This window comes from Castanea sativa, chromosome 7, assembly GCF_040712315.1.
Source record: "Castanea sativa cultivar Marrone di Chiusa Pesio chromosome 7, ASM4071231v1".
NCBI classification, from domain to species: domain Eukaryota; kingdom Viridiplantae; phylum Streptophyta; class Magnoliopsida; order Fagales; family Fagaceae; genus Castanea; species Castanea sativa.
Window position 1 is genome coordinate 41,548,667 of NC_134019.1, and position 60,948 is coordinate 41,609,614.

At 37.8% G+C, this 60,948-nt stretch overlaps 2 protein-coding genes across 5 annotated transcripts; both read left to right on the plus strand.

Moving 5' to 3' along the window:
* Positions 1-9,161: 9,161 nt before the first annotated feature.
* On the plus strand, positions 9,162-14,365 carry LOC142643822 (uncharacterized). Of its 2 annotated transcripts, none has more exons than XM_075818535.1 (4): positions 9,162-10,449; positions 10,563-10,609; positions 10,716-10,800; positions 14,307-14,365. In XM_075818535.1, the coding sequence occupies exons 1-3, from the start codon at positions 9,264-9,266 to the stop codon at positions 10,779-10,781; spliced, it is 1,299 nt and encodes a 432-aa protein (XP_075674650.1). In that variant the 5' UTR covers positions 9,162-9,263; the 3' UTR covers positions 10,782-10,800; positions 14,307-14,365. The 2 variants fall into 2 exon arrangements, with proteins under 2 accessions (XP_075674650.1, XP_075674651.1); XM_075818536.1 differs by lacking the exon at positions 14,307-14,365 and adding an exon at positions 10,882-11,497.
* Positions 14,366-37,855: 23,490 nt separating this feature from the next.
* On the plus strand, positions 37,856-43,409 carry LOC142643582 (uncharacterized). Of its 3 annotated transcripts, XR_012845890.1 has the most exons (5): positions 37,856-39,379; positions 39,493-39,539; positions 39,651-39,735; positions 39,835-39,922; positions 43,260-43,393. XR_012845890.1 is itself a non-coding variant. In XM_075818269.1 (4 exons), exons 1-3 carry the CDS (start codon positions 38,188-38,190, stop codon positions 39,919-39,921), a joined length of 1,524 nt encoding a protein of 507 aa, XP_075674384.1. In that variant the 5' UTR covers positions 37,861-38,187; the 3' UTR covers position 39,922; positions 43,260-43,393. The 3 variants fall into 3 exon arrangements, 2 of the variants coding, with proteins under 2 accessions (XP_075674384.1, XP_075674385.1); XM_075818269.1 differs by having other exon boundaries at positions 37,861-39,539; XM_075818270.1 differs by lacking the exon at positions 39,835-39,922 and having other exon boundaries at positions 37,863-39,539; positions 43,260-43,409.
* The last annotated feature ends 17,539 nt before the right edge of the window (positions 43,410-60,948 follow it).

Consider the following 60,948-nt stretch of genomic DNA (forward strand, 5'->3'; position numbering starts at 1 on the left):
TTCAAAACTTTGCGGTCCCGTTATCAAATACCCGACGACATTCCCATCCGTCTGCCTGAGGAGGGTGAGAGGTGCTACTCAGGACGAACCGCGGACGTCGGCATGTATGATGCCATGTTCGCGGCAGGGCTGAGATTGCCTCTGACGGCATTACACCGTCAGCTGGCTAACTTTCTAGGGATTTCTGTCAGCCAGATTGCCCCCAATGCTTGGCGAACCTTCATTGGTGCCGAGGTCTTGTGGGGTAGTCTAAGTGGTGGGAACCGTCAGCTGACCTTGGACGAGTTCTTTTGGTGTTATCGTCCTCAGCACATTTCCTCGTCCAAAGGAGTGTACCATTTTGCAGTGAGGGATAAGGAGTTGAAGTTAGTGTCAGATATGCCCGACTCCAATAGGAAGTGGAAGGGCAGATACTTCTTTGTAGAAGGGACAAATTGGGTATGTCGTCAAGAGGAGTGGGAATCAATGCCCAATGGTTTTGATAACACATGGGCTTACGTTAGAGATTCAGGTTAATCCCGTCGACTCTTCTTGCCTCGTCTACTCTTTTGCTATCCTAACCCGTCACTTTTCATTGCAGCTAATAACCGTCCACGTATTACCGAGGAGCAGGAGGATTTCATTCGTCGAGTGACGGCCATTCCATTGGACGAGAGGAAGTGTCGGGATCTAATCACGTTAGATACTCTTCACTTGTATTGTGGAGGTCCTGAACCGACGGAGGAAGCTTGCAAATTGAACGCTTATTCTCGCCGACGTGAGTTGTCTTTCAACTTCGTCTTTATCCTGACGTTGTTTCTCTCTAACCCTTATTCTTTGCAGAAATGGAGTCAGCTAAGCAAAGGGTCAGAGTTGCAGCTGCGGCTAAGAAAAAACAGCAAGAGAAGGCTGGGGGCGAGTTAACCCCACCGTCAGCCCTCAGACCCGTTGAGACGCCCGCGGCCAAGAGAAAACCTGACGGCAGGGTAGACCGTCCGGGGAAGAAGGTTGCCCCCACTCCTAGGGACCAGTCATCTCGGAGGCCGTCACCTCCTAGGTCTGCTCATGGGGCAGGCAAGGGTCCGATGACCTCGTCAGGGCCCATTGTCCAAGGATCCGTACGCCGTCTGCTGACCCACAAGGATTATGCTGTAGAGGTGACGGAATCAATTTTAAAGGATGAGGAGACGGATCCTTGTGCGGAGCAAACTACTGACGAGATAGGGGCGTCAGCCCTCTTTGACCTCACTAGGGTATGTGCCTCTTTTTACTTTACTTTTGGTGTCCGACCAGTCTTAATCATCCTGACGTTGTTCTATCTTTTTTAACGTAGGCTATGGTTCGCGTGAAGGCCTTGTCGAATAGGTGCTTTGCCAAGGAGGGGGTGATCACCCGCCTGAACGAGCGCGTCAAGTACCTAGCTGACGGTCAAGCGCAGTTCAAAGAGGCAAACAAAATTTTGGGCACGGAGCTGAGGGACTATAAGGAGAAGCTGACGGAGGAAACCCGTCGCCGGGAGCTGGAGACGGAGGCCAAGGTGGCGGCAGAAAAGGAGCTAAGGTCCATTCTAGTCCAAGTGGAAACGGCTAGGAATGACGCTGTGAAGGAGTTTCAAGAGTCGTCAGCCTTCATAGACGCTTGTGCCGCCTACTATGGTGACGGGTTTGAGGACTGCCTGAAGCAAGTAAAGTCGGCGTATCCTGACTTGGATTTGTCAAGGATTTCAATGGATGAGTCCATCCCGTCAACCCCTGCAGGCGACGTCGTCCATGAAGATGCTGACGACAATAATCAGAGAGACAACAGCGTCGTCCTTGCCCAGCCAGCTGCGGATCACTCCGTCACCCTGACTCCAAATCCTCACAATGGCGACCCAAATGCCGTCAGCCCTTCTCTCTCTTGTGCCCAGCCTTTCAATGTTGAAGATGATGGACAACACTGACGCCCTCTCATGAGATAGAAGCTTCTTTTTTTTTTTTTTTTTTTTTTTTTTTTTTAAATATTTTCTGAAGAACTGTAGACGAAATTGTAGTACTTGGTGCCCATTTTTCTGGGCTTTTGTAAAGACATTGCCTATTTTAGTTTTAATGCCATTTTATGCTTCAAGCATGTGTGTTTTTTTATCAAGTCAAAATTGTCCGTGATGAACTCGTCAGCTTAAGGGTGACGGTATTTTTCTTCAATCCAATTTTTTGAATTGATGACGGCGTCAGCTTCTTTTCCATAAAAACAGGGTCGTTTTTATCATTCCGTCACTTACATGGGGAGTTTCCTAACGGCGTCAGCTAACTTTGAACATAACACCGTTATTATGAACTTAACGCCGTCACTTTGAACATAACGCCGTCGTTTTGAACATGATACCGTCACCTTGTTGCATCATGGCAAGGTGACGAGCTCAAGAGGGAACACATCAACATTTTATTGCCCTTGTACATCTTATGCGCTTGGTGGTAAGGCCTTATAGCAATGAGGTCGTCCACCTTGTTGTCTTTAGATTGGGATCGTCCACTTTGTGGATTTTAGGTGTCACTTTGTGGACTTATTTACGACGCCGTCCACTTTGTGGACTTAGATGTAGATCGTCCACCTTGTGGACTTAGAGGACGACCGTCCACTTTGTGGACTTATAAACATGTCGTCCACTTTGTGGACTTAGATGTAGGCCGTCCACTTTGTGGACTTAGATGTAGGTCGTCCACTTTGTGGACATATACGTAGGCCGTCCACTTTGTGGACTTAGATGTAGGTCGTCCACTTTGTGGACTCATAAGCATGTCGTCCACTTTGTGGATTTAGATGTAGGCCGTCCACTTTGTGGACTTATAAGCATGTCGTCCACTTTGTGGATTTAGATGTAGGCCGTCCACTTTGTGGACTTATAAGCATGTCGTCCACTTTGTGGACTTAGATGTAGAGGACCTGTTGTTTTCTTCAAGACAAAAAAAAAAATTCACTAGTCGTTTCTGAATGAACCTCCTCTTATTATGATGAATGCATAAGTAAAATTTTGTTCAAAAATAGGAAATATAAGTTTTCAGCCCTTTGGGCTTAAAATATACTGTAGACAAGAATAAGCTAAGACAAATAATTAAGGATCGTAAACTGGTTAGGAGGAGTAACGTTCTGCTTGCTATCTTCTACCGGTAGTACTTTCTGAGGTGCTCGGCGTTCCATGGGTGTCGCAGTTTCTGCCCGTCAAGAGTCTCTAGGTGATAGGTGCCCTTTCTTCGCCATGATACGATCTTGTAGGGTCCTTCCCAGTTCGGGCCAAGCTTTCCTTGTGTGGGATCTCTGGCTGCGCCCATTACTTTCCTTAAAACAAGATCTCCGACTTTGAAGTCTCGGTGCTTGACTCGGGAGTTGTAGTGCTTGCTTACGAGGTCCTGGTATCGTGCGAGTCTCTGCTCAGCCACCGCCCTTACTTCGTCAATTAGATCCAGTTGTAGACGAAGCTCTTGATCATTTCTTCCCTCGTCGTGATTGGCCACCCTATAACTTGTGAGTCCTATCTCGGCTGGAATGACCGCTTCATTTCCGTATGTCAGCTGGAAAGGGGTTTCTCTGTAGGGGTTCGCAACGTCGTTATGTATGCCCATAACATGCTGGGTAGCATCTCAGGCCATACGCCCTTTGCCCCCTCGAGCCGAGTCTTGATGATTCGAAGCAAGGATCGGTTGGTGACTTCTACTTGTCCGTTTGCCTGAGGATGGGCTGGGGAGGAATAATGGTTCTTGATTCCTAACTCTGAACAGAAGGCTCGGAAGGAGTCGTTGTCAAATTGTTTACCGTTGTCCGAGATTAAGACTCTTGGAATTCCATACCTGCAAACAATGTTTCTCCATACAAAACCCCTTATGTTCTTTTCAGTAATTGTGGCTAGGGCTTCAGCTTCAACCCATTTGGTGAAGTAATCGATGCCGACGACGAGGAACTTCAGCTGCCTTGCTGCCATCGGGAATGGTCCCATGATGTCCAACCCCCATTGGGCGAATGGCCATGGGGTAGTTATGGGGGTCAATTCTTCCGTCGGTTGCCGAATGGTGTTGCTGAACCTTTGACACTTGTCGCAAGCTCTCACATAAACCTGGGCGTCATTTTGCATTGTTGGCCAATAGTACCCGGCCCGGATCAGCTTTTGTACCAACGACCGTGATCCAGAGTGGTTGCCGCATATCCCCTCGTGTACTTCTCTCATCACATAGTCTGCTTCTTCGGGGCCTACGCACCTTAGATATGGTCGAGAAAAGCCCCTTTTGTAGAGAACGTCCTTTATCAAGACAAACCGTGCAGACCGTACCTTCAACTTCCTGGCGGCCTCCTTTTCATCAGGCAACGTGCCATCTTTTAGGTAGGAGATCAAGGGCGTGGTCCAATTGTTTTCGGAACCAATTTCCTGTACGCAGACAACGTCAATTAATGGTGAGGACTGAATGAAAGAAAGTACCTTGTCGATGGGGGTCATAGTTTCCGCAGATGCGGCTTTGGAAAGTCGGTCGGCATGTTCGTTTTCTCCTCTTGGAATTTGGACTATTTTGGCTTGCAGTCCGTCCACCCTCTTTTTTGCTTGCTCCCAGTACCTCTTCATTCTTTCACCCTTGCACTCGTACTCGCCATTTACCTGGCTTGTGACGACTTGGGAGTCGCAATGAACAACCACATTCGTGGCCCCTACAACTTGAGCAAGGTCTAGACCTGCTATCAGGGCTTCATACTCAGCTTCATTGTTAGTTGTAGGAAAGTCGAGGCGAATCATGCATTTTAGCTCGTCGCCTTCCGGAGAGTTAAGCACGACCCCTACCCCGCCAGCCTTCTTGTTGGATGATCCGTCAGTGAAAATGCCCCATTGGGGAGTCTTTTCCTCTTCGCCTTCCGCATTGGTGCAATCAGCAATGAAGTCAGCCACCGCTTGTCCCTTGATGGCGACGCGGGGGCGATATTGTATATCAAATTCACTTAGCTCTACGGACCACAGCGCCATCCGTCCGGCAGCCGCGGGGCTGCCCATTGCCCGCCGCAAAGGCTTGTCAGTTAGGACGACTATTGTATGGGCTTGAAAATATGGCTTGAGCTTACGGGCCGCTGTGACCAAAGCGAAGGCAAGTTTCTCCATGGGGGGATATCTCTCTTCTGCGCCGTGCAATGCCTTGCTCGCATAGTACACGGGTCGCTGGACCTTATCGTCTTCTCTAATTAGGGCCGCCGGCGACGGCTGGGGAAACGGCCGGATAGAGGAACAGTTCTTCTCACAGTTTGCGAGGGGCTTAGCAATGGTGGGGACGAGAGGTAGGCCTTTAAATCTTCGAATGCTTGTTGACACTCGGCAGTCCATTCAAAGGACTTTTTCAATGTTCGGAAAAAGGGTAGACATCTGTCTGCAGCCTTCGACACAAACCTGCTGAGCGCGGCGACCCTACCATTGAGGCTTTGTATTTCCTTGATATTTTTAGGAGGGGCCATCCCCATAATGGCCTGAATCTTGTCCGGGTTGGCCTCGATCCCTCTTTGGGATACCATGTATCCCAAGAACTTTCCTGCCGTCACTCCAAAGGCACACTTGCTTGGGTTGAGCTTCATGTTGTAGGAGCGAAGAGTATCGAATGTTTCCTTGAGAACCTCCAGGTGAGCTTCTTCTTCTTGGCTTTTGACTAGCATGTCGTCGACATACACCTGGACGTTCCTTCCAATCTGCCGCGCAAACATCTTGTTCATGAGCCTCTGATAGGTAGCGCCAGCGTTTTTCAGGCCGAAGGGCATGACCTTGTAGCAAAAAAGGCCTTGGCTTGTTACGAACGAAGTCTTCTCTTGATCAGCCTCATCCATTCGGATCTGGTTATACCCGGAGAACGCATCCATGAAGCTTAGCAACTGATGCTTGGCCGTAGAATCCACCAGGACGTCGACCCGCGGGAGGGGGTAGCTATCTTTGGGGCACGCCTTGTTCAAGTCCGTGAAGTCGACGCACATCCTCCATTTCCCGTTGTTCTTTTTGACCATTACGACGTTTGCCAACCAGTCGGGGTAATACACTTCCCTGATAAATCCCGCTTCCTGCAGTTTGCGGACTTCTTCTGCTATTGCTTGGTCTCTTTCTTGGGCGAAGGTCCTTTTCTTCTGTCGGACGGGCGGAAAGGATGGCGACACGTTCAACCTGTGCACCATGACTGACGGGTCGATTCCCGGCATGTCTTCGTGGCTCCATGCGAATACATCTTTGTTTTCTTTCAAGAAAGTAGCAAGTTTCTGACGTACCGCCGGGTCGGCCAAGGTTCCGACTTTTGTCGTTCGCTCCGGGTGGGCTTCGTCGAGGTGCACGTCTTCGAGCTTTTCGACGGGTTCTGTCGCCACCCGACGTTCTTCTATGTTCATGGCCTGAATGTGATTGTCCATCTCCATCATGGCCACGTAACATTCCCGTGCGGATTCCTGATCTCCTCTCAATTCTCCAATTCCATGATCAGTAGGGAATTTTATCATCAAATGGTATGTCGAGGTTACGGCTTTCCATGAGTTAAGGGTTGGACGTCCTATGATGGCATTGTAGGCCGACGAGCAATCGACTACCAGGAATGTTATGTTCCGGGTGACCTGCTGTGGGTAGTCTCCAACGGTTACCGCTAAAGTGACAGTGCCAAGTGGATGTACTCTCGCCCCTCCAAAGCCAATGAGTGGGGCATTAACCGGAATTAGTCGCTCCTTTTCAATTCGCATCTGTTGAAAAGCAGGATAGTAAAGGATGTCTGCTGAACTACCGTTGTCTACGAGAACTCGGTGTATGTTGTAGTCTCCTGCCCGTATGGTGACGACCAAAGCGTCGTCGTGGGGATGGTGAAGGCGCTGGGCGTCTACTTCCGAGAATTCAATGGGGGGATTTCCAATCCGTGACCTTCCAAGCGCCGGACTTGCCGACTGGACGTTCTGGATCGTTCTGATGTATGCCTTTCGGGCTTTCTTGGAAGATCCGGCCCTCGCGGTGCCTCCTACAATCATCCTTATGTCTCTTATTGGTTGCCTGGGGCGATCATTATCTTGCCGAGGGGCTTGATTTTGTGGCGGGTTCGCCCTCTCTTTGGTGACGAACCTTTGTAACCTCCCTCGCCTAATGAGGGCTTCTATTTGCTGTTTCAGGTCGTAGCAATCGGCGGTGTCATGGCCGTGGTCTTGATGAAATCGGCAGTATTTATCCCTTGGTCTCCTGTTGGGATCTCCCTTCAGTTTTCCAGGGAAGGCCAAGTTTTCCTCGTCTTTAATCTGCATCAATACCTGGTCGATGGGCGTATTCAGGGGAGTGAAGTTCGTGTACCTTCCTGTAGGCGGCTTAGGTCGTCGATCATCTCGTCCCTCTCTGGTTCTCCCCCTCTTTTGTCCATTATCGAGTCTCGTATCTTCCTGTCTCTCCCTTTTCCGGGTTTGTAGTCGTCCCTGGCCAGCAAGGCATCCTCCGCGTTCATATACTTCGTCGCCCTGTAGTATACGTCGGACATAGTCTTTGGGTCGTTCTTGCATAGAGAGAACAAGAACTTACCCTCTTGTAACCCGTTCATGAACGCTGCCACAAGTGTCTTGTCGTCTGCCTCGTCTATCGAGAGGGATTCCTTGTTAAAGCGGGCTATATAAGACCTTAATGTCTCACCTTCTCGTTGTTTAATTCCCAGTATACATGCAATAGACCTCTTGCGTCGGTGACTTCCAATGAAGTGCGATACAAACTGTGCACCTAATTCCTTAAAAGTGCCGATGGAATTAGGCGTCAACCTGCTGTACCAATCCCTCGCAGGCCCTTTCAAGGTGGTGAGGAAAGCCCTGCACATGATTTCGTCCGGTACACCCTGAAGATGCATTAGTGTTCTGAAAGACTCCAGGTGGTCCAGCGGGTCCTTGGATCCGTCATAGTTTTCCACATGGGGCATTTTAAACTTTGAAGGGACGGGGTATGAGTTCACCAACGCTGTGAATGGTGAATCCGTTCTATGGACTAGGTCGTCCAGATTGCTGGATACCCGTCCCTTAAGGGCGTTCATCATTGCATCCATGCGCTCCCTCATCTCCTGCATCTCGGCTGTGATATGAGGTGGCAGGGAGTCCGAGGCGGATGGCGGGTTTGTCTCCGGCCGCTCCAGCCTTGTCGGTGCAGTACTACCTTCAGGCCTGACGGCATTCCTCCCCTCCGGGCTCGCTACTTCCTGGTCCTCCCTCGGCGCACTTTGGTGCGCCGTCATCTGCCGTAGTTGCTCTTCTAAGTCGTGGTTCTGTTTAGTAAGGCGCTCGACAGCGGCAGCCAGCGTCTGAACTTGCCTTTCTAGCGCTGTGGCATGCGGTTCGTCGCCTTGGTTGTTGACTGTTGCCATCGATCGAGTGAGTACCATACAACTTTTTGTCTCAGGAATAGAGCAAGGCTAAATGCTTGTCTTCTTCCCACAGACGGCGCCAACTGATGATGCCTAAAAGATCAACAGTAAGCTGTTAGTACTCTCCCGGTTTGAAGCAACACCTGCGAAGAAAAATGTAGGTGATCGACAGAGAGCACCGGTGTGGTGCCGGCCAAAGACCCTCCGACGATCAAGTTAGAATCTTTTAAACAACCCTAGAGTGCCAGAGTTGAGGTAATTGTGCGTACCTTTGGGTCATGAGGGTCTTGGGGTATATATAGTGGTGTGTGGCCGAAATTTGCGCCCAGGTGAAGATGTACTTTCCTTTTTAAAAGAGTAATCCGCGGATCTTTGCCTATTGTATTGAGCCCTTTCCTTATAGGAATCTCCTTGACTAAGTCGAACGCGCAGCGCAAGGACTTTCCTTATATTCACATAGGCAGAGGTCCAGATAGGCTAAAAATGAAAGTTGGATTGTTCCTTCAGCCTTCACCTGCCAAGGTCGTCAGCCCACGCGTAACTCCTATACTGTCGTCAGCTTACGTACGCCAACGTGGTCCGTCAGCCAAGGACATCAGCCAGACCTTACAGTCAAGGTCGTCACCCCTGACTCGTCCACGTGATCCGTCACCCTAACGTTGCTGCGTAAGGGGCATGGCTATGAATGCTAAAGAGGTGTTAATGACAGCAGTTGACGGACGGCGTATTGTCGTCAGCTTCTTGACGTGCATTCAATATGTAAGTGAACTTCCGTCACCTTCTTCATGTGTCGTCACCTTGTAATAACGTCACTATCAGCTTTGATGGGTTGATTTGTGTTTGATCTATTGGATTCAACTGATTTGAGAAAAACTAACCCTAACCCTTTCAATCTCTCTAATCCAAACTCTTAGCCGTCTCTTTTGTTTTGTCTCAATGGAGAATCCTCTTTTGCCTTGTCAATCAAATCCCAATACTAGGGCGGGTCAGTCTGTTTCGGTTTGTGAACCGAAACTAAATCCTATAGAAGCGGAGGCTGAGTGGGAGGTGGGGGAGGAGCTGCTGAAAAGTTGGGGGAAGGTAGATGTTGTTGATGGTGAGTTTGACATCGCTTTCTGTACAACAAGCGAGTCGGATGAAGCCATGGTTTTTACGATCAAGATCCCAGACCCCGAAGCCTGTCCACCTCTTTCATACTTCATTCAAAGTCCACGTCCACCTCCTCCTATACTGAACCATATTAAGGGAGTGAAAAAAAAGAAAATCACCACCAACAACAACAGCAGCTTCAGCTTCACCCCAAAGAAGATCAGCCCGGTTTCCAAAGTCGCCGAAGACGGGCCGCCGGGGCCTTACCCCTCTCGCTACTACGCTGTGTTAGACGACCATCTATATTCTGTTGGTGGCCTTGACCCTGATTTCTCAGCTTCAACTATTGCAGATGTCTACGAAAATTACACTCTCTCACATGACAACCCTCTCAATATAGTCGGTTATATCCCCACTACCGACGTATGGATGCTCAACCTTAAATGTCCTGACAAGGGTTGGGAACGTGGTCCACCCATGAAATATCGTAGACAAAATCCTCAGACCATTGTTGTTGATGGTAAGCTATATGTTTTTGGCGGCGGTTTGCGTTGGTTGCAACCCAAAGATACCTTCTCTGGCTGGATGGAGGTTTATGACCCCAAACTGCGTACCTGGGAAACCTTGCCAAACCCCCCAACTTATAGCAAGATCGACATGGATGTCATTTTCGCACAGTACTCGAATTTTGAAGGCAAGAATCAGATCATAATAAATGGGCCGCCAGTACTTGGAGGAGATTCTAATGCGAAGGGTCATTACATTGCTTATGATGTGATATCTCGCTCTTGGAATCATGTGTTTAATGAGGCTCACCTTTCATGGGCAGAAGAAGTTCAGTGTAAAAGAGCTCAAGTTGTTTCTACTACTCTTTATTGGACTACCCTCCTAACTGAGTACACTGATATGATATTTATCTACGGATATAATGTATATTCGAGAGGGTGGACTCGGAGAAAGGTCAATATTAGATCCATTTTAATTGAGGGTGAAGATTTCCTTCCAACCGGTCCTGGTTTTCTCCACTTAGCTGGTTCGAAATTCTGCCTTTTGTTGTTTTCCTACCACAGGCCTCATTATTATCTTAACTGTCTCATATTTGACCTCTATGGTGAAGCGAGTAATACAACCATTCTTTCCGTTCAGAAATACTTGTTGGATTCCTGTTTACAATTTCTGGACTGCATGATTATGTAGGTTTTCTCTTTTCTCTTTATATTTCTTTCATCTCTTATGCCATGCCACACACGCCCATATATTATTCTTCTCATTTTTTTTTATAATTATTCTTTGTACTAGTGGCAAAACACAGAGCAATGGTCCGTCCCGTTTTACATATCGAATTGGGGAGTTCTGGTTTTCTAAGGATATATTGAGTATGCAGGTATTCTTTATTCAATGTTCTTATGCATGCACTTTATAAAAAAATGACAGTTGTAAATTTTTTTTTTTTTTTTTTTTCCAGTTAAAAGGCTTGATTATAAAAAACAAAACAACCCATAGCAACATTACAAACTGGCCACAGAGACCAATGTTGTGGCTACAAGTCTAAGGTCAGACTGACCATTTACATCAGATACAAGCAAGTTAACTAAATCAACAAAGAGTAGTTACAATTGAAACTCCTTACAGTTGTTAATAAAAGCCAGATCTACCTAGTAAATATCCGATATGGGACTCATTACACACCCACACACATCACACAATCAATCAAATTGGGGCATCACAATCTCCCCCACTTAAATCCCTAACGTCCTCGTTAGGACCAAATTTGTGGAGTAATGTCTCTGAGCCCACACGGGGTTACCGGGCCGACTCTGATATCATATGTAACGACCCAAGGAAAAGCGTTAGCCACATCTGCGCTATACCTCAAAAGGACTAGTCACAATTAAGGCTCTTTGTAGTTGTTAATAAAATCCAGATCTACCCAGTAAATACCTGATATGGGACTCATCACACACCTACACACATCACACAATCAATCAAATTGGGGCATCACACACTTCCTCTTTCAACTCATCATTGACATTCAAAGAAAAATATACCCATGATTTGTCCTGGCTGATTCTTTGTCCAGCTTCAGAACAAAATTTCTCTAGCACTTTCATCATTGCATCACAAGCACGAGGATCCACTTTGCTGAATGGGATGATATCATCCGCAAAAATAAGATGGGAGAAGCCCAAGTTATTCTTTGAAGCCTTCAAAGTGACCCAATCACCATCCACACATTTTTGTTCAATGAGGCGTCCCAAATATTCCATGCATAAAATAAAAAGATACGAGAACAAAGGATCCCCTTGTCTTATGCCCCTCGTTGGTTCAAAAGACTCCAAGGCACCCCCATTAACCAAAATGGAAGTGTTTGTAGACGTGACAAAGCCCATGATAATCCTTGATAACTTTGGGGGAAAATGGAAGGCTTGAAGCACTCTATGGATGAAGTTCCTTTCCAAACGATCATATGCTTTTTCCAAATCTAACTTTACAGCCATGTAGCCAATTTTTCCTTTCTTCCTATCTAAAGCATAGAACAACTCTTGAGTGATAAGAACATTATTAGTGCCCCTATGGCCAGGAACAAAGGCCATTTGCATTGGCGAAATTAACTTGCTAAGATGGGGTCTGATGTGACCAATTATAATCTTTTTATAAACGGAATTGCATAAGCTAATGGGCCTGTAGTTGTTCAAAGACTCTGGATTTTGGCATTTGGGAATCAAGGAGATTAATGTCTCATTTAGATAGCTAGGCACAACTCCTCGAGCAAAAATTTGTTTAATCTCCATACATACAGAATTCTTAACATCTGGCCAGAAGTGTTGATAAAAGCCTGCACGAAGCTCGTTGGGTTCTGGAGCCTTAAAAGGCTTGAGAGCCCATAAACCCAATCTGATCTCCTCATCTGTCACTACACCATCAATTTTGTCTCTACCTTCCTCTTCCAGAAAACAACAAGAGAAATTAGAGACATCCAAAGTCATGGAGGATAAATTATTCTCCATGGTATATAGCTTCTTAAAACCAGCCCTAATATGTTCCTTAATTTCATCCTCCCCAGTCAGCCAATTCCCAGAATCATCCTTAACACATCTTATCTTATTTCTATGTCGCCTCACTAAAGTGGAGACATGAAAAAAGGAAAGGTTTCGATCCCCACAAGTAGTTGCGTTAAGCCTGGATTTAAGCGCCCAAAACTGCTCTTCTTGCAAAAGAATTAGGGAATACTCCAAAATTAACTGATTTTCTAACTCCAAAATAAACTCATTAGAATGATTAGCTAAGGCTTTATTAGCACCATTCAATCTAGCTAACACCCTCCTTTTTCTTGCAAATAAATTCCAAAATACTTCTATATTCCACCTTCTGACTCTATCAATAAAATCCAAAATTGCTTCCTTCAAAATTCTATTCTCTATCCAAGCTTGCTGCACTACACTCGAAAAATCCTAATGCAGAAGCCACATCATTTGGAAACGAAAGGGCTTATTCAAATGATTCATAGTAGCCCTACACAACTCAATTAGAGCTAGACAGTGATCCGAGAAAGTTCTAGGTAGGTGTGTCATTATGGCTTCTGGGTAAAGAAGACGCCAAACAGGGTTAGCAAAACATCTATCTATTCTTTCCAAAATAAGATTAGAAATTGGCCTACAGTTTGTCCAAGTAAACTTAGGACCCGCAAAGCCTAAATCCAGCATATTGCATTCATCCAAGCATTCCTTAAACTCTAGGGCTCTGTTCAAATTAACTTGATACCCCCCAAATTTATCCTTCCCACACAATACTTCATTAAAGTCACCCAACATGAGCCAAGGTAAGTTGTGGAGATGAGCCACAGTTTTAAGGTTACCCATAAATTCTTCTTTCCACTAACCTACGACTAGCATAAATTGCAGAAATAAGCCAGGTAAAATTAGAAGAACGCACCTTAACAGATGCATGAATCTCCTGCTCCGTGGAAGATAAGGGAAGCACTTCAACATCTTCTTTTTTCCAAAGAATCCATAATCCTCCAGCATCGCCAATAGTATCCATAGTTATAAACCCATCAAAAGGCAATCCCTCTATTATTTTCACTGCTCTATCTCCACCCACTCTCGTCTCTGTAACCACCAAAATAGACGAACGATGATTTATAGCCATTTCAAAAATTCTTCTTTTGAAATCAGCATTCAAAGAATATAATAATAATATTGTGTGTAATTGCATGTATTCTTTATGGAGTAATTAATGAGACCAGAATCTTGTGGTTCAATGACACTATCGGATCATTCCCATGGGAGAACTTGGGTTCGAATGCCCCCTCCCCACTTGTTGTAAGCAGAAAAAAGAACAATAACTGATGAGAATCTAGGTGACATTTATAGGAAATTTCACTGGTAAAACGTGGGTGAGCGGCCCTAATTAGACAAACCATTAAGAGTAGTAACATAATGTAACAATTAATGATAGAATTCTCAGTTTTAAATATTACCATGAACTCTATGCTTTTATAGCTTTTTTGTTCATAGCATGAATAATGGCAGAAAGTTGTACAGTTGATCTTCTTGAATTTGAAGTAATAGCAACTAGTCCTAAATCAAGAGATGGTTATGCTTAAGGAGTTTTTGGAAACTATTTAGTTGATTGCAAAAATATCATTCAGATGTGACAGGGAGAAAACTGAATAATGAATATTGTTTAAGAGGGAATGCATACTCAGAAAAGGAAGCATATGTTGTTATTTTTAAATTAAGGAATATTTATGAAACTGTTGACAATACATGTTGCTAAGGCTTACGTCTTTGGAGTTAGGGAATCAAGGAATTTGCTTGATAATGCTTTTTTTCTTGACTACTTGTTTAGCTCATCCCAAAATGACTGTTTTTCTTTTGTACTCTGAAGCTCAAGAGAGAGAGTAGAGGCTTAGAAGGAAAGGAAGAAGGAGAAGAGGAGGAGGAGGATAAAGAGAAGAAGGGGAGATGGTGAGGTTGGGCAGGAAATGCAGAAATATAAACATAGGCACAAGGATGGCAGGAACAATGTTCATTTTCCATGTTTGTAAATTATATATATTGCTTCCTGTAGTATAGTCATGGTCTGCCTGCTCAATTCAATTATCTACATTGTCTATGCTCAATACTTCAAGATGTTTTTCCCCCTCTTCTTTGGGTGTGCATCAATTTATTTATATGCGTGATGTATGTTTTATTCTAGAATTATTTTTTCTTTGTTTAATCTTCAAGTGAAAATAGAAGCTTGGGTGAGAAAAATCTTACACCGGTAATATTCTATTAGCCGTCATTTTCTATCTTTTGTTTAGATAAGTGCCTTCATCTATTTTTGTATTTTTCTTTCTTAAACAGCAAAGTTTTGTTTAGATTAGAAACCTCTGCCATTAGATTAGGCTGCATGCACTATAAATATTTGTGGATCTGGTCTTTTTTCTCCTGAGATTAATTTAAGGTGCATGCTCATTCTACGTTGGTTGTCCCCAATAAAATCATAAACTGGATTGGAAACTTGGAATTGGGACTGTGCGATGTGCTTTAATTGAAGAATATAATGTGATTTTTATACAGCTAAGATTCTTTGGTTCTCACAACAATGGTAAATTGATGTTTGAGTTTTTAATTGTAGCAGAGGATTCTTGCATTCTTATTGTAGCTTAATTGGCAAGCCAGTTGCAAGCTAATGCAAGGTATAATTTCATCTGTTATAAATGATTCTTAATTTCAATTCTTTGTGCTTTCAAGTTTGTAGAAGTTGTTAACTAAATGGAATCAGGTGGTCAATGTAACATCGGTTGTTGTAGCTTTCTTGCCGCTACCAGCACCTTTGTTTTTTTTTTTTTTTGTTTTTTTTTTTTAAATGGTCATTAAATATGATTTAGGCTTGGATATTTTGGTTGGATTGGCTCTCTGCCATCAATATACATAAACCATCCATCATGGTTTATGGAAAAATAGGCTAGTGCTTTTGAGGTGTTTATGGAAAAATAGGCTAGTGCTTTTGAGGTGTTAATAACCTCTACAGCATCCACTGTGTTATTTACTTCAAAATAACCTCTACAGCATAATTATTGGATACTCTCAGAATATCATAAATATATACTCTCCCCTCTCACATAACTAGAGTTTTATTAATTAAATTCATGGTAGGATCTACAATTCATATAGGAGGGGGAGTATGCATTTATTGTACTCCCAGAGTATTTAAAAAATTTCCTCCATATACAACCAACATATGTCTTGCTCCCTTATGATTTTTTTGAACAAGAGCAAGAAGACAATGGGAGAAAGAGAGAGGGGATGAAGATGATGGCGTGAAAAGCAAAGAGTTAATGCTATATTTTTCCTTTAATAAGAAGAGTTAACACTTTTAAATCACTAATTTTTAGAGAACAATAATGACTTGAGCATGAGTGTTTTTTCACCGTTAGATCTAATAAAAAACAATGATCTAAAAAATGTGCCACTCTTGCTAAGATTTGTTTCTTTTTTTGAGAAATCTGACAGGGAGTTTTATTATGAAAACAGAAAACTTCTGGCTTTCGTTACAAGAAGAGAGACATCAACTGGGATATGCTCTAACCAATACTAAGGTGCATACAAAAATTTACCTTTTTTTGCTAACTTGTCAGTAATTGAATTGCCAATCCTACATACATGATTAAAAGCAACAGTTCTCAAACTTGAAGTAGCAACCCATGAATCTTCGATGAGGTGACCAAAATGGGTGAGACAAACAAACCCCATTTGAAATTAGAGACTTAGTATGCGTTTGGATTTTGCGTTTTTGCATTTGCGTTTTTTTTTTTTTCCTTGGACAGCGCCTCTTGCACTGTTCATTGTCCATAAACAATGTTTTTAGGCTTATAAACAGTGTCAAGCGCATGAACAGTGACTTTTTTATTATTTTTTTATTGTTTTTAGTTTTCGGCAAAATAATTGATATCCAAACGGACCCTTAATAATCATCTCAACGTCTTTCTCGAAAACCACATCTTGGGGACCTATTTCAGATGCAAAGGCTATAGCTCTTCAACAGGCAAGAGCTTCCATTTCATCAACTGATGGAGGCAAATTACTTTTTTCTAACAAAGCCCCAGTGACCTGCCCTTCACTGTCCCGAATAATGACTCTGATACTTGTTGCTGAGATGTCCTCAAAATTTGACTCTGATACTCTTGCATTGTTCATTGTCCATGAACAGCGCTTTTAGGCTTATGAACAGTGTCAAGCGCGTGAACAGTAACTTTTTTATTATTTTTTTTTTATTTTCAGTTTTTAGCAAAATAAGTGGTATCCAAACGGACCCTTAGTGATCATCTCAGCGTCTTTCTCGAAAACCACGTCTTGGGGACCTATTTCAGATGCAAAGGCTATAGCTCTTCAATAGACAAGAGCTTCCATTTCATCAACTGATAGAGGCAAATTACTTTTTTCTGACAAAGCCCCAGTGACCTGCCCTTCACTGTCCCAAATAATGACTCTGATACCTACTGCTGAGATGTCCTCAAAATTTTCCTTATAACAAGAAGGCAGAGGGGGATACCACAGTTTGGCCGAGCAATAGATTTGGGGGCGTGCTGAGAATCCATAACAACAAAGAACTCAAGTAGGCTAGACATGACAGTGGAATAAACCTGGGAGTATGGCAGTGAAGCTTGCTGCAACGAGATAGCATTTCTCTTATGCCATATGCTCCAACCAATCATGGCGAAACACTCAACAAGGTTTAGCTCTCCAATCTTTAGAATACCCATGAATAAGTCACTGAATGTTGCAAATTTTTCTAGAAGGTAAGACCGACAAAATTTACCCTCCCACCATATTTCCCTGACCATCTAACATCCCCAAATGGCATGCACTGAATCTTCCAGCTCCAAGTTGCAAATATCACAAGTGGCATTTTTGGTGATGTGTCTTCTAAACAAGTTCTTTTTGGTGGGTAAGGACTCATTACATGCCCTCCAAATAAAATGCTTGACTTTGGCCGGGACCTTCAGACCCCAGATATTGTTCCAAAACACCGAATGGGCTGCTGGATTAGACGTACCTGGTTGCAAGGAAGCCTCTTTGGCCAAAAGCAATTTATAGGCATAGCTAGTCGTTTAATTTCCTTGGGTTGTTCCTTGCCATATTAGCTTATCTGGGATGCATCTGTTACTTAGGGGCAAACTCAGAATAGACTTTGCTTCATGAGGTAGGACTTCAACAGAAATCCTGTCCTCCAACCAACCTGGACCTTCGTCATCCATAAGAGCACAGACTCGAGCATTGAGTGGCAGGCTTTTCTGAAGGGATATGACCTTACCCTCTGGTAACCATGAATCACCCCGAATTTTAACTTTCTGACCATCACCTATACGCAAAGTAGAACCTAGACCAACCACATTCCTAGCCTTCAAAATGCTTTGCCAAGTATAGGAACCTCCAATCTCGACATCCTCATCCATGATTGAGCAATTAGGGAAATACTTAGCTTTGAAATATATACGTGGCATTAATTTATGTAGCCATGTGGCACAATAAAGAACGATTAACAAAAAGTCAAACGTTTCAATTTTATATTATACTAGTCAAACGAGTAACATGATATATAAATTGATATTAGAAAATTTGTAGAAAAAAGTAACATAATTAAACTAAATTTTGTTTAGACAAAGTAGAACATAATTGAATCATTTTTTTGGTTTATTTTAATAAAATAATGAGTTCTAACCAAATAAATAAATTATATATATATATATACACACACACACCATAATTGAATGTGGAAAAATGCTCAACTTCATTTTTTTTTTCTTTTACATCTTCCCCTAGATTGATAGAAGTTGTAAGATAAATTCCCTAATATTAGAGTACTTGAACATTGAATTTGAATGGTTTAATGAGTAAGTTCTATAAATCCATAATCATAGTTTTTAAAAATACTTCATCCTACCAAAAGTCTTGTAGTTCAATTAGTATGTTCAGGTGTTGTTTCCAACTGAGATATTTAAGTTTTAATCCCTCTACATTCAAGCTTACACATTAGCAAAATGGATATCTTGCACTATCTTAATGATGTTGCTACTCTATATAGATTGAAATGATTATGTATTCAAGTGTTTGTTGTAAACTATTACAAAAAGTAGTAAAAGCAATGAAATTTGCAGCCCTAAGAGTAAAAAATGTTTCTACTTGCAAAAAAAAAAAAAAAAAAAAAGAAGAAGAAGAAGAAGAAAAAAAGACCTCCATTCTAGACTAACAAAGCAAATTTATGAATCCTTGATCCTCTTTTGACAAACAAATTTACTATCCTATCTATGATGACTTTCTAATAGTGCTTGGATAAAAATTGAATGCCACTTAAAAGAAATGGGGAAAAGGAGAATAAAATGGGAATAAAAAAGGAAGATGATTTAGAAAATTAGAATTGCAAGAAGACATTTCCAACCAAACTCAGGTTGGTATTAGCATGCTGCATCTTATGAAATAGAGATTATGCAACAAAAAATATGAGTATGGGGTTGCATCATAAAATGCATAAGGTTAGGCTAATTCACTAACAACTAAAGGCATGAGAGTTGAAGAAAAATACTAACCAATTCAATTGGTCTATGTTTATTTTAAAATATTAGATGTTTTATAATTTTATAATTTTATTGATGAAACAAATGTATACAAATATAAGACATCTCTTAAGCCCAAGTATGACACCTAGTTTAAGTTGCCTAGTGGGTCTACCACAATAACACAACACAAATTCAATAACAGACTACACTTCACAATTTTCACCCCACACTCCTCTCACCAATTCAAACTGGATCACTCACTCCCAACAATCTCAAACCCTTGATCCTCCTACAACCTTCCACTCCCACCTCACCGTTAACTCAACCACAAATCTACCATTCCTTGGTATACCAACCCAGTATCCATGAATCCCTTGGAACCTAGCAGAAATAAGTCAATAACAGAGAAATAACCCATTGGAAATTTTTTTATTTTGTATCAATGCACGCCCAAAGAAATTACAAAATATAAGAAATAAATCTCCACAAAACAGGATCAAATTCACAAAACTAAATCAAGATTATTATCCATTAAACACAACTAAATACTGAAACTTCCTTCTAACTATGACTATTTTGAAGTTTAGTAGCTTATGGAGGCTCAGGGCTACTAAGCTTTGGAATGATTGTTGGGGCTTGTGATTGTTACAAGTCCTTAGATTTTGGGGATGTTTAGGCTGATTGTGGTATTGAATGGGATCTGAAAGTGGGGTTTGTGATAGAGGCAATTGAACATGATGATAAGAGATTAGCTCCACAATGGTTGTTTGGTTTTTGGGAATTCATGGATTACATCAAAGGAGGTGGCAGATTAAGGGGTGTTGATTGTTGCTCGATGTTGTTAAAGTTAAAGAAATCATCTAAATTTTAGGGTTAGAGAAAAGGCCAAAGAGAGAAAAAGAGGAGTCATAGAATAGAGAACCAAAGAGAAGAGAGGAGTGGCATAAGAATTCAGGTACAAATTCTAGTTTTTAAAAAAAGTTAAATAATTTTGTTTAAGAAAAATAATAATAATGTGGCAAGTTCTAGAAAGGTCAACAAAAAGTTAAATGCTTCAATTTTATATATATAAAGAAGCATGAAACAAGGTCGTTTCATTAAATAAAGACAAAACAAATTTAGCACAGAACGACTCCTATTAAATGAAGATTGGGTTTGTTATTGAGAACGACAATGTTTCCAACCAATGCACATTAAGTCTTCTTGCACATGATAAACACGTGGGTTTATTACCTACTAAAGCTGGATTTGATTTTCTATGAATTGTTGTTATTAGTTAGTTAGAGTTTCAAGATTTCACGATTAGTAGATATTTTTAGTTGGATATTTTTCTGAGGGTTTTGTAAAGTATATATAAGTCTTTGTATAGTGTTTTGTAATTATTCACTTTCATTCAATATGATATTGCATATTCATATTTAGAGAAAGTGTTCACAGAGAGAAAGCAAGAGAGAATTTCAGATTCTAACACACTACAATGTTTGATCATATCCCTTCTCCACATCCACTTTCATCTATCCCATCTGCTTCATTCAATTCTAATTCAGATGTTCCTTCTACAAGTGGATTTAAGCATTTTACTCTAGACCTTGTTCAGATTCAAATACTAAACCAAAACCAATTCTTGATCCAATTCATGAACCTAAAATTCCTGCACTAAAACCTGTACCAGATAATGACCCTCATGTTCTCGATGTTAAGAGATCCACTAGAATTCCTGGTCCTATTCCTTATCCAATTCATTTTAGGAGACTTGTTAAGTAAAGCACTTGGTTTTCATTAGTTTTCTTTCTTACTATTCAAGATGAACTTGATTAAAATTCATTTCCCTACTCATCTTGAGGGGGAGTATCAAAGAATAGAAGATAACAAGTAAGAAGCATGTCGAATATCTAACTTCTTTTAATACGACAATAGTAGCTACAAGTTGTTTAGTGTGTGTTAGTATTAGTCAATTAGTTATATTATTAGCCACGTGTTAATTTGTTAGTGGTTGTTTTTGTAGTTTATAGAAGGAATCCGCATAGTTTAGAGCTAAATTAGGGACTTATTAGGTAGTTAAGCCTAATTGATGTGTATAAATACTTTCTATTTACACAAATATTATTCACTATTCACTACAAGAAATAAAATGTTTATTGCAATTAAAAAAATTGTTGCAATAACATTAGAGTCATTGCAATAATTGATACGGGGTGTTACAATAAAATTTGAGGTAATAGGTTTGTGCAACAAAAAAAAATTTGCAATAAACTCCAAATATTTTAATGACAAGATATATATATATATATATATATATATATATATATTCACGAATCTTATTGCCAGGGACGAACCCAAGTGGGGGCCTAAAGGGGCCCGGGCCCAAAAAAAAATTAACAGCTTAAATTTTTCCAAAAAAAAAAAAAATATATATATATATATATATATATATATATATATATATATATATATAGGCTTGGTCCCCTTTTGTTTTTAGATGAGGCCCCCCCTCCCAAAAATCTTGAATACCAAGCCCAACCAGCAAGCCCAAGAGGCAAGACTCACAAGAGCCCATGACCCATGTTTAAAATAAAAATAAATAAATAAATAAACTCAGCAGTAATTCAGTAAACCTAATGGAGAAAAGAGAAAGTGAAGAAAAATAAAAAGAAAGGAAACAGAGTACTCAAAGATATAGTGAGGCGAGAGCGAGACAGAGAGGCGAGATAGAGTAGAGAGATAGAGACCCGAGACCCACGCCTAACACCACTACCCATGCCACTGACCCACCCCATCTTGCCACCGCCACCGGTTGCTCGAGCCTTCACATCACAAGTATTTAATCTATGAATCTATGATAGTATGATCCTTTTCTAGTTTCCTTCAAAACCTAAAAAATAAATAAAATGTTTGTACTAGCTGCCTTGCTTGTGGAATGTTTGTACTAGCTGCCTTGCTTGTGGAATGTTTGTGTTTTTATTGATGACTGATGATAAGTGATGAATTGATTACTGCTGATGTTGGTGATTGTGATTCTGTGAATTGAATTTGTGCTGCGGCCTATGGTGTTTTTTTTGGGGGGGGGGGCATTTTTGGCTTTGTGACTCTCTGTCACTCTGTGTGTGTTTGTGACTTTTTGTCACTTGTATAATTGTATTATATAGATAAGAGAGATAGAGAGAGAGATTAGAGTTTGCAAAGATTACTTTGACTGTTTGTTCTCACCTTTGTCATCCAACTCACTTTTTGCAATAACTTAAATTGAAAAAATCGTTGTAATAACTTGATACCAATTATTTTGCAATCTATTACGTGACAGGGAGCTCTGCCATACCGTGTCAGCGAAATCAAAGTCTACTTCAGCATTTGTTTCTAGTTCCATAATCATGTTTCTTATACTCCTGCTACAAGCCAATAATCAACCAACTTATACTCCTCCTCCTCCTACTCCTACTCCTACTCCTCCTACTCCTACTCCTCTTCTCCTTCTTCCTTTCCTTCTCAACCTCTACCCTTTCTCTGTTGAGCTTCAGAGTACAAAAGAAAAACAGTCATTTTGGTATAAGCTAAACAAGTAGTCAAGAAGAAAAGCAGTATCAAGCTAATTCCTTGATTCCCATAATTTAGTAACTCCAAAGACGTAAGCCTTAGCAACATGTATTGACAATAGTCATAAATATTCCTCAATTTAAAAATAACAACATATGCTTCCTTTTTTGAACATGCATTCCCTCTTAAGCAATATTCATTATTCAGTTTTCTCCCTGTCACCTCTGGATGATATTTCTGCAGTCAACTAAATAGTTTCCAAAAAGTCCATAAGCATAACCGTCTCCTGATTTAGGACTAGTTACTATTACTTCAAATTCAAGAAGATCAACTGTCCAACTTTCTGCCATTGTTCATGCTATGAACAAAAAAGCTATTAAAGCAAAGAGTTCATGGTAATATTTAAAATTGAGAATTCAATCTTTAATTGTTACATTATGCTACTACTCTTAAAGTTTTTTCTAATTAGGGCCGCTCACCCACGTTTTACCAGTGAAATTTCCTATAAATGTCACCTAGATTCTCATCAGTTATTGTTCTTTTTTCTGCTTACAACAAGTGGGGAGGGGGCATTCGAACCCAAGTTCTCCCATGGGAATGACCTGATAGTGTCATTGAGCCACAATGCTCTGGTCTCATTAATTATTCCCAAAGAATACATGCAATTACACACACAATATTATTATTATATTCTATCCTGCCACCTCCTTATGCAAGACAAAAGCCACATATAGAGGGCGTTTGGATAAACTTATTCCTGCGTCTGCGTTTAAGTTTTTTTTTTTTTTTTTTTTTTTTTTTTTCCTCCAGCCGCAAGTGTTGACTAATTCTTCTGTGAACAGTGCATTCGTGCACTGTTCACGGACCCACAAATTTCACTTTTCAGCAACTTTTTCATTAAAAATGGGTCCCGCGGTACTATTCACACATTTTAAAATTATTTTGCTACAGTGTTTTCAGTTTTCAGTTTTCAGTTTTCAGCAATAAGTTCTATCCAAACGGACCCATAGCATCGCTTTGATATCAATGACATTTGAACTACCATTACAGAAAATAATGATGCAGAGCTTTTATGTGTGTAAATTCCCTGATTTAATAAGACTAGGTTTATCTCTACAACAATATTTTCGTTAGTACATTTTACTTGTATCTATAACTAGAATGCTTATAAACCCATTACCAAGCAAATAAATTTATATTTAATTGATCCAAGATCTCTAATTAAATTGTTGTTTCAATAAACATCCTTAATATTATTATGCCTTATGAGGACTCAGGCCTTCATGATTTTCAATCTTTTGTGTCTACCATATCACCACCAAGGTATCTTGAAAGTAAATCCTATTCCATGAAGCACAAATTGAAATTATTTCCTAAGTTTCCATGAAAATCATTAATAAAGGTCCCAAACAAACACCCTTTTACGACTTTAAAGCTTCAAATTAGAACTTTCAAGCAACACCTGCAACTCCCGGCTAAAAAGGTAAAGTCCATTAAAGCAGCAGTTGAAAGCATCAGCAGCTAGTTGGGTTTTGGATCTTAGATAATATATACATACAGCCACCTGATAAATAACCTAAAAATCAACTTTCTTTCGTGATTGGTCTTTTCAACTCTTTTTCTTACTCGCGTGGAAAATAAATGTACCTGACAAAAACAAAAGTTTCAAAAGTAAATGACAAGAGTAAGAATAAAAAATATCGAATTGAACGGTTTAAGTACTCTATGAATTCACAAATACCTGTAGGCTTGATTATCACCAAACGGCCCCTTCAAAAACAACAACTCAATTATGCTACAGTGGAAAGGACTTTCTGTATCTGCATCTGCTGCAAAAGCCCTGATAATGGCATCAACCATGCAAGAATAAACCCCAGGAAATCTTTCTGTAATAATCGGTTCAAGATCTGAATGCAGGGGTAGGGGTTTCAGTTTAGGTTTCTCTGGCTGTTCTTTAATCTGTTAAAAAAAAAAAAAAAAAAAACCACATACAACAACAACAAAAAATCAAAAGAGGAACAAAAGTTTGATAATAACCTAGCTGCTCCTACATATTTGGTAGAATGAGTTTGTATATTATCAGAGAATAGATGATAACAAGTGTAAAAGAAAGCTTGATGCTGTTGCGGAAGAAAGCCAAGAAGAAAGGAAGCAAGTCAAATATCTAACTTCTTGCAATACGACAGTAGCTTTAGTTGTATAAATAAAAGCTACAAGTCGTTTAGTGTTAGTATCAGTCAGTTAGTTATGTTATTAGCCACACGTCTGTTTGTTAGTGGCTGTTTTTGCAATTAGTTAGAGAAGGAATCCACATAGTTTGGAGCTGAATTAGGGACTTAGAGGCAGTTAACCGTATAAATACTTTCCATGTACACGTTATTCAATATTGCAATACAAGATACTTTTTTCATCAAACTTGAAGCTAATCCAAGAGTGTTCTTCAATGACATCAGCTTCCCAAACCATCACCATTGATGAAAATCATCCATTTTTTTCTGCATCATGGAAAAAATCCATGTGCAATTATAGTTTCACAACCTTTAGTTAGTGAAATCTATCCTGCTTGGGCAAAATCAATGCAAAGAGCATTGAGTGCCAAAAATAAGCTAGGGTTTATTAACTAGGAAGCACGGGTGCGGCATTTGGGTCGCCGCACCAGCGTCCGACGGGGGGACGCGCAGGCGATCTCACTGCCTGCGCGTCCGTGCTACGTCAGGCATTAAAAAAATAATTTTTTCAGCGCGATTCACGCCAATACAACGCCGATTCAGGCCAACACACGCGAAATCAAGCCGATTCACGCCGATTCGGCTCGAATCGGTCCGTATCGGGCGAAAACCGATACCAGCCGAAATTCAAAAAAAAAAAAACAGCAAGTGCGTAATCGTTTAACTTCGCCGGAAAAAAAAAAAAAAAAAAAAAAAAAAAAAAAAAAAAAAAAAAAAGGGTGCAAACACACCGTTTGGAAAAAAACCAAGACCCAGCCCTCTCTCTCTTCATTTTTCTTGCGCCTTTCTCCCACTCTCTGCCTTCACTCTTCAGCTAAGCTCTCTCTCATTCTCTGTATTCTAGTTATTATTTACTGTTGCTCTTAAATTTGGTATATATTTATATAATATGAAAAAAGTATGTTTAGCAATATATTAAAAATATTTTTAATAATTTTTTAATCGCCGCACCCGCTCCCTACTTTTTCAAAAATTGCCGAGTCCCGCACCCGTTCCCGCACCCTCACCCGAATCCCAAAACGCACCCGTGCTTTATTGTTTATTAATGGTACTCTCACTTTGACTCCAACAATGGCGAAACCACCTCTGTTGGTTCAGGCATGGACTAGGTGTAACAACATCGTTGTTTCTTAGATTCTAAACTCAGTTTCTCCAAAGATCCTTGCAAGTGTGGTTTATAGGGACACAACTTTGGAGGTTTGGGAGGATGTGAAGGAAAGATTTTCTCAACGGAATGGACCAAGAATTGTTCAGTTGCAGAAATATTTGGCTGGGATTAATCAAGGGGAGCTCTCAATTGAAGTTCTTGTGGGATGAGATTGATAACTACAGAGCCTTTACATGTTGCACATGTGGAAGATGTACTTGTGGAATCAATCAAAAATTGATTCAGCATCAACTCCAAGATTCTGTTATGCAATTCTTGATGGTGTTGAATGATACCTATAATCAAACTTGAAGCCAGATCTTACTAATGGAACCTCTTCCGTCCATTAATAAAGCTTACTCCTTGCTAATGGACCTCTTCCCTCTATTTATAAAGCTTACCTCTTGCTAATGGAACCTCCTCCCTCAATCAAAATGTTCTTAGTTACTATATGGGCCTTTGCTCCCACTATAGTATAGCGTATAGAGATCTATGGATACAAAACTAAATGTTGACTTTGAATTTAATCACAAACCCTCTGCCAAGAAAAACACCTTTCCCTTTTTTCTTCTCTAATGCCATTGTGTAATATGATTCTTGAAAAAGGTAAATACATCATCATCTGGAAAGAAATGGGTTAATAATAGGCTATATGAATCTGCTTTTGATTGATTTGGTCTTTATTAGTTTAACAATTGTTTATTTGACATTGATTTGTGGGACTCAAAACTATAGATAAAGCCTCTCCAAGTCTCCACATACATGATTCCTTATAGTCCTCGCATAACATTGTGGGAATACATAAAAAATAAGTAGTAGCCTCCAAGCCAAAGGTCAGATTAAGTTAATGTGCCAAGAAATGTTGGAAAAGTCGGTGACTGGTTCAATGTAAAATGCAAGGGAATGCACATATAATATTCACGAAACTGAATTTTTGTACACTTCATAATTGGTTTGGGACCATTACATTTATTGGGTTAAGGAGCTCATTCTTATTGGATTTTAAAGCCAGATATTACTAATGGAACCTCTTCCCTCCATTAATAAAGCTTACTACTTACTAATGAAACCTCTTCCATCCTGGTTTATACCTACTGCGAAAACCAGACAATTCTACCTCTATTCCATCATTGTCCAACTTTCTTTCCAATCACAAGTTATTCAATTCTATGAATTGTACTCTTGTTAATTATGTTTCCAATTTGTCAAAACTATGGCATTTTAGACTAGGGCATCCCTCAATCAAAAAAAGTGTGATAAATTTTTCATCTCAAACTTTTAACAACATTTGTTGCAATGTCTGTCCTTTAGCCAAACAAAAGTGATCACCTTTTCTTTTCAATAATAATGTTTTTTCTAATGCTTTTGACTTTATTCATGTTAATATTTGGGGTCCTTATTACATTTCTACTCATGAGGGCTTTAAATATTTTCTGTTCAGAGTTGATGATGCAACTAGGTCCACTTGGGTCTTCTTCTTGATGAAATCTAAATCAGAAACTATGCCTTTTCTCATCTCTTTCTTTACCATGATACATACTCAATATGGAGTCAAAATCAAAGCTACCAGGTCTAATAATGGACCAGGATTTTGTATGATTGATTTTTATAACACTCACGGTATCATACACCAAAAGACCTATGTTTACACTCCACAACAGAATTCTGTAGTGGAAAGAAAACAGGAGCACATACGTTCAGTTACTAGACCTCTTAGACTCCAATCTAACATCCCTCTCAAATATTGAGGTGACTGCACACTCGCTGCAGTTCATCTTATTAATAGTTTACCATCTCTTTTACAAGACAAAACTCCTTTTGAACTCCTTTTGCTTAAGCCTCCTTGTAGCCATTTAAGAACCTTTGGTTGTTTGTGCTATGCTTCAACTCTCCAAGTTCACACGCCTAAATTTGATCCTAGGGCAAGGGTTTGTGTTTTCTTAGGCTATCCTCATAATGTCAAGGGCTACAAATTACTAGACTTACATTCTAGACAGATTTTTATGTCTAGAGATTTGGTTTTCCAAGAACACAAGTTTCCCTTCTTGTCCACTGCTTGTGCTCCTCAACCTATCTCAGTTACTACTTCACCTTCACCTTCCACCGTGTTAAAGTTAAAGAAGACAGGCAATGACATGATAACATGTCGTTTAGACAAAAGACAAAAGACCTTCAGAAGAATGATTGTGCTCTATGATAATAAAGAAGCATGAAACAGGGTCATTTCGTTAAATGAAGACAGAACAAATTTAGCACAAAACAGCGGCGTCCTATTAATTGAAGATTGGTTTTGTTATTGAGAACGACGATGTTTCTAGCTAATTAATGCATTAAGTCTTCTTGCACATGATAAATGTAAATAAGTCAGTGTTGTGACACTTTGTCATTTGGCGAAGCAAAAACATTTACCTTTTCAATCTAGTACTAATATTTCTATTGCTCCTTTTGATCTTTTGCGTTATGTGTTGGGTTACACGTATGAGTGAAGTCCCACATTGAATAAAGATGAGAAGAATAAGTGGTTAATATAACATAATTGAGCACATACCCATTGGGTTTAGGCTTTTTGGGTTAAAGTGTATCTCTATATATTATATTAATTACTCAAGGAAGCTCCTCAAGGTGTTTATCCCCCCGACAAGTGGTATCAGAGCCCATGGTGGTGTGCGGCAAAGGTGGTGAGGTGTTCATGGTCCCTACCCAGCGGGGACAGAGAAAGCCTAGACAGTCCACACACAAAGATCCTGGAGAAGAAAAAAAAAGGCCCAACAAAGGAATATTCCTAATGATGCTAAATAATGGTGTGGTGTGAGGTTCCCATGGACATGGACGTGGGTTCCCATGGATGTGAGTGCGGGGTTGACACATGGTTCCCATCGATGGCGTACGAGAGACCCATGGATGACGCGTTGATGAAGTAAAAGCTCATTAGGCAAAGGGGAGTGAGTAGGACTTGTTCATGGCCCACAAAGAGGTCTTGAAGCCCATAAAGAGGCAAACTCACACGTGAGGGGGAGATTGTTGGGTTACACGTGTGAGTGAAAGTCTCACATTGAATAAAGATGAGAAAAATGAGTGATTAATATAACATAATTGAGCACATACCCATTGGGCTCAAGCCTTTTGGGTTCAAGTGTGTCTCTATATGTTATATTAATTACTTAAGGAAGCTCCCCAAAGTGTTTATCCCCCGACATAGTGATCTATGTGGTCCTTTTTGTGTTCCTACTATTGAAGATTACAAATATTTTTTATTATAGTTGATGATTTTTCAAGATGTACTTGGGTTTATTAATTGAAAGCTAAATCTGAAACTCAATCACTATTTGAGCAATTTTCAACAATGGTCAATATTCAATTCAATTCCAAAATCAAGTGTATAAGAACCGACAACGGAACTGAATTCATTATGGAAGATTTTTTAAAATCAAAAGGGATTTTACATCAATTGACTTATGTGGAAACACCTCAACAAATCTCTATTGTTGAAAGCATCAGCATATACTTAATGTAGCAAGAATTTGAGGTTTCAGTCTTCCCCTTCCTTTACATTTCTAGGGGGATTGCATCTTACCATATGTATACCTTATAAATATATTACCACCATCTACTTTGCACATCAAAAGTCCCTATGAGATACTATTTGGTCAATTCCTCACATATGCACATCTCAAAACCTTTGGTTATTTGTGTTTTGCTTCTACACTTACACATCAAAGGCACAAATTTGCATACCGAGCCCAAAAATGTATTTTTCCAAGTTACCCTTCTGGTATCAAAGTTTTAGATTTGAGTACAAATATCATGTTTGTGAGCAAAAACGTCATTTTCCATGAACACATATTTCCTTTTGCAACTGTTCCTTCTACATTTGATCTAAATTTTTATCCTTTTGTCTTTCCCACTTCTATACCTAATACCTATTCCCCACCTATGGAGTCTTTACTTTCTACAAATTTAGCTAATCCAACATCAAAGGTCTTGTCTTCCAATCCTTCACTTGGCTCTAATCCTCTAATCCTAATGTCCCTAAAGTTTTTCCCTCTGCCGAACCACCATGTCCACCTGCTCCTCAATCTTTACCTCCTACCAAAACATCTTCTAGAGTTAGACATCATCCTTACCTTAAGGACTATTCTTGTCTCTCAGTTTACACTTCATTCAAACCTCAATCTGGTAAACCCTCTAACATCTTTGATTCTCTTTCTTATACTAAACTCAGTCCAACCTATCACTCTTTCCTTATATCTATTTCTTCCCATTGTCCTGAACCCACCTTTCACCAAGCTGTGAAACATACAAAGTGGAGAGCTGCTATATACAAAGAAATTGCAGCCTTAGAGTAGAATCATACATCGACTTTGACTACTATACCTCATGGTCATGTTCCTATTGGTGTAAATGGGTTTATGGGATTAAGTACAACTCAGATGGCAGCATTGAGAGATACAAAGCAGGGCTAGTTGCTAAAGGTTATAGTATACTCAAAGGAAAGACCTTGACCATTCAAAAACTCTCTTCGGTTGCAAAATCAATTTCAGTTAGGGTGGTTTTGGCCATTACTGCCATGAAAGGTAGTCATTTACACCAAATGGATGTTAGCAATGCTTTCCTCCATGGAGATTTGAATGAAGAGGTTTACATGACCTTGCCTCTTGGATTTCACAGCAAGGGGGAGCCTTCTTTGGTATGCAAGTTGAACAAAAGCTTATATGGGCTCTAGTAAGCTTCAAGGCAATGGTTTGCAAAATTCAGCGCTACCATTTTGGAGCTTGGCTTTAGGCAGTCTCAGGGGGATTACTCTCTTTTTACTAAAACTAATAGGACATCATTTACTGTATTGGTAGTGTATGTGGATGACATCTTGCTTACAGGTAATGATCCTGCTGCAATTAGAGAATTGAAGCAACTGCTTGATACCAAATTTGGTCTCAAAGATTTGGGATCATTGAAGTATTTTTTGGGGCTAGAGGTTGCAAGAAATGAAAAGGGAATTAGTTTAAATCAGAGGAAGTATGCTTTGGAAATATTGGAAGATACTAATCTAATGGGTTGCAAACCTGCTAAAACGCCTATGGAACAGAATATGAGGATTTCTAAAGATGAAGGGAAGGTACTTTCAAACCCTACTCAATACTGAAGGTTAATAGGGAGATTGATGTATCTGGCCTTGTCTAGGCCTAACATTACATATTTAGTGCATAGACTAAGTCAATACCTTGCTAAACCAAGAGAACCTCACTTATTGGCAGCTCAAAGAATTGTTCAATATATCAAAGGTTCGCTTGGGTAGAGCATTTTAAACGATGTCGGTAATGTTTCAATTGCCCTTACTAATGGTGAAAATCTTCCTTTTTCAGTAGTTCTGATCCAGTAATGCAAGTCAAATATCTAACTTGTAATACGACAGTAGCAGCTACAATTAGTTTAGTGTGTGTTAGTAACTTAGTATTAGTTAGTCAGTTATATTATTAGCCATGTGTCTGTTGTTAGTGGCTGTTTTTGCAGTTTAGAGAAGGAATCCATAAATACTATCAATATTCAAATACATATTCATCATTGCAATACAAGATAGTTTTTCATCAAACTTTTATACATACCTTAGCTCTCAATGTTTTCTTATGGGGATGACCATCTTTATATTGAGCCATTTCAGCTTCAATAGGAGAGTTATGATCATAAATGTCGTTCTTCTCCTGATCGAAGGCAGCCTCTATTGCATTGTTGTTTGCCAGTATAGCTCCATGATAGTGTGCATGTAAATTCCTAAGGTATACTGGCAAAGCACCCGCATTCCAAAAAGCATGCCCTTGGTAGCTATATACATGTCCCAGCATTGACTCAGGAGTTTCATTCTCAACCTTTCTCCACCAATTTTTATACCCATATTGCTGAACTTGAACTTGAAATCCGAAGGATTTATAGAAATGTTTTTGGTCTTGTATCCGCATATCCACAAGTGCGTGGATGAGTTTGTACTTGTCCCAATCATTGTAGATAATAGGATGAAACAATTGGAACATGTAAAACTTCTTTACCACTTGAGGTTGAAGAAACAGCTCAGAGAAACCAAGTTTGAAGTATTTTGATATATCACGTGATTTTAGATACTTGTTTACCACATAAGCCATCATGTACCTGTAATGAACTAAATCCGTCTTTCTCCCAAGATTATCCACACAGTCCTTAGACACTTTAGAGGGATGATAAACCACCATATTCTCACGCCGAATACGCAAACGGTTGAGTAAATCCCCTGAAAAATCACCCTTTTCAAAATGGCCATATGAGAATTTTGCAACTTCCCCAAACAATCTTCTAAAATAAGGTCCAAACTGTAGAACTTGGTTACTACCCGGATCATACTCCCAAAAAAGTTTCTTAGAATCAGTCGGAAGATGATCAAGAAAGTATTTAAATGTCTGTAACGTAAGACAATATGAAAAATAAATAAATATACACATGCATATAAATATTATAGCAAATTATTAACAAAAAAAAATACCATAGACTCCAACTCTCAAAAAAGGCTCTTAGAATTAGTCGGAAGATGATTAAGAAAATATTTAAATGTCTTTAACATAAGACAATATGTAAAATAAATAAATATACACATGCATATAAAATATTATAGCAAATCATTAACAAAAGAAATATACCATAGACTCAGGATTTGGTGGATCCTCCAAGCATTCTGGGGGCAATGATGGATACGGATGAGGTTCAACACTAAAGGCTTCTATCATGTTCTCTCCATCAATTTTTGGATAGTAGTCAACTTTGGAAAATGCATATGGAGAGTCCATTTGAGGTTTCCAAGCTTTCTTTCTAGCCAAAAAGTACCCTTTTTCTGTTTCTAAAACAACCCACTCTCTTACACCAATCAGTTAGTGCACTAAGATGCTCCACTTTCTTTCTAGCAAAAAAGTTTCCTTTTTTTGTCTTTGAAATATTCCACTCGCTTACACCAAAATTATTAAAAAATGAACAATAGTAGTCGACTTTAGAAAATGCATATAGAAAGGCCATATGAGGTTTCCAAGCTTTCTTTCTAGCCAAAAAGTCCCCTTTTTTTGTCTCTGAAAGAACCCACTCTCTTACACCAATCAATTAGAGGGTGTTTAGATTCTTTTTTTTCTTTCTTTCTTCTTTACTCTGGTTTCTTCTCCTACCACAGTCAGACCACACATGTGCTCCACCACATTTTTTCTTGTTGATGCTTTCTTCTTTCTCTTTTCTTTCTTTCTTTCTTTTCTTCTTCACGCTGGGTTTTCTCTTCTTTTTTTTTATATAGATAGAGTGATCTTCATGCTGGGTTTTCTCTTCTTTTTTTAATAAAGATAGAGTGACGAGAATTGAGAACAAATTTTAGGAATTTCCCAATCAAGGAAACTAACATATCATTTTCGTAAATATTTGGTGAAGTGTGGGACACATGATCTGACCACACATGTGCTCCACCACACTTTTTCTCTTTTTTTTGTTCACCTTTTATCTTCCAACATACTGAAGTCTTACACTTTCAGCTTCTTCACGAAGGGTTTTTCTCTTTTCTTTCTTTCTTTCTTTCTTTCTTTTCTTCTTCACGAAGGGTTTTTGCTCTTAGTTTCGTTTCTTTTTTCTTTTTCTTTTTTCTTCTTTATTTCTTTCTCATTTCTCTTTTCCTGGTTCACTTTTTATCTTCCAACGTACTGAAGTCTGATGCTTTCTTCTTCTTTCTTCTTTCTTTTTTTCTCTTTTCTTTCTTTCTTTCTTTTCTTCTTCATGCTGGGTTTTTTCTCTTCTTGTTCACTTTTTATCTTTCAACGTACTGAAGTAGTTCCCCTTTTCTGTCTCTGCACTTACCAAGATTAGAACTTGGGCTAAGATTAAAGCTAACCACTAAGCTACACTGAAGTGTTAAAACTCCAAGTGGAAACTCAATATAATTTAAGTAAACTTAACAAAATTTCATACCACCGAATTAAATAAACTTTCAATATAACTTTTACTTTATATTATAACTAATATTCATAATATTTCATTATATTATATATTTTAATTAGCCATCTCTAAAATGGAGTATAAAATATATTCATACTTTTATACTTCAAAAATTAATTATAAATTTTAATGAATTTTTTCACGCTTTATTATTTTTTTATTAACTTTCTTACTTTAAATATGCTTGAAAATCAATTAATTTTCCCCATATATACAACAATCAGTTATGATAATTTTATAAATTTAATATCTATACTTATATTTAATTGATTAATAAAGTAATTATGACAACATCGCGGTTCGATCTTGGTCAAACCTCGGTCCGACCTAAAAACCTTAAACCTCTCCCCTTATTGGTTTTGTGAACAGTCCGGGTCTAAAGACCATGCTCGTTACTAAAAAAAAACTCCTAATATATTTGTTGAGTAACTTTTAATGCTACGTCCACAACATTTTTACAATAAATCTTTAGTGGTAGGTTGTTACAAGTAGTTACTATGAAAAAAAAAGTAATTCCAGTGGTAGATTCAAATTAAAAACTTGTAACAACATGCCACTTAGGATTTGTTTCAAAAGTGCTGTGAAAATGTTATGGATGTAGCACTTCTCAACTATAAAACCATGATTATTTACACAACTTTCTCATAATTTGTACACGTGACGACTTATGAGTGGTGAAATTATGGACCTATCATTTTTTTCTCACCATTTATAACTCGTCACACAGATAAATTGTGACCAAAATTGTTATGATAGTATACTAACTCATATTTGTGCCCAATTTATATCTATATACATTTAAAAACTGAAGCGTAGCATCTATTGTTATTACGTTCCTATTAAGCCACATCAATGGTCACGCCATTCATCCATTTTCAACATTTTCTCTCTTATTTTTAATTCTTGTTTTTTTCCTTATTAACCTCCCAACTTATTGTTATACTTTTTCTAACTTTCCCTCTCCCTTTTACCTTTTTATCTCTCCATTACTATCTACTTTAATATCACTTTTCCTCTATCCCTTTATCTTCTTTTATTTTATTTTATTCTTATTCCCCTCCTCTTACTATAAATTTAAAATTATCTTTCTATTCTATTCATAATTGTTCACATATAAAATGTTATTTCTCTCTCTTGCCTCTCTCATTTTTCACACACAAAAGGTTATTTCTCTCTCATATTTTTTTCATTTTAGGTGGATTTTTTAATATTTTTCTTGCATCTCTACTTTAGGTTGATGAATTTTTGTATTATTTGGAAATTCTACTTTGAGCTGATGTGATTAAGTTTGGTGTTTTTAAGTTGTTACCTTTTTTATTCTCTTTGACTTCATAGATGTTGTTATGTTGCATTATAAAGATAGTAGAATATAATGTCTTTTTATTACATAACATGACTTAGATAATTTGGTGTTTTTTTTTTTTCTTCTCATATCATTTCCTATAAATTTCTTATTATTCTCTCTCACAATCTCTTTTGAAAAAGTGGTTATTCTCTTTCTCTTGATTTTTTATTTTTTCTTGCAACTCTACTTTATATCGATGAATCATTTTGATTTTCAAAACTCTATTTTGGGTTCTTACATTTTAGTGTTGTTTTTTTTAGTTCCCCATCACAAGTAGTCTCTCTCTCTCTCTCTCTCTCTCTCTCTCTCTCTCTCTCTCTCTCTCTCTCTCTCTCTCCAAGAAAATTTAGAGAATAAATTATACATATTCAATATAAGTTTGATATGAGTTTTGATTATCATAATAATCTTTTTCAAAATAATGAATAATTTATTTAAATAAAAATTATACATAACTACATATGTATATAAATTCATTTTGCTTTTTTTTTTTTGAGAAATTATTTTGCTTTAATGTATAATTAACCTCATGCAATTCATTTAAAAGTTATGACGTTAAAACAAATAAATAACTGCCCTAAAGATTACATTTGTATATTCATAGCATTTATATTTAGAAAGACTCTCACTTAGACTAGGTGCTTTCAACCCAAACATGTCTTTCCCCATTATGTAAGTACACAAAAATATATCGAAATGGACCAAAATGAACCGAAGTGATCCGAATGAACCGAATTCCCAAGCAAACTAATGGTACCAGAAGAAAAGAAACCGAGGAAGGTGGAAGAAATGTGTGAGCAAAGAAGAAAGGAAATATCTAGATAAAGTAATCATCACCTTCACATTTAATGCACTGTACTAACTCAGATGGCTGCATTAATAAAGGAGTGACCCCTAAACAGTGGTCTCACAGCTTGCAACACAATTTATCACCTCCAGCACAGCCCTAATGGGACAAGCATCCAAAAGAAGGCCCCTCCCTGTACAAGTGGAAGGCTATGATGAAATCCAAAGGACTATATAAAGGAAAAGAATCCCTCCAAGGAAAGGGAGGAAACATTGGAAGAAAAGAACGGAAACTTAAGAACATCACCTTGTGTTAGGAACTTGAACATTGCCTCCTCGGCCAGACTCGAGGAAGTGTTATTCCCATATTTCGTACTTCTTTTACTATTCTCAAAGCCCTAACTCCACTAACCTTATAATTTGATCATAATAAAGCATTAAAGTTGACCTTGCAAGTCCATACCCTAACAAATTGATTGCACTGGGCCTATAAAATCTAATTCCACTATTCTAAGTTGGCCTAGCATTTTTGGGCTCCTACACTAGTCATCTAGGAACCTTTTATATTTTGTTCATCTATTTATCTTGTCATCCCAATTATTTTATTGTTCATTCTCCACCCCCTTTACTTTATTGTCATCCCATTTATTTTAACGTTCATCCCCCTCCCCTTTATTTTATTGTCATCCCATTTACATTTTGCTCATCCCCACTTCCCTTTTATTTATTGCACATTTTATTTCTCATGTTCATCCCCTCCCCTTTATTTTATTGTCATCCCATTTACATTTTGCTATCTACTCCCCTTTTATTTTTGCACCTTTTATTTCTCTCTCTCTCTCTCTCTCTCTCTCTCTCTCTCTCTCTCTCTCTCTCTCTCTCTCTCTCTCTCTCTCTCTCTCTCCAGACACACGTCTATTACTATCTCATCACCTAAAAAATATTTTCTGTCTATTCTTTTTAATTAAGCTTTAAACCTTAAGTAAAGCACAATATGGATATGTTGTCTCAAAGGATGGTTGATGGTTTTGAACTTCCATCTCTTTTTTGACAAATGACCCATAAGGCTTGAAATAAATTAAAGCTTATTTAAGAAGATTCTCTAAAAAAAATAAAAAATAAAAACTTTTTTAATGAACCTTTACTTTCCCTTGTCATTTAAATTCCTAACAACTTTATTTACTTGTTTTTATTTTATTGCACTTTATTTTCTAGTCTATACCACTTATTTACTTTCTTTTTTTTTTTTTACTTTTTCTAATAAATAATGTTGCCATGATTTAATAGCTTGGACGAACAAATCTCTATAGCATGCTTTTCCAAAAGAAAATAATTTTTCAAAAAGCTTTATTCCCTTTTCAAAAGTTATTTTCAAAAACAAAACTCTTTCTCAAGAGAAAAAAAAAAAAAAACTTTTTAAAAAGCTTTCCTTTTCTTTTAAAATGCTCTTTCTTAAAAAAAAAAAAAAAAAAAAAAAAAAAAAAAAAAAAAATTTTTATTTTTAAACCCGAAAATAAAAGTTTTTTTTCTCTAAAAAATCTACCTTCCTTTCTAAAAAATGTTTCCCTTTACTGTTGTAACAGCAAAAAAGCAATTAACCAACTTGTTAGCTTCAACAAAGACTTCCCTGTTTTTTATCAAAATAAAGCTGTTAATTTCTCTCTCCACTCTTATTAAATTCGATTCTCTCTTCTCTCTCTCTCTCTTCTCACAGACACCTTTCTTCTCTATCTTCTTTCTTCTATATTCTCACAAACATCTACTCTGCTCTCTCTCCGGTGTAGTTGTTTATGGTGACCGTGGCTGAGGTTGTGGCGGTGGATTATGATGGCTGAGGTTGTGGCGGTGAAGGTGGCGGCGGATCTTGGAGGCCATCTGTCCCGTTTTGAGATCTCCATCTTTTCGTTGTTCAACCCAATATTTGCCTCAAACTCATTTTCGCACCGATTAAACTCCAATCTCCTCATTTTTGGTTGATTTTTGGTGGTGCTTGGTGGTGGTGGTGGTGGTGAGCTATCGGTGTTAGTGGTGGGTTGTGGATCTATTCAGATTCGATTTCTGGGCTGTGGGTGGTGACTGTAGATTGGCTTTGATGGGTTGATTTGTGTTTGATCTATTGGATTCAACTGATTTGAGAAAAACTAACCCTAACCCTTTCAATCTCTCTAATCCAAACTCTTAGCCGTCTCTTTTGTTTTGTCTCAATGGAGTACTCTCTTTTGCCTTGTCAATCGAATACCAATACTAGGGCGGGTCAGTCTGTTTTGAATTGTGAACTGAAACTAAATCCTCTAGAAGCGGAGGCTGAGTGGGAGGTGGGGGAGGAGCTGCTGAAAAGTTGGGGGAAGGTAGATGTTGTTGATGGTGAGTTTGACATCGCTTTCTGTACAACAAGCGAGTCGGATGAAGCCATGGTTTTTACGATCAAGATCCCAGACCCCGAAGCCTGTCCACCTCTTTCATACTTTATTCAAAGTCCACCTCCACCTCCTCCTCCTTCTATACTGAACCATATTAAGGGAGTGAAGAAAAAGAAAATCACCACCAAAAACAACAGCAGCAGCTTCAGCTTCACCCCAAAGAAGATCAGCCCGGTTTCCAAAGTCGCCGAAGACGGGCCGCCGGGACCTTACCCCTCTCGCTACTACGCTGTGTTAGACGACCATCTATATTCTGTTGGTGGCCTTGACCCTGATTTCTCAGCTTCAACTATTGCAGATGTGTACGAAAATTACACACTCCCCCATGACAACCCTCTCAATATAGTCGGCTATATCCCCACTACCGACGTCTGGATGCTCAACCTTAAATGTCCTGACAAGGGTTGGGAACGTGGTCCATCCATGAAATATCGTAGACAAAACCCTCAGACCATTGTTGTTGATGGTAAGCTATATGTTTTTGGCGGCGGTTTGGGTTGGTTGCAACCCAAAGATACTTTCTCTGGCTGGATGGAGGTTTATGACCCCAAACTGCGTACCTGGGAAACCTTGCCAAACCCCCCAACTTATAGCAAGATCGACATGGATGTCATTTTCGCACACTCGAATTTTAAAGGCGAGAATCAGATCATAATAAATGGGCCGCCAGTACTTGGAGGAGATTCTAATGCGAAGGGTCATTACATTGCTTATGATGTGATATCTCGCTCTTGGAATCATGTGTTTAATGAGGCTCACCTTTCATGGGCAGAAGAAGTTCAGTGTAAAAGAGCTCAAGTTGTTTCTACTACTCTTTATTGGACTACCCTCCTAACTGAGTACACTGATATGATATTTATCTACGGATATAATGTATATTCGAGAGGGTGGACTCGGAGAAAGGTCAATATTAGATCCATTTTAATTGAGGGTGAAGATTTCCTTCCAACCGGTCCTGGTTTTCTCCACTTAGCTGGTTCGAAATTCTGCCTTCTGTTGTTTTCCTACCACAGACCTCATTATTATCTTAATTGTCTCATATTTGACCTCTATGGTGAAGCGAGTAATACAACCATTCTTTCCGTTCAGAAATACTTGTTGGATTCCTGTTTACAATTTCTGGACTGCATGATTATGTAGGTTTTCTCTTTTCTCTTTATATCCCTTTCATCTCTTATGCCATGCCACACACGTGACACGCCCATATATTATTCTTCTCATTTTTTTATAATTATTCTTTGTACTAGTGGCAAAACACAGAGCAATGGTCCGTCCCGTTTTACATATCGAATTGGGGAGTTCTGGTTTTCTAAGGATATATTGAGTATGCAGGTATTCTTTATTCAATGTTCTTATGCACGCACTTTATAAAAAAGATGACAGTTGTCAATTTTTTTTTTTTTTTTTTTTTTTTTTTTTTTTTTTTTTCAGTTAAAAGGCTTGATTATAAAGAACAAAACAACCCATAGCAACATTACAAACTGGCCACAGAGACCAATGTTGTGGCTACAAGTCTAAGGTCAGACTGACTATTTACATCAGATACAAGCAAGTTAACTAAATCAACAAAGGGTAGTTACAATTGAAACTCCTTACAGTTGTTAATAAAATCCAGATCTACCTAATAAATATCCGATATGGGACTCATCACACACCTACACACATCACACAGTCAATCAAATTGGGGCATCACAATCTCCCCCACTTAAATCCCTAACGTCCTCGTTAGGACCAAATTTGTGGAGTAATGTCTCTGAGCCCACACGGGGTTACTGGGCCGACTCTGATATCATATGTAACGACCCAAGGAAAAGCGTTAGCCACATCTGCACTATACCTCAAAAGGATTAGTCACAATTAAGGCTCTTTATAGTTGTTAATAAAATCCAGATCTACCCAGTAAATACCCGATATGGGACTCATCACACACCCACACACATCACAAAATCAATCAAATTGGGGCATCACACACTTCCTCTTTCAACTCATCATTGACATTCAAAGAAAAATATACCCATGATTTGTCCTGGCTGATTCTTTGTCCAGCTTCAGAACAAAATTTCTCTAGCACTTTCATCATTGCATCACAAGCACGAGGATCCACTTTGCTGAATGGGATGATATCATCCGCAAAAATAAGATGGGAGAAGTCCAAGTTATTCTTTGAAGCCTTCAAAGTGACCCAATCACCATCCACACATTTTTGTTCAATGAGGTGTCCCAAATATTCCATGCATAAAATAAAAAGATACGAGAACAAAGGATCCCCTTGTCTTATGCCCCTCGTTGGTTCAAAGGACTCCAAGGCACCCCCATTAACCAAAATGGAAGTGCTTGTAGACGTGACAAAGCCCATGATAATCCTTGATAACTTTGGGGGAAAATGGAAGGCTTGAAGCACTCTATGGATGAAGTTCCTTTCCAAACGATTATATGCTTTTTCCAAATCCAACTTTACAACCATGTAGCCAATTTTTCCTTTCTTCCTATCTAAAGCATAGAACAACTCTTGAGTGATAAGAACATTATTAGTGCCCCTATGGCCAGGAACAAAGGTCGTTTGCATTGGCGAAATTAACTTGCTAAGATGGGGTCTGATGTGACCAATTATAATCTTTTTATAAACGGAATTACATAAGCTAATGGGCCTGTAGTTGTTCAAAGACTCTGGATTTTGGCATTTGGGAATCAAGGAGATTAATGTCTCATTTAGATAGCTCGGCACAACTCCTCAAGCAAAAATTTGTTTAATCTCCATACATACAGAATTCTTAACATCTGGCCAGAAGTGTTGATAAAAGCCTGCATGAAGCTCGTTGGGTTCTGGAGCCTTAAAAGGCTTGAGAGCCCATAAACCCAATCTGATCTCCTCATCTGTCACTACACCATCAATTTTGTCTCTACCTTCCTCTTCCAGAAAACAACAAGAGAAATTAGAGACATCCAAAGTCATGGAGGATAAATTATTCTCCGTGGTATATAGCTTCTTAAAACCAGCCCTAATATGTTCCTTAATTTCATCCTCCCCAGTCAGCCAATTCCCAGAATCATCCTTAACACATCTTATCTTATTTCTATGTCGCCTCACTAAAGTAGAGACATGAAAAAAGGAAAGGTTTCGATCCCCACAAGTAGTTGCATTAAGTCTGGATTTAAGCGCCCAAAACTCCTCTTCTTGCAAAAGAATTAGGGAATACTCCAAAATTAACTGATTTTCTAACTCCAAAATAAACTCATTAGAATGATTAGCTAAGGCTTTTTTAGCACCATTCAATCTAGCTAACACCCTCCTTTTTCTTGCAAATAAATTCCAAAATACTTCTGTATTCCACCTTCTGACTCTATCAATAAAATCCAAAATTGCTTCCTTCAAAATTCTATTCTCTGTCCAAGCTTGCTGCACTACACTCGAAAAATCCTAATGCAGAAGCCACATCATTTGGAAATGAAAGGGCTTATTCAAATGATTCATAGTAGCCCTACACAACTCAATTAGAGCTAGACAGTGATCCGAGAAAGTTCTAGGTAGGTGTGTCATTATGGCTTCTGGGTAAAGAAGACGCCAAACAGGGTTAGCAAAACATCTATCTATTCTTTCCAAAATAAGATTAGAAATTGGCCTACAATTTGTCCAAGTAAACTTAGGACCCGCAAAGCCCAAATCCAGCATATTGCATTCATCCAAGCATTCCTTAAACTCTAGGGCTCTGTTCAAATTAACTTGATTCCCCCCAAATTTATCCTTCCCACACAATACTTCATTAAAGTCACCCAACATGAGCCAAGGTAAGTTGTGGAGATGAGCCATAGTTTTAAGGTTACCCATAAATTCTTCTTTCCACTAACCTACGACTAGCATAAATTGCAGAAATAAGCCAGGTAAAATTAGAAGAACGTACCTTAACAGATGCATGAATCTCCTGCTCCGTGGAAGATAAGGGAAGCACTTCAACATCTTCTGTTTTCCAAAGAATCCATAATCCTCCAGCATCGCCAATAGTATCCATAGTTATAAACCCATCAAAAGGCAATCCCTCTATTATTTTCACTGCTCTATCTCCACCCACTCTCGTCTCTGTAACCACCAAAATAGACGAACGATGATTTATAGCCATTTCAAAAATTCTTCTTTTGAAATCAGCATTCAAAGAATATAATAATAATATTGTGTGTAATTGCATGTATTCTTTATGGAGTAATTAATGAGACCAGAGTCTTGTGGTTCAATGACACTATCGGATCATTCCCATGGGAGAACTTGGGTTCGAATGCCCCCTCCCCACTTGTTGTAAGCAGAAAAAAGAACAATAACTGATGAGAATCTAGGTGACATTTATAGGAAATTTCACTGGTAAAACGTGGGTGAGCGGCCCTAATTAGACAAACCATTAAGAGTAGTAACATAATGTAACAATTAATGATAGAATTCTCAGTTTTAAATATTACCATGAACTCTATGCTTTTATAGCTTTTTTGTTCATAGCATGAATAATGGCAGAAAGTTGTACAGTTGATCTTCTTGAATTTGAAGTAATAGTAACTAGTCCTAAATCAAGAGATGGTTATGCTTAAGGAGTTTTTGGAAACTATTTAGTTGATTGCAAAAATATCATTCAGAGGTGACAGGGAGAAAACTGAATAATGAATATTGTTTAAGAGGGAATGCATACTCAGAAAAGGAAGCATATGTTGTTATTTTTAAATTAAGGAATATTTATGAAACTGTTGACAATACATGTTGCTAAGGCTTACGTCTTTGGAGTTAGGGAATCAAGGAATTTGCTTGATAATGCTTTTTTTCTTGACTACTTGTTTAGCTCATCCCAAAATGATTGTTTTTCTTTTGTACTCTGAAGCTCAAGAGAGAGAGTAGAGGCTTAGAAGGAAAGGAAGAAGGAGAAGAGGAGGAGGAGGAGAAAGAGAAGAAGGGGAGATGGTGAGGTTGGGCAGGAAATGCAGAAATATAAACATAGGCACAAGGATGGCAGGAACAATGTTCATTTTTCATGTTTGTAAATTATATATTTTGCTTCATGTAGTATAGTCATGGTCTGCCTGCTCAATTCAATTATCTACATTGTCTATGCTCAATACTTCAAGATGTTTTTCCCCCTCTTCTTTGGGTGTGCATCAATTTATTTATATGCGTGATGTATGTTTTATTCTAGAATTATTTTTTCTTTGTTTAATCTTCAAGTGAAAATAGAAGCTTAGGTGAGAAAAATCTTACACCAGTAATATTCTATTAGCCGTCATTTTCTATCTTTTGTTTAGATAAGTGCCTTCATCTATTTTTGTATTTTTCTTTCTTAAACAGCAAAGTTTTGTTTAGATTAGAAACCTCTGCCATTAGATTAGGCTGCATGCACTATAAATATTTGTGGATCTGGTCTTTTTTCTCCTAAGATTAATTTAAGGTGCATGCTCATTCTACGTTGGTTGTCCCCAATAAAATCATAAACTGGATTGGAAACTTGGAATTGGCACTGTGCGATGTGCTTTAATTGAAGAATATAATGTGATTTTTATACAGCTAAGATTCTTTGGTTCTCACAACAATGGTAAATTGATGTTTGAGCTTTTTAATTGTAGCAGAGGATTCTTGCATTCTTATTGTAGCTTAATTGGCAAACCAGTTGCAAGCTAATGCAAGGTATAATTTCATCTGTTATAAATGATTCTTAATTTCAATTCTTTGTGCTTTCAAGTTTGTAGAAGTTGTTAACTAAATGGAATCAGGTGGTCAATGTAACATCGGTTGTTGTAGCTTTCTTGCCGCTACCAGCACCTTTGTTTTTTTTTTGTTTTTTATAAATGGTCATTAAATATGATTTAGGCTTGGTTATTTTGGTTGGATTGGCTCTCTGCCATCAATATACACAAACCATCCATCATGGTTTATGGAAAAATAGGCTAGTGCTTTTGAGGTGTTAATAACCTCTACAGCATCCACTGTGTTATTTACTTCAAAATAACCTCTACAACATAATTATTGGATACTCTCAGAATATCATAAATATATACTCTCCCCTCTCACATAACTAGAGTTTTATTAATTAAATTCATGGTAGGATCTACAATTCATATGGGAGGGGGAGTATGCATTTATTGTACTCCCAGAGTATTTAAAAAATTTCCTCCATATACAGCCAACATATGTCTTGCTCCCTTATGATTTTTTTGAACGAGAGCAAGAAGACAATGGGAGAAAGAGAGAGGGGAAGAAGATGATGGCGTGAAAAGCAAAGAGTTAATGCTATATTTTTCCTTTAATAAGAAGAGTTAACACTTTTAAATCACTAATTTTTAGAGAACAATAATGACTTGCGCATGAGTGTTTTTTCACCGTTTGATCTAATAAAAAACAATGATCTAAAAAATGTGCAACTCTTGCCAAGATTTTTTTCTTTTTTTGAGAAATCTAACAGGGAGTTTTATTATGAAAACAGAAAACTTCTGGCTTTCGTTACAAGAAGAGAGACATCAACTGGGATATGCTCTAACCAATACTAAGGTGCATACAAAAATTTACCTTTTTTTGCTAACTTGTCAGTAACTGAATTGCCAATCCTACATACATGATTAAAAGCAACAGTTCTCAAACTTGAAGTAGCAACCCATGAATCTTCGATGAGGTGACCAAAATGGGCGAGACAAACAAACCCCATTTGAAATTAGAGACTTAGTATGCGTTTGGATTTTGCGTTTTTGCATTTGCGTTTTTTTTTTTTTTTCCCCTGGACAGCGCCTCTTGCACTGTTCATTGTCCATAAACAGTGTGTTTAGGCTTATAAACAGTGTCAAGCGCATGAACAGTGACTTTTTTATTATTTTTTTATTGTTTTTAGTTTTCGGCAAAATAATTGATATCCAAACGGACCCTTAATAATCATCTCAACGTCTTTCTCGAAAACCACATCTTGGGGACCTATTTCAGATGCAAAGGCTATAGCTCTTCAACAAGCAAGAGCTTCCATTTCATCAACTGATAGAGGCAGATTACTTTTTTCTAACAAAGCCCCAGTGACCTGCCCTTCACTGTCCCGAATAATGACTCTGATACTTGTTGCTGAGATGTCCTCAAAATTTTCCTCATAATTTGACTCTGATACTCTTGCATTGTTCATTGTCCATGAACAGCGCTTTTAGGCTTATGAACAGTGTCAAGCGCATGAACAGTAACTTTTTTATTATTTTTTTATTGTTTTCAGTTTTTAGCAAAATAAGCGGTATCCAAACGGACCCTTAGTGATCATCTCAACGTCTTTCTCGAAAACCACGTCTTGGGGACCTATTTCAGATGCAAAGGCTATAGCTCTTCAACAAGCAAGAGCTTCCATTTCATCAACTGATAGAGGCAAATTACTTTTTTCTGACAAAGCCCCAGTGACCTGCCCTTCACTGTCCCAAATAATGACTCTGATACCTACTGCTGAGATGTCCTCAAAATTTTCCTTATAACAAGAAGGCAGAGGGGGATACCACTGTTTGGCCGAGCAATAGATTTGGGGGCGTGCTGAGAATCCATAACAACAAAGAACTCAAGTAGGCTAGACATGACAGTGGAATAAACCTGGGAGTATGGCAGTGAAGCTTGCTGCAACGAGATAGCATTTCTCTTATGCCATATGCTCCAACCAATCATGGCGAAACACTCAACAAGGTTTAGCTCTCCAATCTTTAGAATACCCATGAATAAGTCACTGAATGTTGCAAATTTTTCTAGAAGGCGAGACCAACAAAATTTACCCTCCCACCATATTTCCCTGACCATCTAACATCCCCAAATGGCATGCACTGAATCTTCCAGCTCCAAGTTGCAAATATCACAAGTGGCATTTTTGGTGATGTGTCTTCTAAACAAGTTCTTTTTGGTGGGTAAGGACTCATTAAATGCCCTCCAAATAAAATGCTTGACTTTGGCCGGGACCTTCAGACCCCAAATATTGTTCCAAAACACCGAATGGGTTGCTGGATTAGACATACCTGGTTGCAAGGAAGCCTCTTTGGCCAAAAGCAATTTATAGGCATAGCTAGTCGTTTAATTTCCTTGGGTTGTTCCTTGCCATATTAGCTTATCTGGGATGCATCTGTTACTTAGGGGCAAACTCAGAATAGACTTTGCTTCATGAGGTAGGAATTCAATAGAAATCATGTCCTCCAACCAACCTGGACCTTCGTCATCCATAAGAGCACAGACTCGAGCATTGAGTGGCAGGCTTTTCTGAGGGGATATGACCTTACCCTCTGGTAACCATGAATCACCCTGAATTTTAACTTTCTGACCATCACCTATACGCAAAGTAGAACCTAGACCAACCACATTCCTAGCCTTCAAAATGCTTTGCCAAGTATAGGAACCTCCAATCTCGACATCCTCATCCATGATTGAGCAATTAGGGAAATACTTAGCTTTGAAATATATACGTGGCATTAATTTATGTAGCCATATGGCACAATAAAGAATGATTAACAAAAAGTCAAACGTTTCAATTTTATATTATACTAGTCAAACGAGTAACATGATATATAAATTGATATTAGAAAATTTGTAGAAAAAAGTAACATAATTAAACTAAATTTTGTTTAGACAAAGTAGAACATAATTGAATCATTTTTTTTGTTTATTTTAATAAAATAATGAGTTCTAACCAAATAAATAAATTATATATATATATATATATATATATATATATATATATATACACACACCATAATTGAATGTGGAAAAATGCTCAACTTCATTTTTTTTTTCTTTTACATCTTCCCCTAGATTGATAGAAGTTGTAAGATAAATTCCCTAATATTTGAGTACTTGAACATTGAATTTGAATGGTTTAATGAGTAAGTTCTATAAATCCATAATCATAGTTTTTAAAAATACTTCATCCTACCAAAAGTCTTGTAGTTCAATTAGTATGTTCAGGTGTTGTTTCCAACTGAGATATTTAAGTTTTAATCCCTCTACATTCAAGCTTACACATATTAGCAAAATGGATATCTTGCACTATCTTAATGATGTTGCTACTCTATATAGATTGAAATGATTATGTATTCAAGTGTTTGTTGTAAACTATTACAAAAAGTAGTAAAAGCAATGAAATTTGCAGCCCTAAGAGTAAAAAATGTTTCTACTTGCAAAAAAAAAAAAAAAAAAAAAAGAAGAAGAAGAAGAAGAAAAAAAGACCTCCATTCTAGACTAACAAAGCAAATTTATGAATCCTTGATCCTCTTTTGACAAACAAATTTACTATCCTATCTATGATGACTTTCTAATAGTGCTTGGATAAAAGTTGAATGCCACTTAAAAGAAATGGGGAAAAGGAGAATAAAATGGGAATAAAAAAGGAAGATGATTTAGAAAATTAGAATTGCAAGAAGACATTTCCAACCAAACTCAGGTTGGTATTAGCATGCTGCATCTTATGAAATAGAGATTATGCAACAAAAAATATGAGTATGGGGTTGCATCATAAAATGCATAAGGTTAGGCTAATTCACTAACAACTAAAGGCATGAGAGTTGAAGAAAAATACAAACCAATTCAATTGGTCTATGTTTATTTTAAAATATTAGATGTTTTATAATTTTATAATTTTATTGATGAAACGAATGTATACAAATATAAGACATCTCTTAAGCCCAAGTATGACACCTAGTTTAAGTTGCCTAGTGGGTCTACCACAATAACACAACACAAATTCAATAACAGACTACACTTCACAATTTTCACCCCACACTCCTCTCACCAATTCAAACTGGATCACTCACTCCCAACAATCTCAAACCCTTGATCCTCCGACTACCTTCCACTCCCACCTCACCGTTAACTCAACCACAAATCTACCATTCCTTGGTATACCAACCCAGCATCCATGAATCCCTTGGAACCTAGCAGAAATAAGTCAATAACAGAGAAATAACCCATTGGAAATTTTTTATTTCGTATCAATGCACGCCTAAATAAATTACAAAAAATAAGAAATAAATCTCCACAAAACAGGATCAAATTCACAAAACTAAATCAAGATTATTATCCATTAAACACAACTAAATACTGAAACTTCCTTCTAACTATGATTATTTTGAAGTTTAGTAGCTTATGGAGGCTCAGGGCTACTAAGCTTTGGAATGATTGTTGGGGCTTGTGATTGTTACAAGTCCTTAGATTTTGGGGATGTTTAGGCTGATTGTGGTATTGAATGGGATCTGAAAGTGGGGTTTGTGATAGAGGCAATTGAACATGATGATAAAAGATTAGCTCCACAATGGTTGTTTGGTTTTTGGGAATTCATGGATTACATCAAAGGAGGTGGCAGATTAAGGGGTGTTGATTGTTGTTCGATGTTGTTAAAGTTAAAGAAATCATCTAAATTTTAGGGTTAGAGAAAAGGCCAAAGAGAGAAAAAGAGGAGTCATAGAATAGAGAACCAAAGAGAAGAGAGGAGTGGCATAAGAATTCAGGTACAAATTCTAGTTTTTAAAAAAAGTTAAATAATTTTGTTTAAGAAAAATAATAATAATGTGGCAAGTTCTAGAAAGGTCAACAAAAAGTTAAATGCTTCAATTTATATATATATATATATATATATATATATATATATATATATATATATATATATATATATATCTATATAAAGAAGCATAAAACAAGGTCGTTTCATTAAATAAAGACAAAACAAATTTAGCACAAAACGACTCCTATTAAATGAAGATTGGGTTTGTTATTGAGAACGACAATGTTTCCAACCAATGCACATTAAGTCTTCTTGCACATGATAAACACGTGGGTTTATTACCTACTAAAGCTGGCTTTGATTTTCTATGAATTGTTGTTATTAGTTAGTTAGAGTTTCAAGATTTCACGATTAGTAGATATTTTTAGTTGGATATTTTTCTGAGGGTTTTGTAAAGTATATATAAGTCTTTGTATAGTGTTTTCTAATTATTCACTTTCATTCAATATGATATTGCATATTCATATTTAGTAAAAGTGGTCACAGAGAGAAAGCAAGAGAGAATTTCAGATTCTAACACACTACAATGTTTGATCATATCCCTTCTCCACATCCACTTTCATCTATCCCATCTGCTTCATTCGATTCTAATTCAGATGTTCCTTCTACAAGTGGATTTAAGCATTTTACTCTAGACCTTGTTCAGATTCAAATACTAAACCAAAACCAATTCTTGATCCAATTCATGAACCTAAAATTCCTGCACTAAAACCTGTACCAGATAATGACCCTCATGTTCTCGATGTTAAGAGATCCACTAGAATTCCTGGTCCTATTCCTTATCCAATTCATTTTAGGAGACTTGTTAAGTAAAGCACTTGGTTTTCATTAGTTTTCTTTCTTACTATTCAAGATGAACTTGATTAAAATTCATTTCCCTACTCATCTTGAGGGGGAGTATCAAAGAATAGAAGATAACAAGTGAGAAGCATGTCGAATATCTAACTTCTTTTAATACGACAATAGCAGCTACAAGTTGTTTAGTGTGGGTTAGTATTAGTCAATTAGTTATATTATTAGCCACGGGTTAATTTGTTAGTGGTTGTTTTTGCAGTTTATAGAAGGAATCCGCATAGTTTAGAGCTAAATTAGGGACTTATTAGGTAGTTAAGCCTAATTGATGTGTATAAATACTTTCTATTTACACAAATATTATTCACTATTCACTACAAGAAATAAAATGTTTATTGCAATTAAAAAAATTGTTGCAATAACATTAGAGTCATTGCAATAATTGATACAGGGTGTTACAATAAAATTTGAGGTAATAGGTTTGTGCAACAAAAAAAAATTTGCAATAAACTCCAAATATTTTAATGACAAGATATATATATATATATATATATATATATATATATATATATATATTCACGAATCTTATTGCCAGGGACGAACCCAAGTGGGGGCCTAAAGGGGCTCGGGCCCAAAAAAAAAATTTAACAGCTTAAATTTTTCCAAAAAAAGAAAAAAAAAAAATATATATATATATATATATATATATATATATATATATATATATAGGCTTGGTCCCCTTTTGTTTTTAGATCAGGCCCCCCCTCCCAAAAATCTTGAATACCAAGCCCAACCAGCCAGCCCAAAAGGCAAGACTCACAAGAGCCCATGACCCATGTTTAAAATAAAAATAAATAAATAAATAAACTCAGCAGTAATTCAGTAAACCTAATGGAGAAAAGAGAAAGTGAAGAAAAATAAAAAGAAAGGAAACAGAGTACCCAAAGAGATAGTGAGGCGAGAGCGAGACAGGGAGGCGAGATAGAGTAGAGAGATAGAGACCCGAGACCCACGCCTAACACCACTACCCATGCCACTGGCCCACCCCATCTTGCCACCGCCACCAGTTGCTCGAGCCTTCACATCACAAGTATTTAATCTATGAATCTATGATAGTATGATCCTTTTCTAGTTTCCTTCAAAACCTAAAAAATAAATAAAATGTTTGTACTAGTTGCCTTGCTTGTGGAATGTTTGTGTTTTTATTGATGACTGATGATAAGTGATGAATTGATTACTGCTGATGTTGGTGATTGTGATTCTGTGAATTGAATTTGTGTTGCGGCCTATGGTGTTTTTTTTGGGGGGGGGGGGGGGGGGCTTTTTGGCTTTGTGACTCTCTGTCACTCTGTGTGTGTTTGTGACTTTTTGTCACTTGTATAATTGTATTATATAGATAAGAGAGATAGAGAGAGAGATTAGAGTTTGTAGAGATTACTTTGACTGTTTGTTCTCACCTTTGTCATCCAACTCACTTTTTGCAATAACTTAAATTGAAAAAATCGTTGTAATAACTTGATACCAATTATTTTGCAAGCTATTACGTGACGGGGAGCTCTGCCATACCGTGTCAGCGAAATCAAAGTCTACTTCAGCATTTGTTTCTAGTTCCATAATCATGTTTCTTATACTCCTGCTACAAGCCAATAATCAACCAACTTATACTCCCCCTCCTCCTACTCCTACTCCTACTCCTCTTCTCCTTCTTCCTTTCCTTCTCAACCTCTACCCTTTCTCTGTTGAGCTTCAGAGTACAAAAGAAAAATAGTCGTTTTGGTATAAGCTAAACAAGTAGTCAAGAAGAAAAGCAGTATCAAGCTAATTCCTTGATTCCCATAATTTAGTAACTCCAAAGACGTAAGCCTTAGCAACATGTATTGACAATAGTCATAAATATTCCTCAATTTAAAAATAACAACATATGCTTCCTTTTTGGAACATGCATTCCCTCTTAAGCAATATTCATTATTCAGTTTTCTCCTGTCACCTCTGAATGATATTTCTGCAGTCAACTAAATAGTTTCCAAAAAGTCCGTAAGCATAACCGTCTCCTGATTTAGGACTAGTCACTATTACTTCAAATTCAAGAAGATCAACTGTCCAACTTTCTGCCATTATTCATGCTATGAACAAAAAAGCTATTAAAGCAAAGAGTTCATGGTAATATTTAAAATTGAGAATTCAATCTTTAATTGTTACATTATGCTACTACTCTTAAAGTTTTGTCTAATTAAGGCCGCTCACCCACGTTTTACCAATGAAATTTCCTATAAATGTCACCTAGATTCTCATCAGTTATTGTTCTTTTTTCTGCTTACAATAAGGGGGGAGGGGGCATTCGAACCCAAGTTCTCCCGTGGGAATGACCTGATAGTGTCATTGAACCACAATGCTCTGGTCTCATTAATTATTCCCAAGAAATACATGCAATTACACACACAATATTATTATTATATTCTATCCTGCCACCTCCTTATGCAAGACAAAAGCCACATATAGCATCGCTTTGATATCAATGACATTTGAACTACCATTACATAAAATAATGATGCAGAGCTTTTATGTGTGTAAATTCCCTGATTTAATAAGACTAGGTTTATCTCTACAACAATATTTTCGTTAGTACATTTTACTTGTATCTATAACTAGAATGCTTATAAACCCATTACCAAGCAAATAAATTTATATTTAATTGATCCAAGATCTCTAATTAAATTGTTGTTTCAATAAACATCCTTAATATTATTATGCCTTATGAGGACTCAGGCCTTCATGATTTTCAATCTTTTGTGTCTACCATATCACCACCAAGGTATCTTGAAAGTAAATCCTATTCCATGAAGCACAAATTGAAATTCTTTCCTAAGTTTCCATGAAAATCATTAATAAAGGTCCCAAACAAACACACTTTTAGGACTTTAAAGCTTCAAATTAGAACTTTCAAGCAACACCTGCAACTCCCGGCTAAAAAGGTAAAGTCCATTAAAGCAGCAGTTGAAAGCATCAGCAGCTAGTTGGGTTTTGGATCTTAGATAATATATACATACAGCCACCTGATAAATAACCTAAAAATCAACTTTCTTTCGTGATTGGTCTTTTCAACTCTTTTTCTTACTCGCGTGGAAAATAAATGTACCTGACAAAAACAAAAGTTTCAAAAGTAAATGACAAGAGTAAGAATAAAAAATATCGAATTGAACGGTTTAAGTACTCTATGAATTCACAAATACCTGTAGGCTTGATTATCACCAAACGGCCCCTTCAAAAACAACAACTCAATTATGCTACAGTGGAAAGGACTTTCTGCATCTGCATCTGCTGCAAAAGCCCTGATAATGGCATCAACCATGCAAGAATAAACCCCAGGAAATCTTTCTGTAATAATCGGTTCAAGTTCTGAATGCAGGGGTAGGGGTTTCAGTTCAGGTTTCTCTGGCTGTACTTTAATCTGTTAAAAAAAAAAATCCACATACAACAACAACAAAAAATTCCAAAGAGGAACAAAAATTTGATAATAACCTAGCTGATTCTACATATTTGGTAGAATGAGTTTGTATATTATCAGAGAATAGATGATAACAAGTGTAAAAGAAAGCTTGATGCATTTGCGGAAGAAAGCCAAGAAGAAAGGAAGCAAGTCAAATATCTAACTTCTTGCAATACGACAGTAGCTTTAGTTGTATAGATAAAAGCTACAAGTCGTTTAGTGTTAGTATCAGTCAGTTAGTTATGTTATTAGCCACACGTCTGTTTGTTAGTGGCTGTTTTTGCAGTTAGTTAGAGAAGGAATCCGCATAGTTTGGAGCTGAATTAGGGACTTAAAGGCAGTTTACCGTATAAATACTTTCCATGTACACGTTATTCATTATTGCAATACAAGATACTTTTTTCATCAAACTTGAAGCTAATCCAAGAGTGTTCTTCAATGACATCAGCTTCCCAAACCATCACCATTGATGAAAATCATCCATTTTTTTCTGCATCATGGAAAAAATCCATGTGCAATTTTAGTTTCACAACCTTTAGTTAGTGAAATCTATCCTGCTTGGGCAAAATCAATGCAAAGAGCATTGAGTGCCAAAAATAAGCTAGGGTTTATTAATGGTACTCTCACTTTGACTCCAACAATGGCGAAATCACCTCTGTTGGTTCAGGCATGGACTAGGTGTAACAACATGGTTGTTTCCTAGATTCTAAACTCAGTTTCTCCAAAGATCCTTGCAAGTGTGGTTTATAGGGACACAACTTTGGAGGTTTGGGAGGATGTGAAGGAAAGATTTTCTCAACGGAATGGACCAAGAATTGTTCAGTTGCAGAAATATTTGGCTGGAATTAATCAAGGGGAGCTCTCAATTGAAGTTCTTGTGGGCTGAGATTGATAACTACAGAGCCTTTACATGTTGCACATGTGGAAGATGTACTTGTGGAATCAATCAAAAATTGATTCAGCATCAACTCCAAGATTCTGTTATGCAATTCTTAATGGGGTTGAATGATACCTATAATCAAACTTGAAGCCAGATCTTACTAATGGAACCTCTTCCGTCCATTAATAAAGCTTACTCCTTGCTAATGGACCTCTTCCCTCTATTTATAAAGCTTACCTCTTGCTAATGGAACCTCCTCCCTCCAATCATAATGTTCTTAGTTACTATATGGGCCTTTGCTCCCACTATAGTATAGCGTATAGAGATCTATGGGTACAAAACTAAATGTTGACTTTGAATTTAATCACAAACCCTCTGCCAAGAAAAACACCTTTCCCTTTTTTCTTCTCTAATGCCATCGTGTAATATGATTCTTGAAAAAGGTAAATACATCATCATCTGGAAAGAAATGGGTTAATAATAGGCTATATGAATCTGCTTTTGATTGATTTGGTCTTTATTAGTTTAACAATTGTTTATTTGACATTGATTTGTGGGACTCAAAGCTATAGATAAAGCCTCTCCAAGTCTCCACATACATGATTCCTTATAGTCCTCGCATAACATTGTGGGAATACATAAAAAATAAGTAGTAGCCTCCAAGCCCAAGGTCAGATTAAGTTAATGTGCCAAGAAATGTTGGAAAAGTCGGTGACTGGTTCAATGTAAAATGCAAGGGAATGCACATATAATATTCACGAAACTGAACTTTTGTACACTTCATAATTGAATTGGGACCATTACATTTATTGGGTTAAGTAGCTCATTCTTATTGGATTTTAAAGCCAGATATTACTAATGGAACCTCTTCCCTCCATTAATAAAGCTTACTACTTACTAATGAAACCTCTTCCATCCTGGTTTATACCTACTGCGAAAACCAGACAATTCTACCTCTATTCCATCATTGTCCAACTTTCTTTCCAGTCACAAGTTTTTCAATTCTATGAATTGTACTCTTGTTAATTATGTTTCCAATTTGTCAAAACTATGGCATTTTAGACTAGGACATCCCTCAATTTAAAAAAGTGTGATACATTTTTCATCTCAAACTTGTACAACATTTGTTGCAATGTCTGTCCTTTAGCCAAACAAAAGTGATCACCTTTTCTTTTCAATAATAATGTTTTTTCTAATGCTTTTGACTTTATTCATGTTAATATTTGGGGTCCTTATTACATTTCTACTCATGAGGGCTTTAAATATTTTCTGTTCAGAGTTGATGATGCAACTAGGTCCACTTGGGTCTTCTTCTTGATGAAATCTAAATCAGAAACTATGCCTTTTCTCATCTCTTTCTTTACCATGATACATACTCAATATGGAGTCAAAATCAAAGCTACCAGGTCTAATAATGGACCAGGATTTTGTATGATTGATTTTTATAACACTCACGGTATCATACACCAAAAGACCTATGTTTACACTCCACAACAGAATTCTGTAGTGGAAAGAAAACAGGAGCATATACTTTCAATTACTAGACCTCTTAGACTCCAATCTAACATCGCTCTCAAATATTGAGGTGACTGCACACTCGCTGCAGTTCATCTTATTAATAGTTTACCATCTCTTTTACAAGACAAAACTCCTTTTGAACTCCTTTTGCTTAAGCCTCCTTGTAGCCATTTAAGAACCTTTGGTTGTTTGTGCTATGCTTCAACTCTCCAAGTTCACACGCCTAAATTTGATCCTAGGGCAAGGGTTTGTGTTTTCTTAGGCTATCCTCATAATGTCAAGGGCTACAAATTACTAGACTTACATTCTAGACAGATTTTTATGTCTAGAGATTTGGTTTTCCAAGAACACAAGTTTCCCTTCTTGTCCACTGCTTGTGCTCCTCAACCTATCTCAGTTACTACTTCACCTTCACCTTCCACCATGTTAAAGTTAAAGAAGACAGGCAACGACATGATAACATGTCGTTTAGACAAAAGACAAAAGACCTTCAGAAGAATGATTGTGCTCTATGATAATAAAGAAGCATGAAACGGGGTCATTTCGTCAAATGAAGACAGAACAAATTTAGCACGAAACAGCGGCATCCTATTAATTGAAGATTGGTTTTGTTATTGAGAACGACGATGTTTCTAGCTAATTAATGCATTAAGTCTTCTTGCACATGATAAATGTAAATAAGTCAGTGTTGTGACATTTTGTCATTTGGCGAAGCAAAAACATTTACCTTTTCAATCTAGTACTAATATTTCTATTGCTCCTTTTGATCTTTTGCATAGTGTGTTGGGTTACACGTATGAGTGAAATCCCACATTGAATAAAGATGAGAAGAATGAGTGGTTAATATAATATAATTGAGCACATACCCATTGGGCTTAGGCTTTTTGGGTTAAAGTGTATCTCTATATATTATATCAATTACTCAAGGAAGCTCCCCAAGATGTTTATCCCCCCGACAAGTGGTATCAGAGCCCATGGTGGTGTGCGCCAAAAGAGGTGAGGTGTTCATGGTCCCTAAAGCCTAGACGGTCCACACACAAAGATCCTGGAGAAGAAAAAAAAAAGGCCCAACAAAGGAATATTCCTAATGGTGCTAAATAATGGTGTGGTGCGGGGTTCCCATGGACATGGACGTGTAGGGTTCTCATGGATGTGCGTGCGGGGTTGACACATGGTTCCCATCGATGGCGTACGAGAGACCCATGGATGACGCGTTGATGAAGTAAAAAGCTCATTAGGCAAAGGGGAGTGAGTAGGATTTGTTCATGGCCCACAGAGGGGTCTTGAAGCCCATAAAGAGGCAGACTCACACGTGAGGGGGAGATTGTTGGGTTACACGTGTGAGTGAAAATCCCACATTGAATAAAGATAAGAAAAATGAGTGATTAATATAACATAATTGAGCACATACCCATTGGGCTCAGGCCTTTTGGGTTAAAGTGTGTCTCTATATGTTATATTAATTACTTAAGGAAGCTCCCCAAAGTGTTTATCCCCCCAACATAGTGATCTATGTGGTCCTTTTTGTGTTCCTACTCTTGAAGATTACAAATATTTTTTATTATAGTTGATGATTTTTCAAGATGTACTTGGGTTTATTAATTGAAAGCTAAATCTGAAATTCAATCACTATTTGAGCAATTTTCAACAATGGTCAATATTCAATTCAATTCCAAAATCAAGTGTATAAGAACCGACAATGGAACTGAATTCATTATGGAAGATTTTTTAAAATCAAAAGGGATTTTACATCAATTGACTTGTGTGGAAACACCTCAACAAAGCTCTATTGTTGAAAGCATCAGCATATACTTAATGTAGCAAGAATTTGAGGTTTCAGTCTTCCCCTTCCTTTACATTTCTAGGGGGATTGCATCTTACCATCTGTATACCTTATAAATATATTACCACCATCTACTTTGCACATCAAAAGTCCCCATGAGATACTATTTGGTCAATTCCTCACATATGCACATCTCAAAACCTTTGGTTATTTGTGTTTTGCTTCTACACTTACACATCAAAGGCACAAATTTGCATACCAAGCCCAAAAATGTATTTTTCCAAGTTACCCTTCTGGTATCAAAGTTTTAGATTTGAGTACAAATATCATGTTTGTGAGCAAAAACGTCATTTTCCCTGAACACATATTTCCTTTTGCAACTGTTCCTTCTACATTTGATCTAAATTTTTATCCTTTTGTCTTTCCCACTTCTATACCTAATACCTATTCCCCACCTATGGAGTCTTTACTTTCTACAAATTCAGCTAATCCAACATCAGAGGTCTTGTCTTCCAATCCTTCACTTGGCTCTAATCCTCCAATCCTAATGTCCCTGAAGTTTTTCCCTCTGCCGAACCACCATGTCCACCCGCTCCTCAATCTTTACCTCCTACCAAAACATCTTCTAGAGTTAGACATCATCCTTACCTTAAGGACTATTCTTGTCTCTCAGTTTCCACTTCATTCAAACCTCAATCTGGTAAACCCTCTAACATCTTTGATTCTCTTTCTTATACTAAACTCAGTCCAACCTATCACTCTTTCCTTATATCTATTTCTTCCCATAGTCCTGAACCCACCTTTCACCAAGCTGTGAAACATACAAAGTGGAGAGCTGCTATATACAAAGAAATTGCAGCCTTAGAGTAGAATCATACATCGACTTTGACTACTATACCTCATGGTCATGTTCCTATTGGTGTAAATGGGTTTATGGGATTAAGTACAACTCAAATGGCAGCATTGAGAGATACAAAGCCGGGCTAGTTGCTAAAGGTTATAGTATACTCAGAGGGAAGACCTTGACCATTCAAAAACTCTCTCCGGTTGCAAAATCAATTTCAGTTAGGGTGGTTTTGGCCATTACTGCCATGAAAGGTTGTCATTTACACCAAATGGATGTTAGCAATGCTTTCCTCCATGGAGATTTGAATGAAGAGGTTTACATAACCTTGCCTCTTGGATTTCACAGCAAGGGGGAGCCTTCTTTGGTATGCAAGTTGAACAAAAGCTTATATGGGCTCTAGTAAGCTTCAAGGCAATGGTTTGCAAAATTCAGCGCTACCATTTTGGAGCTTGGCTTTAGGCAATCTAAGGGGGATTACTCTCTTTTTACTAAAACTAATAGGACATCATTTACTGTATTGGTAGTGTATGTGGATGACATCTTGCTTACAGGTAATGATCCTGCTGCAGTTAGAGAATTGAAGCAACTGCTTGATACCAAATTTGGTCTCAAAGATTTGGGATCATTGAAGTATTTTTTGGGGCTAGAGGTTGCAAGAAATGAAAAGGGAATTAGTTTAAATCAGAGGAAGTACGCTTTGGAAATATTGGAAGATACTAATCTAATGGGTTGCAAACCTGCTAAAACGCCTATGGAACAGAATATGAGGATTTCTAAAGATGAAGGGAAGGTACTTTCAAACCCTACTCAATACAGAAGGTTAATAGGGAGATTGATGTATCTGGCCTTGTCTAGGCCTAACATTACATATTCGGTGCATAGACTAAGTCAATACCTTGCTAAACCAAGAGAACCTCACTTATTGGCAGCTCAAAGAATTGTTCAATATATCAAAGGTTCACTTGGGTAGAGCATTTTAAACGATGTCGGTAATGTTTCAATTGCCCTTGCTAATGGTGAAAATCTTCCTTTTTCAGTAGTTCTGATCCAGTAATGCAAGTCAAATATCTAACTTGTAATACGACAGTAGCAGCTACAATTAGTTTAGTGTGTGTTAGTAACTTAGTATTAGTTAGTCAGTTATATTATTAGCCATGTCTGTTGTTAGTGGCTATTTTTGCAGTTTAGAGAAGGAATCCGCATAGTTTAGAGCTGAATTAGGGACTTAATTAGAGGTAGTTAAGCCTAATTGATTTGTATAAATACTATCAATATTCAAATACATATTCATCATTGCAATACAAGATAGTTTTTCATCAAACTTTTATACATACCTTAGCTCTCAATGTTTTCTTATGGGGATGACCATCTTTATATTTAGCCATTTCAGCTTCAATAGGAGAGTTATGATCATAAATGTCGTTCTTCTCCTGATCGAAGGCAGCCTCTATTGCATTGTTGTTTGCCAGTGTAGCTCCATGATAGTGTGCATGTAAATTCCTAAGGTATACTGGCAAAGCACCCGCATTCCTAAAAGCATGCCCTTCGTAGCTATATACATGTCCCAGCATTGACTCATGAGTTTCATTCTCAACCTTTCTCCACCAATTTTTATACCCATATTGCTGAACTTGAACTTGAAATCCGAAGGATTTATAGAAATGTTTTTGGTCTTGTATCCGCATATCCACAAGTGCGTGGATGAGTTTGTACTTGTCCCAATCATTGTAGATAATAGGATGAAACAATTGGAACATGTAAAACTTCTTTACCACTTGAGGTTGAAGAAACAGCTCAGAGAAACCGAGTTTGAAGTATTTTGATATATCACGTGATTTTAGATACTTGTTTACCACAGAAGCCATCATGTACCTGTAATGAACTAAATCCGTCTTTCTCCCAAGATTATCCACACAGTCCTTAGACACTTTAGAGGGATGATAAACCACCATATTCTCACGCCGAATACGCAAACGGTTGAGTAAATCCCCTGAAAAATCACCCTTTTCAAAATGGCCATATGAGAATTTTGCAACTTCCCCAAACAATCTTCTAAAATAAGGTCCAAACTGTAGAACTTGGTTACTACCCGGATCATACTCCCAAAAAAGTTTCTTAGAATCAGTAGGAAGATGATCAAGAAAGTATTTAAATGTCTGTAACGTAAGACAATATGAAAAATAAATAAATATACACATGCATATAAATATTATAGCAAATTATTAACAAAAAAAAAACCATAGACTCCAACTCCCAAAAAAGGCTCTTAGAATTAGTCGGAAGATGATTAAGAAAATATTTAAATGTCTTTAACATAAGACAATATGAAAAATAAATAAATATACACATGCATATAAAATATTATAGCAAATCATTAACAAAAGAAATATACCATAGACTCAGGATTTGGTGGATCCTCCAAGCATTCTGGGGGCAGTGATGGATGCGGATGAGGCTCAACACTAAAGGCTTCTATCATGTTCTCTCCATCAATTTTTGGATAGTAGTCAACTCTGGAAAATGCATATGGAGAGTCCATTTGGGGTTTCGAAGCTTTCTTTCTAGCCAAAAAGTACCCTTTTTCTGTTTCTAAAACAACCCACTCTCTTACACCAATCAGTTAGTGCACTAAGATGCTCCACTTTCTTTCTAGCAAAAAAGTTTCCTTTTTTTGTCTCTGAAAGATTCCACTCGCTTACACCAAAATTTTGAAATATTGTT

Excerpts from the sequence above, each read along its gene's own strand:
- LOC142643822 (XM_075818535.1), top strand. The coding sequence starts at position 9,264 with ATGGAGAATCCTCTTTTGCCTTGTCAATCAAATCCCAATACTAGGGCG. Across the intron at positions 10,450-10,562 it reads TGGTTTTCTCCACTTAGCTG|AAATACTTGTTGGATTCCTG; the intron begins GTTCGAAATTCT and ends CTTTCCGTTCAG. Across the intron at positions 10,610-10,715 it reads TTTCTGGACTGCATGATTAT|TGGCAAAACACAGAGCAATG; the intron begins GTAGGTTTTCTC and ends TCTTTGTACTAG.
- LOC142643582 (XM_075818269.1), top strand. The coding sequence starts at position 38,188 with ATGGAGTACTCTCTTTTGCCTTGTCAATCGAATACCAATACTAGGGCG. Across the intron at positions 39,540-39,650 it reads TTTCTGGACTGCATGATTAT|TGGCAAAACACAGAGCAATG; the intron begins GTAGGTTTTCTC and ends TCTTTGTACTAG. Across the intron at positions 39,736-39,834 it reads AGGATATATTGAGTATGCAG|TTAAAAGGCTTGATTATAAA; the intron begins GTATTCTTTATT and ends TTTTTTTTTCAG.